The 71,129-nt window shown below is 40.6% G+C and overlaps 6 protein-coding genes and 1 non-coding gene across 7 annotated transcripts; all 7 read right to left on the reverse strand.

Moving 5' to 3' along the window:
- Positions 1-7,459: 7,459 nt before the first annotated feature.
- LOC115686746 (uncharacterized) lies at positions 7,460-8,220 on the reverse strand. Its single transcript, XM_030612138.2, has one exon. The coding sequence runs from the start codon at positions 8,107-8,109 to the stop codon at positions 7,618-7,620; it is 492 nt and encodes a 163-aa protein (XP_030467998.1). The 5' UTR covers positions 8,110-8,220; the 3' UTR covers positions 7,460-7,617.
- A 16,920-nt stretch (positions 8,221-25,140) lies between these two features.
- LOC115686132 (protein TIC110, chloroplastic-like) lies at positions 25,141-34,950 on the reverse strand. The gene is made up of 15 exons (XM_030611331.2): positions 34,419-34,950; positions 34,004-34,063; positions 33,717-33,840; positions 33,543-33,611; positions 33,331-33,429; positions 33,002-33,068; positions 32,537-32,601; positions 32,353-32,447; positions 31,282-31,409; positions 31,093-31,193; positions 30,761-30,977; positions 30,343-30,497; positions 27,771-27,896; positions 25,695-26,666; positions 25,141-25,564 (listed from the first exon to the last, which is right to left on the reverse strand). Exons 1-15 carry the CDS (start codon positions 34,904-34,906, stop codon positions 25,322-25,324), a joined length of 3,009 nt encoding a protein of 1,002 aa, XP_030467191.2. The 5' UTR covers positions 34,907-34,950; the 3' UTR covers positions 25,141-25,321.
- A 2,750-nt stretch (positions 34,951-37,700) lies between these two features.
- LOC130138802 (protein RGF1 INDUCIBLE TRANSCRIPTION FACTOR 1-like) lies at positions 37,701-38,839 on the reverse strand. The gene is made up of 3 exons (XM_056313935.1): positions 38,645-38,839; positions 38,314-38,535; positions 37,701-38,059 (listed from the first exon to the last, which is right to left on the reverse strand). Exons 1-3 carry the CDS (start codon positions 38,837-38,839, stop codon positions 37,877-37,879), a joined length of 600 nt encoding a protein of 199 aa, XP_056169910.1. The 3' UTR covers positions 37,701-37,876.
- A 726-nt stretch (positions 38,840-39,565) lies between these two features.
- On the reverse strand, positions 39,566-41,585 carry LOC115685765 (oxygen-evolving enhancer protein 1, chloroplastic). Its single transcript, XM_030610880.2, has 2 exons — positions 41,243-41,585; positions 39,566-40,483 (listed from the first exon to the last, which is right to left on the reverse strand). The coding sequence occupies exons 1-2, from the start codon at positions 41,474-41,476 to the stop codon at positions 39,725-39,727; spliced, it is 993 nt and encodes a 330-aa protein (XP_030466740.1). The 5' UTR covers positions 41,477-41,585; the 3' UTR covers positions 39,566-39,724.
- Positions 41,586-44,097: 2,512 nt separating this feature from the next.
- LOC115688372 (small nucleolar RNA SNOR75) lies at positions 44,098-44,195 on the reverse strand. The gene has a single exon (XR_004006571.1). It is a non-coding gene; the product is annotated as a small nucleolar RNA SNOR75 (small nucleolar RNA).
- A 1,037-nt stretch (positions 44,196-45,232) lies between these two features.
- LOC115686821 (cold-regulated 413 plasma membrane protein 2-like) lies at positions 45,233-46,967 on the reverse strand. Its single transcript, XM_030612235.2, has 4 exons — positions 46,525-46,967; positions 46,298-46,405; positions 45,787-45,857; positions 45,233-45,626 (listed from the first exon to the last, which is right to left on the reverse strand). Exons 1-4 carry the CDS (start codon positions 46,950-46,952, stop codon positions 45,373-45,375), a joined length of 861 nt encoding a protein of 286 aa, XP_030468095.2. The 5' UTR covers positions 46,953-46,967; the 3' UTR covers positions 45,233-45,372.
- Positions 46,968-47,734: 767 nt separating this feature from the next.
- LOC115687502 (wall-associated receptor kinase-like 14) lies at positions 47,735-53,430 on the reverse strand. Its single transcript, XM_030613103.2, has 3 exons — positions 52,357-53,430; positions 49,519-49,593; positions 47,735-49,159 (listed from the first exon to the last, which is right to left on the reverse strand). The coding sequence occupies exons 1-3, from the start codon at positions 53,135-53,137 to the stop codon at positions 47,865-47,867; spliced, it is 2,151 nt and encodes a 716-aa protein (XP_030468963.1). The 5' UTR covers positions 53,138-53,430; the 3' UTR covers positions 47,735-47,864.
- Between the last annotated feature and the right edge of the window lie 17,699 nt (positions 53,431-71,129).

Genomic DNA, 71,129 nt, shown 5'->3' on the forward strand with positions numbered 1-71,129 from the left:
AATCAAGTCCTGGGTGCAAATTGAATTACTGGAAAAATTCATAGGGTTTTAGAAAAATTTCAAAACATGAAAATTGTTCAGGACACGTTTTCCTAGCTTCCTATGAATTTTGACGTGTTCTTGACCTTATTTGATATTTTTCTCGCATTTTTTTATCACGGCTTAGAATCGGGTCAAATCTAAAGTGTCAAGTTTAATTAGCAATTTTCAGATAAACCGGATAAGAATCAGTTGAAATAGTCTTCATGAACTTTGAACTACACATCTTAAAGTTTCCAATGATGCTTGAATCGACTCAATTGAAGTTCATTCGACAAGCCAACTAAGTCTAAACAAAATCTGCTTAAAATTTGTACTTTAATTGAATAGTGATCCTCACTAGGCTAATTTTCTCGTTTTATTGATTGAGAAACAAGGTCACTTGGCCTAATTGTATGCTTAATTTGTTGCTTATCCATGTGTTTGCTAGATGAATGATTAGGTGTGATGCTTGTTTGGCAGGTAGTCTATTGAGGACACTTAGAACCGACTTTAGGGGTTAAATGATATTAACCATTCTTTTATGAATGCAAATGATAGCCGATTATCATTAACCATCAATTATTGAATCATAGTCAATAAGAATGGAGATGACCGAATTGCATGAAAGGCAAAGGCCCATCCCAAGGTCAATTCATTATTTCGATGATTGGGTGTTACTGCCTTGCCTTGCTTGTTTGTTTGCATTGGAATGTATGAGTCAATCAAAAACCAACTCCACCAAGACAGTCCATGAAGGAGGCAAACAAGGTCACCAAGTGGGAGGCCAAAGACCGGTGTCCAATCCGGTCTCATTTTGCATTCCATTCCATACCCGACCATGTCTCGGGTTTTAAATTTTTTTTGTTATAATTGCCCAACGAGTTGCGGGTTCTCTTTTCTTGCATTTAGATTAGCTTCCATTTCAACACATTGAGTGTTTACTTTACACATCGTTTTTCAATACATTATTTTGTTGATTTTTCTAGATTAAGATAGGTTTAGTTTGGAACTTAAAAATATAAAATCACAAAAAAAAGATGCATGGACAGTGGAATAAGACTTTGGCATGAAACCAATAATTCAAGATTGCATGGCCACGTTAGAAAAAAACCAACTAGTTAGCGGTACTAAAAGGGCGTGAATGGAAACATTAACGTAAGAAAGCCCCCATACCTAGACATCTCTGATTCCGTGGAAATGTAAATGAAATTTCCACATTTCAATTGGATATACTAGCTGATCCCTGATAAAAGCTAGTGGCGACTCCTAGAAATATATTTAGCTTGATAAAAAAAATAAAAATGATCCCGTGTTTGAGGAAGAATCCACATTCAAGATTGATAGACCTTATGGATGAACTTAAAGATGATGCTTTTTTAGCTGCCTTTTTAGTATGTGCCATTTGGAACGTCTCTTGAACAGTAACCTCTAAATCTACTTCCCGAGGCGGCCCTCGAGAGGTAGGTCGCGACAATGAAGACCTCGCACACCTCGCTAAATTCGTAAATGGTTTTTGCAGTATTGTGGAAAATCTAAAAGACGCATAACCAGGCAATGTTGCGACAATGAAGACCTCGAACACCTCACTGAATTCGTAAATGGTTTTTGCAATATTGTGGAAAATCTAGAAGACGGGCAACCAGGCCATCTTCAAGAACAAAAAGCCAAACCCAAGAAACCTCGTCGATTCTGTTGTAGCTGGGTTGAAGTACTTTAACATATGAAAGCTCGAATCGAGCAGATCTGGAAACTTCACAGTTTTGGAACCCACCGTAAATTGGAGCGTGTAAGATAAACATAGATGCAGCATACGAACCTGGAGCTTTGGAAGGCTCAATCGCCTGAATCTATCGTGATTTTGCCAACGAGGTTGCTAGATGAAGTAGCTCGCATGGTGTCGACGTCATCTGCGTTGATGACTGAAACCCTGGATCTTTTTGAAGCCCTAATCCATTTCTTTCCCAAAAGACATGAAGCCAACTTAGTGGCGAACTGGGTTGCCAAAGTTCATAGGAGAAACTACTTACCTCTAAATTAGGTCTGTACACACCACACCACACCCACACCCCACCCCCCCCCACCCTCCCCTTAGAAGCTCTTATGTACTGAATCCCATTCAGCCTTACTATCTTTTCAGAGTGAATGAAATACTTCATTTTCTAACCAAAAAAAAAAAAAAACCAAAGACCTAAATGGGATCTGTAGAAACCCATTGAGGTACAATTTGATTGAACTTTAATTTTTTAAACCCACTTTCACCTAGTCCTTTAAGTATTTAAACAACTCATATACAATCTAATCCTAAAAATTTGAGTGAAAATAATGGATCTACAATCCATTTTGACACCTCTTCTCAGAATACATTGACCTATTTAATCAATATTGACCATTTTTATGTAATTCATTTTTAACGATTCATGCCCGACCCAATCTGGACGCCACGCATATCCAATCCAACCCGTGCTACATTTCTTAGCAATTTTTCCCTTTAAATATAGACAATAACATACGCAAAAAAACCAATTAAAAAGAAATTAGATATGAAAAAGAATTAGAGAATAAATTCACAGTTTTCTCCCATAATTCAAACATAGGTTTGAGTATTCTCATATTTACAAATCCGACTTCTTTTTGCATAAATTCACTCATGAACTTCTTCTCCTGATCTCCATAGTTCCATCATTTCATGTTTTCATAACCCTTTCCTATTTTTGTGTTTACTTTTAGATGGAAGCCCATCGGAATCGAAGACGAAAATGGGTTCTCTAGAACTCATCAAGGTTCAATCTAATTGGACTTTAATTTTTTAGTCCCACTTTCAGCTGTTCGTTCAAATGTTTAAACAACTCATATACAATTTGCTCCTAAAAATTTGAGTCGATTAATGGGTCTACGACCTATTTTGACAATACTAAGCAGAAGAATCCAATGAATAGAAGAATAGATTTGTATTTGTTACGAATATTTAATTTTTATATCAGGAGGAGTATCTATATGTGTACTAACACAAGGTGCCTATGAAGAGGGGAGAGAAATACCCTAATTTGGTCGTTCCATTAATGGATGATTAATAGTCGGTTTAAAGTCACATGTCGATGCTTCACAATGTGAGGAGGAATCATCATTAGTGTGAAAAATGAAAAGGTCCTTCACTTTATTCCATCGTACATAGAAGATTAACTTCTCCTTCAAGTATCGTCCTAGTTATAAGAAAATTAGAAAATAGAAAAAATAGAAGATTAAAACAAGCTGCCATTCCAAGTACAGTATCCTATGCAGACTACGTTGTAGTGCTAAAAACTTCTTCTATTAGCGTTAGCTTGTTCCAAATTTTCTAGATTTTATCGCAATTTTTGCGTTGTCATTATTATGGTCATGTTAATTTATATTGAGTCCTAAAACTTTCAAAAAGTGCAATCAATGAAAAAACTTGATTTAATCAAATTAACAATTTCTAGTACTTATACGGAAAGACTTGATTTAATCAAATTAACAAGTTCTAGTACTTATTTGCACTTTTTGAAAGTTTTAGAACTCAATTGCACTTTCATGATAAGTTTTAAGATTTAATTGTAATTTTTGAAATTTTTAAGATTTGATTACATTTTAATAACAAGTTTTAAAATTTCCACTACACTTATTTCGTACCCTATGATATTTGAATTTCTCCATATTCTTTTCTCAAATGTTTATCTAACTTCGATAGTACTCTCGGGTCATTTTCACCCGCCAACCAACCAATCCCATTTCTTGATCATCTGAATTGTGGATGATGATGAAAGAAGTTTGAGACTTTGAGATGGAGCCATGCGCTCATATGGCTTTCTTTCTGTTGGGTACTACAAGTTGCTGGGAGGAGGAAAAGAACAAAAGAGAGCGAGAGAGAGAGAGAGAGAGAGAGAGAGAGAGGACACCAGCTGGATCCAAAGTTATTCTCTGCACTCGAGGTGACACAAGAACCATCAATAATGCACCTTACGGAAAGGGCGTGCAAAAAAGAATGAATAATTATATAAGATTGGGATAGTGGGACATGGAAAATGTGCCAAACATGGGATTTTTCTATTATAATTTCTCCAAGTGTCGTAATTTTACAGGATAATTACGATGAGCAACGACAAGAGATTGGTCCCCTTCGAAAACTATAGTGGAGCCCTCCCAAGAAATGTCCGCAGGATTCTTCCCGGTGAGTTGCAGATGATCCAAGCGATGCGTATGGCATTCTCAGATCCTTCATTAATCAGCATCATCCACTGTGCAGTGCATGGCGCTTGGAAGCTTCTTCTGTGTGAGGCCTACTTCCTTGGCATTCGTCTCGTCTTATCTTTAATGATAGGAACAATGACATAAACGATCCTTAGACTTTAATCGAATGTGCAATATGATCTCATAAACTTTAATTTAATGTGCAATGTCGTCCCATGAACTTTTAATTTGTTCACATGTTCAATGTAGTCTCTGGAGTATATGAAAATATTTAATATTATCCTTTCATTAATTTATATTCATGGGCAATATTAAACTTTATCATACAATCTAGGGACTAAATTGAATATATACCGAAAGTTCAGAGACTGCATTAAACAAATTAAAAGTTTAAGAACGATATTACACATCGAGCTAAAATTCAAAAATCTCAATAAATAAATTTAAAGTTTGAAAATCATATTATATATTGAGTTAATGTTTAAGAAGCGTTCATGTCATTTACCCTCGACGGTATGCGAAAATGGAGGATTTTACGTCAATTCATGCCGTAACTATAAGACATCATCAATGTCCTCGATTACTGTATTTATGGAGGATAGGCTGTCTTGTAGCTCAAGGAGGAAGGCACTGTAGAGATGCCCTGCCGAAGTTAAGTGCATGCGGACTCATCGACAGCTAAGAAGCCTGTACGAATGCTCCCCAAAAAAAAACAAATTTCACGTGAAAGGTCTGGAAATTTACTTCCTATGATGTCCTAGGTTAACAAGTGCCTCGGAACTATCCTCATGTGGCCCTCCATCTCTCGAAAAGTCTTGTGAAACTTAAACTTGTCCACGGTCGTTATGAAATCGAACGTGTTTATTTTCCTTGTTTACCGTTCGAGATATGATCGCAATATCTCCTTTACAACCATTCCATATGACCTCCCTTTAGATTTAAGAAATTTTTCGTTCGTCCTTCAATATTTTGATATTTTGGAATAAACAAACGATTGTACATTCAACTTTAACGCATCCTCATATCAAATAATCACGGCATCGATCTCTCGCGCGCATAATTTCCTTTATTTATGCATCAAAAGGTTCGAAAAAATTCATTCGCTCACATTTCACGATCTTAATCTAATAATTTTTCTGAACTTTTTTATATGCACAGTGCACAGTGCACACCCAACTTCATCTTCCAAGAGCGGAATATTATTGCTACCTAACTCCATCGCCTAATTCGACCAAAAAAAATAAAAAAACTCCATCACCTAAAAAAAAAAAAACAAATTAAGTGCTCACCGTCAAGGAAAAAGGATAAGCCATCCGAGATTCAAAGAGTATTGGCCCGAAGCTTGGAAACATCTGACGGGGTGCTCAAGTTGCATTATCTGCTCCATCGTTGTCACTTTTGACAAAATTATTGATCTTACCCGCGGCGGCAGGCAATGCTGCTAATCAAGGCCGGTTTACAAAATTGATTTACCTAATGATGTGTTAGACCGTGAGCGGCTCTTTAAATTAACATATCATGTTCGAGAGTCAATGGCAGTCCAACATATCACTTCGCAAATCAATCTTAATAGATCTAGCATTTTTATTAGGAATGTAGTAAGCCTAAGTTCTCCCTAGTCAGGACTTAAGCATGTCCTTAAAAGGTTTCATCCAGGGTCTCATTTGGATCTCGGAATCCTCAGGATGTAAAGAATGTAGAAGGTATTCCCTTTCTTCAAGAAAGATAAAGATACAAAAGAAATTAGAGGTACAGGATATGTGAGCATCAGCATTTTAAATTAAGGAACGTATTCGTGGAGTCTACTGTCACTGTATCAATTGAACAGAATATAGAGACTTATGTGGGAACTTCAACTTTTCTCCCGTTTTGAGATTACTCTTAACTGAACGCTAATAATCTACAGGAGACTTGTGGTCAGGCCTAAAGTTCTTCCCTAATTAATCCAAAAACCGAGACACCACCGTAGCCATCCATGAGCCACTTGCACGCCCTTGTCGTCTTCTTCTTCTTTCCAACCAACCCGCTTACACACACGTGCCAACCAAAAGGACATAAAACGAGGGGAAAAGAATATAATAATTCTATTGTGGACCTCTCAGGAATCATCGTGGAAACCAACATAATTAATAAATAAATGGAAAAATGACAATTTTGGATTTGAAATCAGGGCCACTTTTCGGATTTGAAAAAGGTAGCCTGAGCTCCACCCTAATCAGCCATACCATATAAAAAAGATATAAAATTGACATTAGCATAAACAAACTATAGTACTTACGTACCGCCCGCCTGGGTGGCGCTGCTGGAAAGGGCACTCTTCCTCTCGCAAAAGGTTGGGTGTTCGAATCCCGAGCGCCACGGGGTGACTTAATAGGTGCACATGTGTGTGGCTGGAAGACATATTCTGCCCCTCAGGGATTTACCTCATTTGTCGACGTATGCGGATTCACTGGATTATCAAAAAAAAAAAAAACTATAGTACTTACGTTCGATCTTATTATGAAACTAGAAAACCAAAAAGATAAAGTCGTCACTCGATCATACGAGGAAGACCTTGTTAGTGTTATGTCATGATCACAATCTTTTTTCTAAGACTTTTCGGATAGATAAATTGTCTTCTTATTCATTGCTACTCAATATCAACATTTTTTAGTCGTAGCCGCATTATGTCGTGTCGTAAAATGCATTATCGAAAAGAGATATCTCGAAATTACACCGCATTAAAAGTTGGGCGTATGAAATATTGTGACATCTTACTGCTAGGCACCATTTTTAGAATTGTAATTAGTATAAGATAGTTATATGCATTAGAATGTTACCCAAAATCTCAAACCGATAGGTGAAGAAATGACTTTTGTAGAGCAACACGTGAGATTTAATGAATTGGAGACCAAATATGCTAAATAAATTGGAGCAGAACTTCACTTCGATTTCATGTCATAAAATCTGATCCGACAGTTTAAACTAATAAATCAACCGGTAGATAAATCACGTGAAATAATCCAATGATATCAAGTGTGTTGGTGACATTTCAATTTGTGCATTACCTTGTGGTTACCTTAGCTTATCTCCAATCTCTCCAAGAATAATCTTATCTTGAATTCGAAGCCATTAACGTACGCAGCAAGTCAAGGTTCTTGTTTGGTTCATTACCTACTTACCATTTAATTTAACTTATATTTAGAAACTTAGAAACTAAATTATGCATGAAAAATAAAAAATATATATGAAATTGTCCAAAGGGTCTTCCCTTCTCTTCCTCATTAATCACATTTTCAGGAACAACTCTACAGATTAATTAAAGATTCAGCCAAAAAAAAAAGTGGAAACTCACTAATTCTATATTTACACCCTCCATAACCTAAAAATATTTCCAAAAATGCCCCCTCCCTACTCGGGGATCGCACTCAACATCGCCGTGAAACTCCTCCTCCTACCCCGCCCATCCCTCCTGCCGCCGTCGCCGCTCGCCGCTGCCGCCGCCGCCGCGACGTCCCTACAGCTATTGCTCTCCTCGTCGGAGAACCACGCCAGCGATACCGACTTCCGGCGGCACCCGCATTTGTCGCCGCCGCTCCTCATTAGGGCGGAGCTGGCCTTGACTGCGAGCGCGGCCATCTCCTCGGCCTGCAGGGGCCGCTTCAGGCGGCTGAGGGGCAGGGCAAAGTAGAGGCGGCCGGGGAGGAGCTCGTCGTCGGCGGCGACGGCGGAGACGACGTCGTCGAAGTCCATCTCATCGGAGTTGCAGATGAAGCAGTCGCGATTCTTCTGGAGGACGTAGGAGGCCTTGACCGGGTACGAGAACTCCTGGAGCCTCCCGTCCACCAGGATGAGCTTCGCCGTCGCGACGCTGGTGGATTCGCAGGAACTGCAGATACCCATTGACGGTCTACGTCTCCTCTCGAGCTCGCCAAGTCAAATGGGCAATGGCGGGAGAGAGAGAGAGAGGGAGAGAGAGAGCTCGGCGAATGAGCTGTTCTAGAGAGAGAAAGAGGGAGAAGTTTGAGGATGGAGAGGAAGGAGGCCGGGCAGGGGAATGTATAAATAGGGAGGAGATTACTGTACAGTGACGCTACGTTGGATTTTTTACCATGTTGCTTTGACAATTAATTGTTTTTGGAAGATTTTGTGACGATCTGTGGGAAGAGCAAGCCAGGCTGGGAGTGATGGATGACAGGTTGTAATGTATGTGCCCCTCCTTGCTTCGAACGCTCATGAGTAATGATGCTCTCCCTCTCTCTCTATCTCAAAGTTATATAAACCGCGTTTTTATTAATTAGTGGGAACCACTACAAAACCCTAATTATGAGACCGACTTTAGTCTTATCTTACTCAAACGAGCTATTTAACCACGAGCCTATTGAGTCGGAAGACCCTGAAATATTATGGAAAAGATAAACGAAAAGTTCACGATAATGTTGGCCATCGCGAATTAACCTATGCATGGACCCCTACCAAGTGAAACATTTGCAAAAATCTCTATAAATTGGCCCTGAATTTTTCATTAACCCCCGTGTTACCGAATCTTGTATTCTACAACAACAAGAAGTGAGGCAACTAATTGAACTCGCCAATATCTCACTAACATGTAACGGGAAATGAATATTATCCGACATATGTTCTCGTTGATGCAGGTAACTTTACACTCAATCTAGCAAATCTTTTAACCATCACAAGATTCATGCACTGACATGGTCATCAATTCTCGGTCACTTTTGCTCATAAATGCCATGGTTTTCTTTGGTTTACTTTTGCCTTTTTGGCCAATTTATTGAAGCAACTCGTGAATTGGTTATGGCAAAAATTATTTGAGAAAAAAAGATAGAGTGAGCGAGCGAGCTCGTGAGACCACATTTATGTGGAGGATACCTAATACCCAACTTTATAACTGAATAATTGCATCTTCCAATTTCGGCAAACGGTGCAAAAAGTGCTTCCTAAAAGTGAATATACTCGTAGAAGATTTCAGAAAGCCCACCTAAGCACGAAAACGACCTAACCTTACCGGTGTGCTTTAGTGGCATCGAACTAAGCTTTTCTTTATGTGCTTATTCGCACGTAAAGTGCTCGACTTCAACGAGCAGATGACGTGTCCGGAAGCCAGTCGCGAAGAGAACGATAGGACGACGTGGACAGTGGCACGAGCTTAATAGGAAACGTGGCAAGATGTGGGAGGGACTGGAGTGAGTCAGCAGCCATGCAAAGATGAACAGAAGGGACACGTGGGCATCGAGAGCCCCCTCGGGAATTGTAAGACCAGCAGCCCGACAACCGATTCTGCCGCGTCCATAACACTCCATTCCGCTCTTATATTCGTATTCATGTTCCGGAGACGATGCAACGTCGAATACATTGATTACGCATTTATAGTAAATTAGCGTTGAAGATTCTAAGAACGACATGCCAAGATGAATTCATGAGTAACATGATTTGCCTCCATGTTACGGTCTACTCCATTATCTGATGAATCGATTTTATGTACTTATGTCTCAAGTTATAATGTATTACCAATTTACTAATGATCGAGGATCGCCCTGCCCACTTGTTGTGTTATTCAAACGTTATGATTCTCGATTTGCTCGTTCTTGGATGTCTATTCATTCTGTAAAGACTTGATAAGGGATCCAAAATCTCTCGTCTAATTTGACGGCTAGCAGTTTGATTTGAGTGTCTATGTACAATATATTATGTGATTTTTCACTCATCGATTAAATTCGACAGGCCTTAAAATTCTGATATATAACGCTAAATGTAGTACATTAGTGGCATGATGTTTCGATGTTTATCCTTGTCGTTTCCTCCCATCGATCTAACTTATAGCCTAACATTGCTTGTAACCCTGGGAATCCTAGTCTGTGCTTGTTATGATCCAATGTATGGGTGTTTGGCGTAGTGGCATGGCATTACTTAAATAACATCTTGTCCTCCTGTTGGAAGACAACCACTGCATCCTCATTTTGATCTATTCAGCAAACTTATTCCATTCTTATACTGAAAGTTTTGCAGGCCTTACTATTTTCAATTGCTTGATTAATAATTAATAATGAACGGAATTGCTGTTTTTGTGCCCACGCTGCCCAACACTTGCTGCGAAGCTACACCAGTTGGGTCCTCCCCTCACCCAACAGATCACAAGTGAAAATTTCAACCAAGTTGGCGCAATATCTTAATCTTTAAGTTAAGGACAAGATAGATCTAGCTTTAGACTTTTCAAATTAATTCTATTATCCCCTTTTACCTCCCATTTTGGTATTTTTTACCATCATCTATCTTTTTCTCTAATTCTTAATGTAGTGTGAACCCTTCATTCATCTTTTCACATGATTTGAGAAAACCCATTACTGCTCAAGCCTACCCTCATCTCTGGTTACTCTAAGCCTAATTTGGTTTTGGACATAGATTAATTGAGTGATGTCATAACAACTATCTATTGATCTGTTTGACTTGTGCTAGATAAATCGTTTTGCATCAAAAACTTACATGGTTAGAAAACGTGTCACCAATGTACTTGTAGAGATTTTAACACTTCCCCTCGATTGTAGCCGGTCCTTATACATGCAAAACATGAATTTTTGGACGTAATCACCTTAACGAGATAACAAGGGAATAGGAAAAGAGGCAGGATATTGAGAGAGAGCACTGCAATAGAAACCCTTGGGATGTCATGTGACTCTCAAACGGTTAGAAAACGTGTCAATGATCTATTTACATAATATATTTTTTTAACTCTATGTATATTATGTATTTGCTTTTCATGATTTTGGTTTCAATCAGGAAGGGTCATCCATGATGTGAGTAGTAGACTTGTCAAACGGGTGAGTCGGATCGGATTTGAGTCGAGTAAAAAATTATCTGACCTAAATTCACCCATGTAACCAATTTTGATCCATTTCAATCAATACGAATATAGTGACCCATACTCGACTCAACCCATACCTTACCCATACCCGGCCCAACTCATATTGCTAAAAGACTTCCATATTTAATCGAACCTAGGAAAAATCATATCCAAACTGAGTTAAAAGAACAAAGTGAGCGAGCTTGAGATCGAGTGAGGGCAAAAGAGAGTGAAGAGAGAGTCATAGAAGTGAATTAGATTTAAGTAAATTGTGAACCCATTTAACACCCATATTATTTTCGATTTTACCATTTTAAACCTATTTATTGAATATAACTAACTCATATAACAATTCAACCCATCAAATATCAAATATGGTTTAAGAAATGAGTTTATTACCCATTTTGACAAGTCTATTGAATAAACTCACCCTCCCTCCCTCTCTTATTGATTTTGTTTGTGTTTTGTTGTTCTTTTCTTGTGTTTTCTCCTCTTAATTTAGATTTGGAAGCTCTCTTCTCCCAGACTAGTTTTATTTGAGAGTTTGAACTCCCCCTATCTAGTTCTAGATCTGGGTGCTATCCTCTCTCAGTCTAGATTTGGGAATTTAATAAATATGCTTCTAGGGATTGATAGCCCTCTGCTATGTCAATATACAGGTCATATGCCTCTATCTTCAATGGTGATTGCAGGAGCTCTCGCGTCTCACTGAACACAAAGAGTTGCTCTTCCAAATGTTAGACCTATGTTTGTTCGGGCTAATTTAAAAAAAAAAAGCATCAATTTTACCTTGAGTGACAATTCTGGTCCGAATTTTTCTTTTATGTCAATAAAAAGCACCAACTTTTACTATAGTCCCAAATCTGGCCTCTTTGGTGTGAAATTTTCAAATTTTTCGGGCCAGACCTGGGATTTAAGTAAAAATTTCTGATTTTTATGAGATAAAAAAAAGTTTTGATCATAATTGTCACTCAAAGTAAAGTTAGTGCTTTTTTTTAGAGATAGGTCATGTTTGTTCAGCGTATTTTGGTTTTCTCCTTACGATGATGGTGTAGAGGAAGCCAAAACTATGCGCGCACCACCAACTAGCAACGCCGTAGTTATTGGAGAAGAAATTTTTGACATGTGCTCATCACTAACGAAGGTTCGAGATCCTGTGATCGGCCATCGATTGTTTTGCTTAACATATCCATTTTTGTGAAACGAGTGTGTGTAACTCTGCTAGTGCTTATTTGATCATCTTTGTTTTCTGAATTTGGCTTTGTTTTACAGTAGTTTGGGTTGTGCTCTGTTTTGATTTGCTTTGCCATGAAATCTATGTGCTTCTCGTGTATCCTTATGAATAATGAATATAATTTTTTTTCGACCAAAAAAAAATCTTTGACTACAATATGCAGGTCACTACTCACGGGCTATTTGTATTCATACATTGCGGTACGTAAACTCTGACCATAAATCAATTGGTCTATGCTCTACATACATCAAATTGCTGACAATACTCTTAAACGATTAGAAAACGTGTCAATGATCTACTTACAGATATTTATTTCTTGACTCTTTGGATATTATGTATCTGATTTTAGCGTCTTTGGTTTCGGTCAGGAATGGCCATCCATAACGTGAGTAGTAAGTGTATATACAACAAAAAACTCACTTTTTTTCGATATTTTTGGGGTTAATTCCAAAAAAAAGCACCAACTTTAGGTCGAGGGATAATTCTGGCCCGAACTTTTTTTTGTCCCGTAAAAAAATACTAACTTTAAGTCGATGGACAATTCTGGCCCGAACTATTTTTTGTCCCGTAAAAAAGCACCAACTTTACGTCGAGTGACAATTCTGGCCCCAGCTTTTTTTTGTCTCGTAAAAAAGTACAAACTTTCACTTAAATCCAAAATTTGGCCCCCATTGACTTAGAATCATTGATTATCTAACTTGACTATTCCACCTTAGCAATAAATCCACGTGGCTTGCTAACTGGATTTAAAGTAATATTCATTGTCTTATTCTCTGAGCCACAGTTTGAAGAATAACGGTGAAACGGTTCGTCTCCTTCACTTCACCGGCAAGTAAAAAATATCTCAATATTAAATCTCTTTGGCCAGACATAATCTGAAGCTGACCACCGCCTATCGACAGACGTCATACCACCATAACATTTTTTTCTCAAACAAGGGTGACTTCAGACAGAAAGTCAACGGAGGGCCAAATTTGGGATCAGGGTGAAAGTTGGTGATTTTTTATGAGACAAAAAAAAAATTGGGCCCAGAATTATCCCTTGACCTAAAGTTGATACTTTTTTACAAGATAAAAAAAAGTTTATGCCAGAATTGTCCATCGATCTAAAGTTGATGCTTTTTTATGGAACAAATAAAAGTTCGGGCTAAAATTGTCCCTCAACCTAAAGTTGGTGTTTTTTTTTGGAATTAGGCCGATATTTTTGTTTGCAGAAACTTATATAATTGAACAAAAAATCATACCTCAATCTTTGACTACATTATAGATATGCAAGCCTCTTCACGGGCTATTTGTATTCATACATTGTGGTACGTAAACTCTGACCATAAATCAATTAGTCTATGCTCTACATACATCAAATTGCTTACAATACCTTCACAACACCAAGTGGCTTGAACAGTGTTTCGATACCGAGACATTGAGACCGAGAAATGTGCCTAAACAAGCACACAGCTCCAGATGAAAAAAAAAAATCAAAATCATGCAAACTATGACAATTTATTTCCATCTAATTCCAGACAAGGACTCGACATTTTGCTAGATTTTATTTGGTGCTATGATGATAAAAAAAAATTCCCAACTGTGAGGGAAATGGGAAGGCCACGTCATCCTGTATTTTGACTATTAATATATTTATTTTCACGTCTAAAGGTGCATTTTGTAGATAATATTAATTATGTATGTATCATGGATCATAATTCTCCCGTACCCTCGTGAGTGAAGCTTGGTGTCGTCGGGGTGAAGGGTGAGTGATGCAGAGGAGATTATACAACTGGTCCGTGGGAACGGCGTCAGAGTGGTTTATGCTAGGAGTTCTAAGTTAGAATGAATATATCCTTAGGATCTCTTAAGGCGGGGTTGGCCTCCTGTGTACAAATTGGTGGGGAGCTAATGCCGTTCTCTTGATGAGGCCATGGCAAGCCGAACTAGTCGTTGTACCTAAAGCGTTTTGTGTGTCTCGCTCGAGAGACTAGATGCCCGAGCTAAGTTACGCGTGGTACGATTCGATATGAAAATACGATTCGCCATGTTGCTCTTAGGAACAATTATAGAATAGGGGTGAGTGATTTCAGGTTTCACATAGAACCTAAAACCTACCATCAGGTACAGGTTCTCCATTTTTTGGAATCTAGAACTTACCTGTCGGAAACTGGAACCTGGAACCTACCCTGTCATAAGTTCCAGGGTAGGTTCCAGGGTCTAACAGGTTCTTTTTTTTTATTGCATTTTTAGTTAAACAAAACAAAAATGAACGCAACAATATTGAACAAGCTTGTCATTCATCAAAGAGAATACAAAAGACTAGTTTTTTTGGCATTACAGTCCAAATAAATATAATTGAAATGAGAAATCATTGCATGAATTGATACTAGAGGTGAGCAGTTCTATATTACGTATAGGTTCCACCTATGATAATAGGTTCCTCATTTTTTGAAACTTGGAACTTACCCTATCACAGGTTCGAGGGTCAATTCCAGAGTCTACTCAGGTTCCACCTGTGTTATTAATTGAACAATTGCAGTGAATCATCACTTTTAATAACCACCACTTACTGTTATAATCCACTAACCATAACTTATATTTAGACATACAAAGAATATGAAACATTAACAAGTCATAAAATGAAAGATCAGACTGGTGGTTCCAGATCATACACTCATCATCTAATGCCATGAAATATCGCAGGATCACGAAAAGACAGGTTCCAAGTTTCAGGTTCCACCTACCTAGAACCTGAAACCTACCCGTCGAAACAGATTCCCCAATTTTTGGAACCTAGAACCTACCCTGCATACCTTGGAACTTAGAACCTGGAACCTATGAGTTCCCATTGGGTAGAACCTGGAACCATGCTCACCCCTACTATAGAAGGCTGGTCCAGGGTCTTATCGACTCGTCAGGCGCCGCACAGGATATCCCGCGATCAAGGAACTGCCGGCCCATGACTTATGCATGTAATTTGACATTTCATGCATATAATTGCCCCAGTTGATTGGAGATCTTGAATTTGAAGCAAGAAACTGCTGGTAACTGAGTCGGTGAAACCCCACCAACCGGCAAATTTGAATTTGACTTATGTATGGACTGTACTGTTGGGACAGGCTAAGAATAAATATTGTAGATTTTTGGTTTGGCTAAGAAATAATACCTTAAAATTATTACAATCAGTCTTCAGTGTCCAATCATTATCAACAAAATGGTGTTTATTTTATTATTTCGAAAAAAGGAGAAAAAATAAGGAACGCAAAGTGCAAATAAAGTTGGTTCTAGTCACTCCCACGAAAGTTCCTAACTTGGACTTTTTGGATCATTGCAATTTACCAGCTGTGCTCATTCATGTGCAGTGCACCATAGTGAATAAATACAAATTAAGAGCAGTTCCAAGTTTGACCAACCATGACTAATTAACCTATGCAAAAAAAAATTGAATCTAAATCCTTCACGAGATTAGCTATAAGCCAAAACCACCTCATGCTAAACGAGTTTTTGACTCTCTCTCTCTCTCTCTCTCTCTCTCTCTCTCTCTCTCTCGAAGTTATACATACTGCATTTTATAAAGGAGTGGAAACCACTACAAAATCCTAATTATAAGACCGGCTTATCTTATCTTATCTTACTAGAACGAGTCATTTATATTATAATATATAAATATTAAGCTACGTCTTTATCTAACAGTTTAAGTTTTTAGAATAATTGGCAATGGTCACTAGTGATATCCCTTTTGCAATGTGTGTCCACCCCCATTAGTCAATTAATCTGGCTTACGGCTTGCACATGAGAGAGGATGTTGAAGTATTGTCTCAAATCGCTTGACAATATATCCTAAATGCTTTTTATATTCATGTGGTCTCCCTTCACATAACTGTTTCAACTTTTCGATTGAATTTTCTAATAATTTCAATGTAAGCATACCAAGTTCAAACCCTCTGAAATCTTTTCGAAAAACAAAAACTTACAACCATGTCAATCATGGGTTAATCTCTGCATGGACACTATGGTGGAGAAGAATTCTCATTAATCCTGCATAGAAGAACAATGCACAATTGTGATCAGACTACGAATTCTCCAACAACAAAAGTGAAGCGATTGATGGAATTCATCTGTCTCGCTAACACATCGCATGAAATGAACATTGTCATATGTTCTCATTGATTAATGTAAGTTTACATGCATTCTAGCAAATCTTGCTCGAGTTAGACGAGGAGATGACGTGTCTCAGACCGAGTCACGGTAGGATGACGTGTACATAAACTTTAGTATATGAACTTTCACGAATATATAATGCCCATCAACATTACGATCCAATTATTGACGTAGGAAGGAGGAAATAGGACACGTGGAAAAATGTGGAAAGGAGTAAGCAACCATGCAAAGATGAATAGAAGGGACTCGTGGACAACGAGAGCCCTCGAGAATTGCAAGACCAACAGCCCCGACAGCGGATGATGTGGCTCTGCTATGTCCATACGACTCCATCATGCTCTTATTGTGTTCGTATTCATATTCATATTCATATTCTGGAGACAATGCAACGTCGAATAAATTGATTAAAAGATAACGTTAGAGAAATTAAGAATGACATACCAAAATGAATGTACAAGTAATATATCGGCTTCATGAACTATATTAACTTACATAATGTTTGCTAATTCATTAATGATTAATGATTGCCCCTCCCGCGCACGTCATTGTTTTTATGTCTTATTCTTGATCTGCGCATCCTTGGGTGTTTATCATTCTATAGAATTGACGAGAGATTTAAATTCTCTCTTGACCATTTGTTGGCGAGCACTTCAATTCGAGTATAGCATATTGATTAAATTTGGCAGGTCTCGAATTATAATGTACGGTACTCAATGTGATACAAATTGTAGTAGGTGACATGATGTCTCAATGTAGTCTTTACCGTCTACCACATCAATCTAACTTATAATATGATATTAATTACTTGTAAACTTAGGAACAGTCATCGAAATGCGGGACAAGATATAATTAGTGACATGATGTCTCAATGTTATCCTTTATCGCCTCCCACGTCAATCTTAACTTATAGTCTAATATTACTTGTAACCCTAGGAACACTCTGTATATGTTACAATGCAAAGCATGTGCGTTGGCCTAGTGGCATGGCATTACTTAAAAAAAAAAGACATTTTGTCCTCCTCTTGGAGGACAACCCCTGCATGCAACCTCACTATTCGGCAAACTTATTCCATTCTTAAGCTGAAAGTTTTGCAGGCCTTTTCCTTTTGTCAATACCCTCTAATCTTGTTATCCTGTGTGCTTGATTAGCAATTAATTAATCAAGGTATTTGCTGTCCTTGTACGCACAGTGCCCAACACTTGCTGCGAAACTTCACCAGTTGGGTCCTCCCCCCCAACAGATCACAAGTGAAAATTTCAACCAAGTTGGTGCAATATCTTAATCTTGAAGTTAAGGACAAGATAGATCTACCTTTAGACTTTTCAAATTTCTTTTATTATCCCTTTTAACCTCCCATTTTGGTATTTATTTTTCCTATCTTTTATCTTTTTCTTTATTTTTTTGTAGTGTGGATCCTTTAATCTTTTCATACGTTTTGAGAAAAACCATCACTACTCAAGCTTTCCTTTATCTGTGGTTACTTTAAGCCTAATATGGCCTTGAACTTAGATTGAATGAGTGAGATTATAACGACTTTCTATTAATCTATTTGCTTTGTGCTAGATAAACAGGATTTTGGACATAATCACCTTAACGAGATGACAAGAGAATAGGAAAAGAGGCAGAATTTTAAGAGGAGAATAGTTGCACTTAAGCCATTCAATATTAAACCTTTCAATTGTGCCATTTAGGAGAAAATTACCAAAAAAGTCCTCACGCTATTGCAATTGCGCTAATTCAGTCCCAAACCTTTTGCATTTGTGTCAATTCAATCCATTCGGCCAATTTTGGCCCACTGGCGCTGACGTGTATAATTTTTAATGTTTTTTTTCGATTTATTTATTTATTATTGGTCGCCAAGGGCCGCGGGTGAGGCCAGCCTCGCTATGGCCGCCTTCGCCCATGGCCAGTGAGGCCTTGGCGATGCAGGTGAAGGCGGCCATGGCCTCGCTAACCACTATGGAAAAAAAAAAAAAAGAAGGAAGAAAAGGAAAAGGAAAAAATAAAAACTTAATAAAAAATTTGAAAAATTAAATAAAATACTATTAAAATTTATCCACGTCAGCGTCGGTTGTACGGCCAATGCCGGCCGGCATACACGTCGGCACCGGATGGACTAAATTGGCACAAATACAAAATATTTAGGACTGAATTGGCAATATGTTTATGATTTTTTTGGTAATTTTCCCACCAATTTAATTCTAAACATTTTCACATTTTGCCAATTTAGTCCATCCAACCAATTTAGGCGGAAATCGCTAACGTGGACGTCGATGGTCCTACATGGTACGGTCGGTGCTGACGTGAACATTTTTTATCATTTTTAAATAATTTTTTTGATTTTTTCTCTTCGTACCTTTTCTTTTCTTTTCTTTTCTTTACTTTTTTTTTTTTTTGGACTAAGGGTCGACCACCCTTGCCGACTCTGGGCGAGGGCAATGTTGGTGAGGGCTTGGACGAGGGCCACGACGCCTTCACCAGCCAAAGTGAGGATGCATCGTCCATCACTCAAATTTGGCAAGGCTGTATCTAGCGAGGGTCACGACGCCCTTGCTAGATAAGGGCCAGGCTAGGGCGCTGCGGCCCTCGTCCAGCCCAGAGCTAGCAAGGGTCAACCAACGAACTTTGCTAGCCCTCAATCTAAAAAAACAGCATAAAGAAAAGAAAAGCAAGACAAAAAAAAAAAAGTATAAAAAAATTTCATATCAGCATTAGTTGTGCCACATAGTACAACCGACATCCACGTCAGCAATTTCCAGTTTAAATTGGCTGGATAAACTCAGTTGGTAAAACATAAAAATGTTTAGGATTAAATCGATACAATTGAAATGTTTATGACTGAATTGGTACAAAAACAATATATTTAGAACTTTTCTATTACTTTCCCATATGAATAGATAGCACCACAATACAAATTCTTAACTTATGTTGCTGTTACCATGTGACTCGTAAACTATTAAAAAACTTGTTAATAATCTATCTCTTAATGCTTTGGATATTAGTATTTGCTGTGTCTTGGGTTTCAGTCTGGAAGGGCCATCCATAACGTGAGTAGTAGGTATATATACAACAAAAAAACTCACTTTGTTGGATATTTTTGTTTGCATAATCTTCATATAATTGAACAAAAAGTCACACTTCAATCTTTGACCACATTATAAATATGCAAGTCTCTATTCACGGGTCATTTGTATTCATACATTGTGGTATGTAAACTCTTGACCATAAATCAATTATTCTATGCTTTATATACATCAAATTGCTGACAAATACCATCACAGCACCGAGTGGCTTGAACATTGTTTCGATTCCAAGACATCGAGACCGAGACGTATGTCTAAACAAGCACACAACTCGACATGAAAAAAAAATCATCCAAATTTTGATCATTAATTTCCATCCAATTCAAGACAAGGACTCAACATTTTTCTAGGTTGTATTTGGTACTATTGTGCGACAATGCCAGATATTCATGTCACGTGATAAAGATAAAAAAAGAAAATTCCAAACTGACAGGGAAATGGGAAGGCCGCGTCATCTTGTATTTTGACGATTAATATATTTATTTTCACGTCTGAAAGTGCATTTTGTAGATAATATAATTATATATGCATGTTTTTTTTTAACATTTTCTTGCATATAATTGCCCCCATTTGATTGGAGATCTTTGAAATGGAAGCAAAAGACTGGTGGCAACTGAGACGGTGAACCCCACCAGCCGGCAAAGTCGTAGACAATCCAGTCTTTGGGACAGGCTAACAATTAATATCCTTAATTTTTTTCGATAATTTTTTTCGATTGGCTAAGAAATAATACCCTAAATTATTACGATCAATCTTTAGTGTCCAATCCATATCAACAAAATGGTATTTATATAAATATTTTTCGGAAAAAGAAAAAGGGACCGAAAAGTGCAAATCAAGTTGGCTCTTGTCACTCCCAATGAAAGTTCCTAACTTGGACTTTCGATCATTCCATTTAGGAACTTATGCCAAAATAAGTTCACGTGGACTACACCGTGGAACCTATGCCAAAATAATCCACTATTTGGCTAATAATTAGTTTCTATATATGTTTATTCTAATTTAGGTCCTTGCAGGATGAACATTATTTAATAGTGTATAAATACAAATTAAGAGTACTTCCAAGTTTGACTAACCATAACTAATTAAGCTAAACAAAAGATTTCGATCTACATCCTTCACGTGCACTAGATTCGTTGCGCTAAAACCCAAAACCAACTCATGCTAAACCATTTTTGAGTTCCTATCTCTCGCGCTCTCTCAAAGTTATAAAGACCGAGTTTTACAAGAGAGTGGGAATCGCTACAAAACCCTAATTGTAAGACCGACTTACGTTATCTTATCTTATTTGAACGAGTTATTTCAATGTAATCTACCGATTCAAAACCATCTGAAATCTTTTCGGAAGTCAACTTACGACCATGTCGATTATGTGTTAATCTTTGCGCGGACCCTTGTCGAGTGAAAACATTTGCAAAAATCTCTGTAGATCAGCCCTTTCTTAGTAAATATAGATATACACTATGGTGGATGAAAATTCTTATAAATCTCACGTAATAAAACAACGCACAATCGTGATCAGACTACGCCAGTCTCCAGCAACAAAAGGGGCGATTGATTGAATTCGTCAATGTCTCGCTAACACGTCGCCCGAAATGAATACTGTTATGTCTTCTCATTGATTAATGTAACTTTACATGGTCCCCAATTCTCGGTGACTTTTGCTTATAAATGAAATGGTCGTAAGTTTGATCGTTTGGGTGTGCTTAGCGGATTGAACTAAGTTATTTGATGTGTTTATTTGCACGTAACGTGCTCGAGTCAGACGAAAAAGATGACGTGTCCGAGACCTAGTCGCGATAAGATGACGTGTATATGAACATGAACTTTAGTATATGGACTTTGACGAATATTTAATGCTAATCAACATTGCTATCCAATTATTGACGTAGGAGTAGAAAATAGGACACGTGGCAAAGCGTGGAAAGGAGTAAGCGACCATGCAAAAATGGATGGGAGGGACACGTGGACAATGAGAGTCCACGGGAATTTGTGAGACCAACAAGCCAGCAACCGTCGAATAAATTTATTAAAAGATAGAGTTAGAGATATTAAGAATGACGTACCAAAATGAATTTATAAGTAACGAATTGATTTCATGAGCTATATTGACTTATACAGTGCTACCGATTCATTAATGATCGAGGATTGGCCCTCCCGCCGACTTCATTACTTGTACTTTTTATTCTCGATTTGCGCAAACTCGGGTGTTTATTCATTTTTCATATAGATTAACGAGGGTTCTTGACTAATTTGTTGGCGAGCGCTTCGATTCAGGTGTATGTATCCAGCATATTACATGATTTTTCACTCGTCGATTATATTTGGTGGGTCTCGAATTCTGATACACGACACTGAATGTGAAATAAGATGTAGTTAGTGACATGATGTCTCGACACTATCCATATCGTCTCCCGCACCAATCTAATTTATAGTCTAATATTAATTCCTGGTAACCGTAGGAGCAATCCTTAGACTGCGAGACAGTAATCAGTGACAGGATGTCTCAATGCTTCTCAATGCTATTCTTATCGTCTCCCACATCAATCTAACTTGTAGTCTAATTTTGCTTGTAACCCTAGGAACAGTCTGTACTTGTTATGGTGCAATGTATGTGTTTGGCCTAGTAGAATGGCATTAGATAAAATTAAACATATTGTCCTTCTCTTGGAGGGACAACCACTGCATCCTCATTTTAATCAATCCGGGAGAAATTATTCCATTCTTATGCTGAAAGTTTTGCGGGCCTTTTCTATTTTCAATCCCCTCTGATCTTGTTATTACTTGCGGTTGATTAGCAATTAAATTAATCGAGGGATTTGCTGTTCTAGTAGCCAACACTTGCTGCGAAACTTCACCAGTTGGGTCCTCCCCCCACCCAACAGATCACGAGTGAAATTTTCAACCAAGTTGGAGCAATATTTTAATCTTTAATTTAAGGACAAGACAAGATAGATCTAGGTTTAAACCTTTTTAAATTTCCTTTCATTATCCTCTTTTACCTCCCATTTTGGTATTTTTTTTTTTACCGTCTTCTGTCTTTTTCTCTAATTTTTATGTGGTGTGGACCCTTTATTCATCTTTTCATACGTTTTGAGAACACCCATTACTACTCAAGCACACCTTTATCTGTGGTTACTCTAAACCTGATTCGGGTGTGGACTTGATCGACTGAGTGATACTATAACAATTATATATTTTCTATCGGTTGTGTGACATATAAATCGTTTTTCATGAAAACTTAAACCGCTAGAAAATGTGTCGCTAGTGTACTTGTCGAAATTCCTTAACACTCCCGCTCGAGAGTAGCTGGTCCTGGGCATTGCTAGTATAACAGTCTTTGAGCTACTGTTAGAATAATATGTTGTGAGCTACAAATTTTTAAAGAAGTAGATCCCATAATAATTTCTAATTATTTGTTATTTATTTTTTTGTGGCCCAAAACACGTTGTTATTCTCATAGTAGATTCAGGACAGTCACATAAACATTTCTCTAGGCAAAATATTGAGAGAGAGAGAGAGAAAGCATCAGAATACAAACCCTATACCTATTGCCGGTACCATGCCACTCTTAAAACTATTAGAAGATGTGTCAATTAACACTTTCGATATTATGTATTTACTTTTTAATGCAATTAGTTTCGGTCAAAATAGGTCATCCAATAACGTGACAGGTAAGGAGACATGCAACGCGAGACTCTCACTTTTTTCCCTATATTTTTCTTTACATAAAGTTATGCAATTGAAAAAAGAACCAAACATCAAGCTTTGACTGAATTGTGAGTATGCAAGTCTCTATGCAGGGGCTATTTGCATACCTAAATTGCGGTATGTGAATACTTATAAGAATCTAATGAGCCCGTGCCCTAACATGCATCGAATTGCTAACAATTCCAAGACAATGGAGACCAAGACATAAAGCACACAACTCGAGATGAAAAATCAATTTGATAATTCATTTCCATCTTATCCCAGACAAGGACTCGACAATTTTTTTTTCTAGATTTTTATTTGGTGCTATGGTGCGACAACATTAGATATCCACGTCACGTTATAAATTCAAAAATTCCCTACTGTGAGGGAAATGGGAAGGCCACATCATCCTTGCGTTTCGACGATTATTATATTTATTTTCGCTATAATTATTTTGTACATTATTTCAATATTTTATGCATATAAAATGGTATTTATTTTATTTTTTCGAAAAAGAGAAAAAGGGAACCGAAAAGTGCAAATAAAGTTGGTTCTTGTCACTTCCATGAAAGTTCCTAACTTGGGACTTTTGATCATTGTACTTGACCAGTTGTGCTGATTCACGTGGACTACACTGTGGAACCTATGCCAAAATAATCCACTTTTGGCTAACTATTATTACTTTCTATATATTTATTTTTAATAGTGAATAAATACAAATTAAGAGCACCTCCAAGTTTAACTAACCATAACTAATTAAGCTAATTAATTCGACTAATTCTTCACGTGCAATGGATTAGAGTAGCTGAAACCCGAAACGGGGCTCATGCTCAACAAATTGTCTTCCTCTAATCGTGTTTTTCTCTTGGGATCCATCGTATTGAAATATGTCTCGAGTTTCTGGTCAAAATTAAAGGGCGTGACGCCTCGCCGACCATAGAACAATTTGGGACCAAAAGGGCGAGAAGATCAGTGTTCGGTGCTCAAAGGAGCTAATTGAAAGTATAACCAAGAACGGGCCACCGTTATCTTTTTTGTCCAAATGATACGAAGTGACAGATGACGCAGCTAACAACCCCGACGTATTGACGTGATACATCGACGCGACGCTTTTTCTTATGAAAAATTAATATAGAGTTGTCGGTCTTTAAATAAAAATCAGTTTTTTCGTATGAAAGAAAGGGTCCCACGCTATTTTTGACTAAACCTCCATTTTTGTAGAAAATTTTAATTTTTAATTCTCTGTCCTCCGTTTTTTTTGTTTCCCTCAATTGATTCCAAAACCACGCCCCAGAAAAGGCCATGATCAAATCTGAAAAAGTTCAAACATCCCACCACAAGAATGCAAAGAGCCATCGATTTGTAAACGCCCAAAAGAAAATATAGAGACTGGTCTCCTCCAGCTTTCTTCTACTCCTTTTGCGTTAGAAATGTGGAAAGTGAACCAGAAAGTTGCAGAGACAATGACCTTCTGGACCCAGAGAATCCGACCGTCGCAACTGCAGCGCTCAGACTCGAGCAATACCCAAGCTGATGCATTGGACAAAGCCTGTCACCATGCAAGCTTTGCTCTGACAACTAGGGATCTCCCACGGCCTCGGCCACGCGACCCAATCTAGTCCGGATCCGAGGTCGTCGGACCTCATCTGGACCAGATCTGAAGCCACAACCGTTGCCGACCTTTGATCCAATAGTCATGACGACGGGGATGCAATCGGAGAGGGGCAACAATCACTATCCTTTTAAAATCCAAGATTCTATGTTCGAAGATTTTAACAATTCAAAATGTTGGATCGGCGTCATTAACCACACCTCAGCTGCCACCTAGGATTGTTTGGACCGAAAAGATAACGGCCACCATTTTAATCCCTCGATTAAAGAATACGTGATCTCTCTATTATTTTATTTTTTTTCAGATATTTGAAAAGCGAGACCATTTTTTCCTGTATAGCAAGACTTGGGGAGTGTTGTGAGGTGTGACCATATTTTACAAGGGTCTGCTACTTCTGCTACGTAAACATTCCAAAACTACTATCTACCTTGTGAGAGCAGATAAAAACTGAGCCAATCATCGGATGCGAGAAGACATTACCGCACTACTCAGAAAGCAAAGTCTTCCTCGTCTGCACCGATTTGGATTACTCTGTCTCCCATCTCTCGAATAGCCACCGCGGTCGAGTCGCTGATGCCGAGCAGATACTGCAATCTGGATAGTTTCTCTGGAGCAGGCTCGCTCTTCATGTATATAGCAAATAAGTCGGCCAGCTCTTCCGGGACTTCCCACGACAGCGGATTTGCGGGTACAGCTTTGTCGCAAGCGAGCAGATCGTTAAGCGAGGAAACCTGCAGGAATGATTGATTGTGGCTTACTGATAATGTAAAGCTTAGCATCCGGACTCTTTCTAAAGTAACTCGGTCCACAAGACAAATTGGTAAAAAGTAGAGAGTGAAAAAGGACTTCTTATCTCCATACCGCTCCTTTTTGGTTCCTTTGTCGTAACAAGGCTACAGCCTGAATAAGCGAATTTGACAATCTACTTCGAGCAAGCTCGTGAACCACCTCCCTCGCTTTCTCAGCATTAATATTCAGGTCTGCTGGGATTTTCTCATAGACTTCCTCCTCATCAAATTCACCGGTCCCGGCAGAGAAAATTTCATCCACGGTTTTCTTGAAGAGGTTCTCCCGCAAGCTCTCAGATATCATGCTGTCCAAATCTACGCTCGCCTCCTTGAGTTCTCTTATCTGCTTTATGTTGAGCCTCCCCTGACTGACGGCAGTTTCTATTGCAGCTGCCATTTTTGTAGTTGTAATGCTCTTGATTACTTTCTGAGCATATTGTGGAGGCAAGCCAACTTGCTTCTGCACCTCATTAAGCTGCTCAATCCTAGCTTTTGTCAGCTGACCATCAGCCAGTATCACCTCTGCTTGTTGCCTGAATGCCTGCTCAGCAAGACTTCGGTGAACTTCCACAATCTCCTTAGGGGTCAAACCAAGGATACCACGGAGCTGGTTTAGCAGTACATATTCAGAGTCATCCTTTTTTGTTGTGATTTGCGCCCCGAATGGGATATTGGTGACTTCTCCTGTTAGGCAGAACAGCAGATAGGTTTTATAGAGGTCAGTCCTATCCCTCTCTGGAAGATCGTCTTTCAGATTGATCTCTGTTTGGCCTTGCTTTCCTAACTTGGCTGTAAGTTCTCTGCTGGGTCTTATCTTTCTAAGGGTCTGGAGGGACTCCCATTCCTCATCCTCTTCAATTTGTCTTTCTACCTCCTTAGCAGCCTCTTCGGATACAGTTTCAGGTGATTCCCCTTTTATGTCTGCCACCAGTTCTGTAACGACCAACGTATTGAAAGCAATCATCTTCTTAAGCTCCCTCGCAGATTCAGTACGATTCTGAGCTGCCCGTGCTCGTTTAATGTAATTTATGAAAATCTTTCTGACCTGCATAGTTATGAGACAGCAGAAGGTTATGATTGCCTGAAATAAATCAACCAATGTACTTCTTTTCGTCCTAGACAATACATAACCAAAAGATAGATTTTCAATCCTTGAAACAGTGCAAAAAAAAAATCCTTGAAACAGTGCAAGTTCATATGCTTGCTACATCAACTTGCATGCACAAGACTAATACAAATCTCAATAGCAGATTTTACGGCAAAATAGCAAGAAGTGCTAACCGATATGAAGGTCATTCAGATTTAGTCAGCTTTGTATGAATTCTTAGTCGGAACATTTATATCTCATCTGACCAGCGTGAACCTTGTGGAAAAAAGTAAGGTTGCTCCTCTGTGGCCTCCCAAGATGTATATCAAAGAAAAAAATACTTTCGATCTGGTTTTGCCACAAAATCTTTTCCTCAAAAGGATTGACATTCATTATATATGTAGCTACATACTCGAGCATGGGATCTGTCAGATCCCGCCCAAGGAGGAGAAGGTGGGCGTAGATGGCGACTTATATCTTGAGCATAGATTGCATTCATCCTCAAAAATTAAATGTATGACTCCCAAACAGTTTTATAGAGCACCTATCCATCTATGTCGGCATTGGTTATAAGTTTAACTTGTCCCAAGTATACTAATCTCTTTACAAGTTAAAAGCTCCTCTTGTAAAAGACAGCCATTTTTAAACTATATGGAGAAGCAAAGGCCAGCACATCCAATTAAATCACCGTAAAAATATCTTATCATCACTCACTTGCACATGCACCTCTCAAAACTTATTACCCCCATTTGGAATATCATCCTATAAGCATGACTTGAAAAGTCATTGCAAGTTATAAGACTTGAGTTTTAGATGAGGTGGATAATCGTACCATCATACTATACATAGAAAGTAATGCCATTTAAGATTGATCCCAAATTCTCTGCAACCATGATTTTATGCACTTAAGATACTAAAAGGAAACTCAGTACCATTCCTAGGTTGGTTAGTCGCACAAACACATTTGAAACATTCATATTGATGTCCAGTCACTCTCATCAATTTCCTGATGGAGAGAAAGTTACAATTCAACCAAAAACAATAGTAAAGGAAGATACTCACAGCTGTGCTGGCAATAGACATGGCAGCCTCCCTTGTCAAGCGCAAGCCAAGAGCTGCTTTTCTCACTGATTTTTTCACTTCAGCATCATATCCATCAACACCTGAGGCAATCGCATCCTTCACAACCTGGATCCAATAGTTCAATTAGTCAGCGAAGAAAAAAGATACAAGACGATGATTGTCTCCATTAACCTAAGACATGGGAAAAATATGTTCCTGACCATTGTGGATAAATTGAGGGCTTTCCTTGTCATTGCAATAGAAAAAAAATTTACATTTAGAGGTACTCGGCATTTCACATGCTCGGAAGCCGCCATACCTTCTCTGTGTAAATAGACAAGAACTAATCCACTTTTGTTTATGTAAAACATGGTTTTTGAGCCAAACTTTAGACTAAAACATGTCCAAGATCCACACATCCAACTTTTATAATCCTTTGCAATTAAGTTAACTAAATCATATATACAAGGAATCTGAAATTATTCACATTGAACAGGCCACATTGCTCATTGATTTGTTGAAATACCCTGCAGAAGGTGGTGCAAAAGCCCGATTGAATTCATACAAAAATGGCTAAAGAGCCCAATTCAAAGGAACAAAACAAAACTAAATAAAGTAATGAAAAAACTTCAATATTCAGATTCAGTTTAGGCAGGGAAGCAACTATAATAAAGCATGATCTAATGTTTTAGCCGGAAAATTACCATCTTCAAGCAAGCTACAGATAAACCTAAGTTCCAGTCTTCAGAAACTTAGGGCGCGTTTGGTAACGCTTCTGTTTCTCTATTTTTCTGTTCTTCTGTTCTCTGGAACAAAAAAAGAACATAAATCCGTTTGGTAACGCATTTTATTTTTCTATTTCCTAGAATAGAAAAGTGGCCAAGAAATAGATTTGGAGCAGAAATAAGAAGTAGAAAAATCTACTTCTTTGTTCCTAGAAATAGAAATAGAAATAGAAAGGTCCGGTCCTCAAGCCGCAACCTCAGCTCCTCCTCCATCCTCCGTCGTCTGCCAACCGTCTCAAAGCACCGGTCCGGTCCATTCTCGGCGGAAATAATAAAAAAATTATAAAAAATTAATTAAATTTAAAAAATTTAAAAAAATTCCAAAAATTCATAAAAATCAGAAAAATTCTCAGAAAATCCATAAAAATCAGAAAAACTCAGAAAACCCATAAAAATTTGCAAATTTCCGAAATTGAAAAAATTAAAAAAAATTCATAAAAAGCTTTCTGGAAAATAAAAAGAGACAAATTTCGGGAAAGTAAAAAGTTTTAATAAACTTTTCCACAAAAAAAAACAAAAATAAAAAAATTCACATAATAGCTTAGAATAAATTAAAAAATTCCGAAAATTCATAAAAATTAGAAAAATTTCAGAAAAATCCCATAAAAAATTAGAAAATTAAAAAATTCCCAAAATTCATAGAAATCAGAAAAATTCTCAGAAAATCCATAAAAATCAGAAAAACTCAGAAAACCCTTAACTATTTGCAAAATTCCGAAATTGAAAAAATTAAAAAAATTTCATAAAAAATTTTCGGAAAAATAAAAAGAAATAGATTTAGGGAAAGTAAAAAATTTTAATAAATTTTACCCCAAAAAAATATTAAAAAATTCACATAATGGCTTAGAATACCTATGGCCACCCACTTTGAGTGAAATTTAAATTTTTGAGGTGCCCAAGTGGTATTTTTGAAGAATCCTTAGTTTAGGGATTAAAAGGGGTTTTAAACCCCTAAAAAGGATTAGACAAACCAATAAATCATGCGTATTGGTTTTTTTCATTTATAACTTGTACTTATAGTTAAATAAAAGATATAGATTTGAATGCAAAAAGTTGGGAATAGAAATTTTGTGCAGTTACCAAACGCATTTCTGTTCTTTTTCTATTCCAGGAATAGAAATTTTGTGCAGTTACCAAACACATTTCTGTTCTAGAAATAGAAATTTTGTGCAGTTACCAAACGCATTATTTTGCTCAGAAACTCTTCCAGGAAATAGAAATAGAAAAAACTATTTCTGAAAAGAAATTGTTCCCAGAAATAGAAACGTTACCATATGCACCCTTATTCGCCGGTTTTAATGTGTTTCAATTTCTGGTCAACTAGATTGTTTGGAAGTTTGCTTAAGCTAGACTCTCCTTTTACAATTAATCACCTCAAAGCCATTGAAAATCTGAAGAGCTAAATACACTTGGGACAAGGTCACAACATTCGCTCACTCTGCGGCTGAAGGAAAACAACCTCTCAGAGCGCCACTCTCCTTGCATCTATATATCTTAAGATGATAATTTCGGATATTAAACTTCTTAATGACTACCTAAAACCTACAGGCCATACTTTGGTCATATAAATGACAAAATTTTCAATGCAATATGGTAGTCTTCATATTAAATGAAGTTCCAAAGCATACAAAGACTTCCGTCAAACTGCGAGTGTTGCCCATCGAATTGGAATGTAAAAACACAAATTGTGTGTGTAGAAATTACAGTATGCAAATTACAAGCAAAAATGTACCAAGTAGAAATAACACTAGAGAAACAGGAATTCATCAGAGGAGACAGAAATTTACCTTCTCAAATAAACTGCCACATATACTGGAGTGAGCTGCTTCAACAGTCTGCTGAGGGATACAGAGCATAACTCGTATTCTTAGCAACGCTTTAACATCCTCTTCACTCAGTTCTCCATCAGCAACACACAGCTGAAGCTTCTGCCGGTAAATTTCTTAATGTGAAAATGAAAGAGGATGCTATCAATACTTTGGTGAGACAATGGTATACGTGACACAAGACACTAATATCATAAGAATTTTAGTCCTAACTAGTTAAGAAAATTGTCCCATATATGCCAAAAGGACGTTTTGTTTATTTTCTATTCAATAAAATTCTTCTTTTCGAACTTCTTATGGGATTAGAAGATAAGATGAACACACACACACATCATACAGGGCATGGGAATACTCCAAAAATAGGAATCAATGAATATACCTTCATGAATTTCACTGGCCTTCTGAGGATCAAAGTGTAACTCTTGACATAGATTCTGGAGGAATGCCGCTTTGCTATCTGCAGCTTCCAATTCACCACCAGTAAAGGCAAGTTGAAGTCGTTTACGATACACCTTTGCAGATACATCAAGCATGATGGCTTCAGTCTCGCGTTTTCCCAAACCAAAGATATTCCTCAGTTGACTCAAGGCATCAAGCTATGAAGAAACAACAGAAGAAAGGTTATTAGGAAGCAAAGACAACTTCAGCCGGGTAATATACAACAAAGGCAGGTAAGAGGCAGACAATATTTTAATAGTAAAAAACCCATACCTTGCTCTCCTCCAGTCGACCACTTGAGAAAGACTCTGCAACATATGCTCGATAAAGTATCTTCAAGTCATCCATTTTTCGGTCAGTGTCGTATTCACCACCTGAGGTACAAGAAGAGAAGTAGTAATACATGACTTCCATGAAAATACACTTCTTCGCCAATAAAACCAAGATTTAAAGGTTCCTCACCAAGTAAGGAAATTGGACCAATCCCACGAACAAAGTGATCAGCATTCGGATGGTTCTTTAATGAGACAAGCAAATTGTTAAATGCTAGTATCTCATCTAGCTGTTCTACAACTTGACTGACTGCCGTCCTGGATAATCGAAATATATAAGATGATGACAAGTAGCCTTTAGGCAAAGCTAATCAAATAAGCAAGCACCATTCAATTCCTAAACAACAAAACATTTGACATTGATTCCATCATAACTATGATGGCAACTTTTCTTGAAATTCTCAGTTAATTGACTTATTCTGTCAGGATGGATCTAGAAGAAGCATTTCTTTATTTTTTGTTGAGAAGCAATAGATTAGTAGCTGATTTTTTTTTTCTAGCAAACGTATGATGGAGAATTTTTTATGAAATGAAAAAATCATTCTTTTCAATCATTATATGGATGCGACTCATTCAATAATCTTTTAAGTAGGAGAATGGCTCTTGACTTTATAGGACTATAAACACCTTATAATTCTTTCCTCAAAACTCTCTCAAAAGCTAATCGAGTGTAAACGTTTATGGATACTTAATGTTACTAAAATAGCTCTAAATCCAATAGTAAATACAATTTTTCCATTTACACAAAAGTAAATTATTTCCAAGTTTTTTTTTTTTACTCACAAGAGATGGAGAAGCAAAGCACCAAATGCATGTGTTTTTTAAATCTCCAACTCCTGCTTCGTTATTTCCCCAAATTGGACATAACATCACTCACTTCACCTCTTATTCATAATTAGAAGCACCATCACTGAAAGATTTAACTCTTAAATTGGATGCTTTTACTACAGATTCCACACTACTTCCTTCAACTTTGGAATTTCAAAAGACTTGAAAATTTTAGGGAGGGACAAGACTTACGGATATATTTGTAAAGTTCTTTCCCGTATTTGGGGCCCACAAAGAAATTTAGAAAGTTGGCGTGGGGGTACCCCCCCACCCCCTGTTGTTTAAATTTGTCCCATGCTGAAAATATTTAAAGAACTCAAGAAACATCATTTACAGACAAAGGATACAAAGGGAACTTGGGCATGGGACATACGCTGGTCTTGTTCTTGATTTCACCACATTCACAGCTGCCGAGACATTTTCCTCCACAAGTTTCCTCATATGTTCCTTAAGCAAATCTTCGGCAAGCTGCACTAACCAATAAAGTGCATGGAAGAGATGCCACCAAAATACTACAGCAAATCAAATCTATCTATGCAGAAGACAAATGAAGTTACCTCATCAGAAAGTCGATAAGATAGTTGCACTTCTCGAAGATTTTCAAGCTGCTCCGCTTTGAGATCTAACACAGATATGAAACTTCTACTTATAACTACAAAGAACTATGTTCAACTCTAGCAAAGCCCAACATCAACTACAATAGGCTGCAATCACAAAAAGCAGTTCAAAGTCCAAGTTTTATTGAATATGCCTTGATATAAACTGCTATAACCAGGTTGATAAGCAGATGAAACTCCAGGGTTGATTGAATTAAGCCTTAATATCAACTACTACAACTTAGTTAAATTGCAAAGTCCATGATACAAAAACAAACATTTTTTTCTAGTGAACAGCAACCTCTCTCATCGCCATAATCAAAAAAAGGTACGCTTATCTTATGTCCAAACCAACAATGTTAGCCTAGTTTCGTTGCTAAAGGACGAAATTTTCATTTTTGCAATGAATCATATAATTATACACACCTCTTCCGATTGCTTTTAGCTTGGACACATACAACCTCTGTGCATTATCACGAACAGCAACCTCAATCTGCATGCACACAGATACATAACAGATTCACTGAATAAGCTAAATATGACAGATATATTAATAGATCCTCATGTCATAAGTATGATAATAAAAGCACAGTTTGGATAGGCTAGAATAACAGGAGGAGATGAGTCTTGTTATTCAAAACTCTAAGATCAGACTTCTAACCAACCTTGCAACACGAAAATAATCGCGTAAGTTGACATTGCCTAAAGAAATGACTTATACCCAAGCAGACATTGCCTAAAAAAATGACTTATACCTGCGCATCAGTAACTTTGAATATGCGCTTCCAAGGTAAAAGGAAACTTGACGCTTCTCCAAACACAAGCGTGGAAACATATATCAGCTTTTGAAATGCCTGTACTGAAGAGGAACCAAAAGTGATGAAGTTCTATACAACACTCTTGAAAAAGTATCCAAGTTGCCGGCTAATGTGTTTGTAGAGGAACTACAAGAATTCGGATTCCATACCCGACGCTGCTCCGCATCAGCTTCGCGATCCCCAGTTTCAAGCCTTTGCCTGAAAATACGCCTACCAATCTGGAGGACACAAGTGGACCCGATTGCAACCAGACATTACTCCATCATGCTTCCCATGCTAATTTGATATTCTTAAGCAGTCACAAGTAGCTAGAGCAATGGTACCTCCATATGCATGGCTGCCGCCTCCGGATCATCAATTCCCAGAGCACTCTTAAACTTAACAATTTTATCGACTTCATCTCCTTTAAGTTCTTCGTTTCCAGGAGGAAGGACGGATGAGACAAACCTGCACAAGACATATCATATGCAATTCAACCAACTGAAAGTCAACTACAACCCAAGCCAGCTTCATCTGATATTTTAAACCTGCGTACGATACAGAGAAATCAAAAGGAACAGATGCCCTTGAAGCACAATAGATGCATGATTAGTTCATTGATTTAGCTCACCTGAGGTACAAATCACATAGCTCAGCATTGAAGGCCTCATCTTGTTTGCTCACGCCGTACCTGACAGATTAGACGTTAAAAATATAACTAGCTTATGAAATTCAAACACAATTAAAGCACAACAATCACATTAAGAAATACATTGATCATGCTGCTTTTAGGCACCGGTACAGACATTTTCCGATCAGTATCTTGTAACTAAATTAGTGAATTAGAAAGTTGAACTCTAATCCCACTGATACCCAAATGAACTACAGGGAGAAATGTGATCTCTAGTACAAGTTCGACTAGTTGACTAAAATCAGGGCCTCCCACAAGCTAACGTGAATCCATGTTGAGAACAGAAGTCACCGGAGAAGGCAAAAACCGAAACAGAGCAGCGATCAAGAAAGTATATATTGAGAACGGAACTGACCTGTTAGCAATCTGTTCTATGTCCTCTTTCCGAACCGCCTGAGGATCGTCGCAGCCGGCGACGTAGTTATGCAAATCGGCAGCGGCAACCTCAGGCTCGCAAGCCCTCACCGCGTACGCCGCGGCGCCACCGGCCGCCCCGAGCACGGCGGCCCCGCCGAGGGCGGCATTGCGAGAGCCGCCGAAGCGGAGGCCCAGCCGATACCCAGCGGCGAGCGCGCCGGCCACCACGATCGCCGAGGCCGCCAACCGCGCGGGCGGGGGGAAGTTCTTGACGAGGGGTTGGAGGCCGGCGAGCTCCCTCGGGCCGCCGAAGACGTCGGGGCCGCGCGACGGAGAGGAGGAGGAGTCGGCGTCGGCGTCGGCGTCGGCCCGCGGCCGGTCGAGGTCGGCGGAGACCGCGAGGCGGCGGCGGCGGCGGAGGCGGGCGGAGGAGAAGAGGTTCGAGGGGAGGGAGAAGGGAGAGGGATTGAGGAACGCGGAGCTCATCGTCGTTCGGCGGAAGAAGAAGAAGAAGAAGCTACTCTATCGAAGCTGCTTCCGATATCAATGGAGGAGGATTGGAGAGGAGGCCCGCAGATAAGAGAACCGGGTTCGCAGTCCGTACGCGGTCGAACCGGCGGTGAGGGCGGAGGGATGGGTAAGCGAATCCGACCGGTTTAACTGTTCGCGGTACGAACCGGTTCGGTATGCGGACTGCGTTTTGCATTATGATTAATGTAGAATTTGATCCTTGAACTTTTAATTTGTTTAATGTAATCCCTAAACTTTGGCCAAATATTCAATGTGATCCCTAAACTTTTAATTTTTTTAATGTGATTTCTGAACTTTTGGTACATGTTCAGTTTAGTCCTTGAACTATATGAAAATGTACCATATAGTCCCTGAACTTGAATTAATAGAAGTACTACATTGAACATTTTTATAAAGTATAAAAACTATATTGAACATGTACCAAAAGTTCAGGGACCACATTAAATAAATTGAAAATTCATGGACCCTATTGAATATTGGGTTAAACTTCAATGACTACATTGAACAAATTAAAAGTTCATGGATCAAATTGCACATTAAACCAAAATTCAAGAACTGTTTGTATCATTTTCCCTTTTGCATTTTGTCTGGGAGCAGTGATTGCCTTCCGGACGGATTTGAAGGTACTGCCTCCGATCTCCGGCTAGGACTGGCCAACGGGCCGGGCCGTGCCGAGCCTAGGATCGCTCCTGAGCCCGTGCCCGGCCGGCTCAATCTGAAAACGATGGGGTCTCAATGTTCAATGTCGGACTCATATAAGTGACCCTTGTTTCCAAGAAGATCTCGCAAAGTTTTGTATTAATCCGGCCCCCTCTCCTCTTCCACGTTTCCTCACCGATAAATTGTCACTTTCCTCCCCGCTCTTGTTGTTTGAACCGAACATCAATCTCGTTGCCCCCCCGTCGTTGCATTTGAATGATCCGATCGTGATCTCCATCCCACAATGGACGATAACCATCTCCGAACGGACGAAAGTGCCACTGCACCCCTGGCTAAAACACGTACGAGTCTTTCACCGAGTTCCGGGAGCCCTCCGTGCCCGATCCGACCGAGCAACGACAACAATTCGACGGCGTGGAGACACGACAAGCGAACTGCAAGGGCGAACGCCGCAAGGCCCCCCCGGCTCCACAGAGTAGATTCGAGGTCTTACCCATTAAGTGCAAACCGCGCTACAACCACATCTCAAGCCCGTTGTACGATCAACAAACACAAGAAACTACCAGCACTGTGCCAACCAAAACAAAGCCTCGCGAGGCCCCGTCCCGTTCGGGGCAAGTAAAATGATTGTTATGAATCTTTAGTAGCATAATTATAACGAATATAATAAAAAAAAATTCCCGCCGTGCCGACGCATCTCGCCTCGTTCGCACGAGGCACGGGGCGGTGGCGGGGGCAAAGCTCCGCCTCCCCAAGCGAGGACGGGGTATGAAATGTCCCGAGCTATGCTCATCCCTAGCTTCCATAACCACGTACCGGTGAAAACACCACCGCAGATATCGTAGTTGTTGTTAATATGTGCATCTTAGATAGACTACGTTTTTCTTTTTTCTTTACAGTCACGCTGGTGGTCTACCCGGATGTATTCAATACATTAGATCGACCCCTCAAAGGAACAAGGGACTAACATAAGAGGGACTTGTCTCCGGTGTCAAACCTTAGTTTTTTTTAAATCAAACGTTGATGTACAAAGCTAGTTGGGATAACAACACAAACAATTCTTGAACTTTAGTCCAATGTGTAATTTGGTCCTTGAACTTTTAATTTGTTCAATATAATCCCTGAACTTTAGCCTAATGTTCAATTTGATCCCTGAACTTTTAATATATTCAATGTGGTCCCTTGACTTTTAGTACATGTTCAATTTAGTCCCTAAACTATATAAAATGTTCAATGTAGTCCCTGAACTTGAATTAATGAAAGGACTACATTAAACATTTTCAAATAGTTCGGGGACTAAATTGAACATATACTGAAAGTTCATGGACCACATTGAACACATTAAAAGTTTAGGGATTAAATTGAATATTAGGCTAAAGTTCAGGGACTACATTGAACAAATTAAAAGTTCAGGAACCAAATTGCACATTGAATCAAAGTTCAGGGACTTTTTATGTCATTTTCCCAAGCTAGTTTTGTTACCAATTTCGATTGCAATTTGTCAAGCTTTCATCTACATAAAATCAGTTAATTCATTTGGTTCTATGAACTCCGTTTGTTTCGCAGAAATTGATTAATTAAAAAAACATTCTAGATTAAATCGGTGTATGAGTTTCTCAAGAAATTTTGCGATAGCTTCAATTGTATCATCAAATCGGTGTTCTCTATATTAGAGATAATATAAAAGAGTATCATGTAACAGATTTGATCCGATGATTAGTAAAGCGATTGAATGTTAAAGTCACGAGATACTCACGTTATTGCATTACATATGAACAAAACTAACACGGTATGAGGACTATGCCATTACAATTACCGCCGGTGCGATTGGCGTCCGTGTCTGCAAAGGAATTAGTTTCGCTCGACAACCCCTGAATGCTCCCTTCATTGCTCAACACATGATTGAAAATAACATGATACAAGGACTATGATCATGCAATCACGGTTTATGCGCAAATTAATTTGCTATTTACATGGTGATAAGTGATTGTGGCATGCACGCAGTAAAGAGATGGAGGAACTTCAATGCATGAAAACTGGAAACCCTTCACCAAACACAGTCAAAAACCTAATGTTATTGCTCGCTTGCTGGTAAGAAAAACACTACTTATCAGATACCCTTCTTTCGTAGGAAAAGAGGAGAGCTCAAATTCCCTAATGAAGAAGGGTTCGAGCAGTTCCGACGACCTACATCGGCACAATAATTACGTGCCAAATTTAAAGGAAATTAACCGTTCTTCGAGTTCCGGTAATGTTTTTACTGATCTAAAAGAGGGGAGACCTCCGGGGTGTGGATTGCTTTCTTGGACGTTTCCTGAAAGATTGACCTGGAACGATCTGCTTCGGAGCGTCGCTAGGCCTCTCGCCGTCTGTCATCTCCAGCTTCCTCTTCGCTTGATTCAAAGCTTCTGCTTTCTTCTCTTCAATCTTCTCCAAAACAGCCTTCACCTGCAGAAATCGATTTATGTACACCAGCCAAAAACTGTTTTATGTGGAGGGTATGATGTCAACGGATGGCTCGTGACGGAGTTGCCAAATATTACCTTATAAGGAAAACTTCAACTATGCAAAACCCTAGTTTCCCGCCTCATAAGAAGAGTAAATGCATTGAAAACTACAGTCTTGTTCATAACCATACTTAAGAATAAGGAAAGCTGAGTACCCGTGCTATGAAACGTGATGGACGGCAAAATTTCACTTACTTTGCATTCCACTGAGCAGAAGTTGCTGGGGGCTAAGATCTTGTACTGGCAAGTCTCGCACTTAACGTCGCCGATGGGAGAGCCCGAGCGATGGACCCCTCCTTTCTGATTGACATAGACGATTGGCCGCCGGTTGATCGTGTACTGCTGGATGCCGGACGCATCCCACACTTGCTCCAGGTCCTCTTTTCTGAATGCCGCCACTCCCGAAGACTTGTATGCCTAAGTTTTCCGATGTTTTTTTACCGAGATAAAGAGTCAAGGATCAAGATGCACTTTTCTTAATGAACTTGTGGTCATAATGCTGCGAAATCTAAGAGAGTTTAATTACCGTCAAAATTGAGTGCCCTTGACTTTTGTGATGCTGCTCCATGCGATCTTCGCAAACGATGACCATGCAGGCTCTGCAGTAGTATTTGGCAGGCTTCGAGCAGTTGTCCTCGCAGGAATCGTAGAATTTGCTGGCGGCGAACATCCGCTCCAGCCACATCGGAACGCTGGTCTTTTCATCTTCCGAACACTCCATTGTTTCAAGCACCGTAAGGTTTTCTTTCCTTCCTTCTCTTTTCTTTGGCTTTATTGAAAGTAACAAACGGAGCAAACGTATTTTCTTTGGTGATTCGAAAAAGGAAACTAATTAGAAGATTCAAATGGGAAACTATCTCAAGATTTATGGTATATGTGAAGTCGAGAGATTACTATCAGTTTCAGAAGCGGGTCTATTTGAGGATTCTCACTTTAAGTCAAATTTGTTACCTTCTCTAGTCTGCGACGGGGGGAGTTGGAAGAAGAATCTGAATGATGATGATCATCATCATCTTTAGGAAAGTGAATACTACAGTATCCGGCGATAAGCTTCTTGCAACTGAAAAACGGTACGGCTCCATTTTAATTGTAATTTTTATTTGCTAATGTCGATTGTTTTATCAGTCAACCCAGTGACATTCGAGAAGAAGATTTGTTTCGCGTACCCACGTTCAGTTACCTCGGCCTTGAAGGATCTTATCTGGTTTATGATAGTGATTATCTCCTGCGATTGGCATGTTGAACAGCACAGAATCTATGATACAGCTCCAATTCTCTTTTACTGCTAGCACATAATTTTGTTTGACACTATAGTATGGAGTTATTGATTAATTGAATCGAATTGATAGTTCCTTTGGAGCCACGAGAAAATCGCAGCCGATTTGATCTGATGACGGTCTAAATATTTTTAAAGCAATTCATAAGTTCATAACAAAATTAATTTGCCTTTGACCTTGAAACTTAGAATGATATTCTTGAAGGAAAAAGGTTAATATACAAACAAGATAATAGTCTTAGCAGCTCACGACTTCTTAGCAAAATCTGAACCCAGAAGTAGATACATTCATTCAACGAACTCATTCAAAGGATAACGATTAAAGCCCTTCTATGACTCGAGCTGAGCATACCAGATGCCCCGGATCTTCACTTCCTTAGGCACCTTAGCTCCCAAATCGGTATCCGATGGCTGAACACTCTCGAACACGCCGATCACCTCTCCTGTCTCGGGCTTGCTCTTGGTCACGCTCAGCGTGATCTTCCCGGTCGAAGACGAGGTGTTCTTGATGTTCTCCTTAGTCAAGTCCTCCTCATCTCCTCTCCCACCGGCGGGCAGAGCCACAGCATTCTCGTACCCGGTGGAACCACCACGGCCCTTGGGGTCAAGGAACGACGAGCCACGGTACGAGGGCACGAGGAACTGCCCGCTGAAGCTTTCAGGCTTCCCGGAGGCCACGAGCTGCTTGATGGTGAAGAGGAAGGGCACACGCTCGCCCCCGGGGAGCTGCACAGTGACGGCGGCATAGTCAATCCCGTCTTTCTCCTCAAACTTGATGGTGCCATCGGAGGAGACCTCAAAGGGGCCCTCAATCTCATCGAGGGTATAGGTGAGGCGGGTCATGAGCTTGGTGTCCTGGAACTCTGGGGGAGCGTTCTTGTTCACGCTCTCGGCTTTCACGGTGAAGGAGGTCGGCTCGAGGCAGAGCTTCTTGGCATTGTACTTGCCAGGCTTGAAGGCGAACGAGTCGCGCCCACCGTCGATGATGGGGCACTGGTTGGCCGTACCGGTCCCCTTGACTTCCATGTAGGTCTTGCTCTGGATCTCATCGTAGGTCAGTCTCTTGGGGATTCCCTCTGCACTGGCACCCTGAGAAAGACCAGAAGCTTTCATCACAACATAACCATCATCTATCTATAAAAGCAGACCGAATTGTGCAAATGAGAAACTGATCGTATTCATGAAATGTTTTATCAGGATCAAAGTTGGAACTTGCATAAAATGTGTTGATTTGCAGGGCAGAGGACTTTGTTTCAATTATACTCTCTTTAAGCAAAGCATTGATCTCGGTTGTTCTGTCTTGTGTCACCTGATGTTCCTTAAACTCCCTACTCAAGAAATGTCCTTGATCAAATCAGTATATGCATCTTGATGGCAGGAATGCTTCAAACATCAAATTAGACGATTCAATTAATCACCGCAGACCTGACGCCTGTACAGCTTCACCATTAAAGCCTATCAACCACATCAAGAACTAATTTCAGCCCACGAACTCTCAGCAGCTAAGGACAACTGCATAGTTTTGCGAGGTGTGCCGGAAAGAGTGCGCGATAACTTAGGCATTTGGAGAAGGTAAACAATCTATCTAGCACAACCCGGCATCGCTATTCGAATGCTTAATGACCTTCTCTAGATGGGGCCCCTGTTTGTACACACAAGGCCTACTCAATCTATTCAATGAAAATCTCCCAATTTCGAGCACCGTCTATGGCCCACACAGCATCAATAGAACACAAAAGGAGCAGAGAGAATAGCAGTAACTACTTCAAGGATATTAACAATTCAACCATATTAGCATTTAAAGATTAGGGGCAACAAAAATTGACAAGTGAGGCTTGATCTCCATACCGAGATGACGAGGGCCGAGGTGGCGAGGGCGAAGCCGGCGATCTTGGTGGCGTCGACGCACTTCTGGGCCAAGTCCTTGAGATCAGCCTGGAGGGAGCAGGTGACCCTGGAGCCAGCACCGCATTCCAGCCCAAAGGCCTTGGATACGTTCTGTGATGACCTCAGTTGCAAGCTGCTCCTCCCCACCTTGGTGGGCTGCATGAGAGTGGCTGCTGCCTGCAGTGAAGCCGCCATTCTCTTCTGTCCTTTTTTTTTATCTTCTTCCCTACTCTCACTCTCACCCTCACACTATCTGAGGAGTTTGTGGGAGGAAGAAGGGCAAAAGGATTGCAGATAAACGAGCTTGAAGATGAGGGTGGGGAGGCAAATTAATCTGGTGGACATGGTTCGGGGAAGATAAAGAGATAGGATAAGGTGGTCTTTGATTGGCTGGTTCATTCAAGGCAATGTATCTGGCTCCAGAGCTTGCCACGCGGCGCTGTCCAAGTGTATGATAAAGATACCTGGGTCAGGAGAGTGTGGATGATGGCGTCCGGATGGAGAATCTCTCTTTGCTATGTTGCTTGAAATTCTCTCTCTCTCTCTCTTTCTCTGAAGGGGCAGCATCAGAATGCATACAATCTGGACTTCAAAATCCGACAGCAACCCTAGTTTAATCTTCATCTTCCCTTGTGTTTAGTGTTTACCTTCTCTTATTCATTTTCATGGAATATACATTTTGAAGAGGAGATCAACTAAAAGCAAATGGAACACATGGGCAAAACAGAATCCAAAGCTCCATATACATTATGTTAGAATATTTAAATAATAAATTACGCGTTCATCAAACAATTTAAGTTTTTAGAACAATTAACAGTGGCCCCACAGGATCTCACTTGGTAGCAGAACGTCCTTAACTTGGGGCTAAAGGCCAGCTTACGTGTAAGGGAGAGTGTCAGAATATTTAAATAATAAATTGAGTATTCCTTTAATAATTTAAGCTTTTAGAATAATTGGTAGTGGTCTCATAAAATCTCACACATTCAATCGAGGGATTTTATATTAGATCTTCCCTGTCATTTCTTTTGTTACTCTTCACTTTAGGTTGTTTATTAAGATCTTAACATATGGAGCAACAAATTGGTATAAACAAACATGGCTTCTTTCTATTTCACTTCTTAGCATACCCCATTTATGTCATTCTAATTGCATTAGCGATAAAAGACATTCTTTTGTTCGAGTAATCCGAATTTGAAATACTGATTCAAAACCCTCTAGATGTAGATTACCAAATCAAACTACATTCTCGAAATTTGTCCTTGGCCAAAAGGCACATATTCTATCCCAATACTCATCCTACTCGATCTAATATGAGCCCACATAATCAAGTTATGAGGGGAGACATAGCTTTGATCGGAGAAAATTGTCCAAAAAGTACTAATCATATTGTACAATGGCCAATTCGATCCTAAATATTTTTATTGTGCCAATTTAGTCATAGATACTTTAACAATTTGCTAATTTAATTATAAATCTTTCGAAGATTTGTCAATTTAGTCATTATGGCTAATTTTAGCTAGAAATCGCTGACATGGCAATCCAGTCATTACCAGTCGTCTTATATGGTACATCCGGCATTTACATGGATGATATTTGCAGTTTTTAAAAAAATTCTGATTTTTTTCCCTTTTTCTTTTTTTCTTTTCTTTCTCTTGTTTATTTTTTCCTTATTTCCCTTCGCCAGTTGCTAACAAAGGTTGCTGGCCACCTGCGAGGGTTTTGTCTTTCCAAGGGTTTCATAATTGGACATCGAACCCATTTCAAGACGCCCTCCTCGGACTTGGCGAGGGTTCCCTTCGCCCCCCCGTGACTAGAGTTCTTTTAACCCATAAACCCCGACTTCAAAAAAAAAAAAAAAAGGCACTCCGACTTCACTTTGCTCCTTATTCTCTCATTTTACTAAGTTCAATGCATTGATCAATTAAAATCATCCAATTTGGTCTAAATTGTTACCGTTAACCGCAAATTTGTATAGAGCCCCATGCCCCCTAGAGTGTTTGGTTACCATCAAAATGTCCCTCAAAGTTTACTCAAAGTTCCCTAGAATTCAGTCATAGAGGCGTTTGTGGCCTTCGGGCCTCCTTCCTCTCAAACGTACAACTTCCAAGCGGGACATCGAGCTGGATTTGGCACCGTGGGACTTAAGTTGCTTCCCAATGTGACGTATAAATTACAATTTAACCAATTTCATTTCGAGAAAAAATGCCCTTTTTAACCTATCTCGAAGACTTTTCCAGCCATGTCCTAAAACTCGAAATCAAAAGCATAAACAAAAAAGCACCAAGAAGAGGTCTTTCAATGAGCTTTCGCTTAACTTTTTCAATGGCAAAGTAGCTTTTGGATTTTGCGTTTACAAAACCAAACCAGACGCATCCGAAGTCTAGGCCGCAGATGAGCATGGGCGAGGGCACGAGATTTAGTCACTTCAGTGCAAATCAAATCTGATTTAACCCAAAAAAAAAAAAAAGAAAGAGCAGCGAATCGCAAACTTCGGTCGTGTGCCTTCAAGTGCTAGATTTGCCAACCAAAGAATAAACAAACGAATGAATAAAAGGAAACAGATGATGAGAGTTCAATGGATTTTTCCGAAGGGGGCAATCAGTATGAGTAGGAGGTTCATTTGTAACATCAACTTGTGTTTATAATCAGATGACAATAAAACTCATCATCACTTTGCAACCCCGAAATCTCTTTTCGCAACCAAAGCAACCCCCACAAAAAAAAAAAAAAAAAAAAAAACGAATACCAGGCAAATTCGGCGAGCAACTCTCTTTCAGGAAAAATCAAAGCAAAAGAAGGAAAGGAAGATCCCGTGTTTCTCTCGGACAAATGCCTCGATTTTGTCGTCACGATGTTTGAAAAGAATGGAATGATCTTATCGGACTCGTCATCGATTCCTTGTTCGTCACTGAGAAAGCGAAACGAAACGACAAAAAGCAGGGAGCGTGTTTCGAAGGAAGGGGGGGGGGGGGGATAAAGAGATGGACCGATGGGAAACGGCGAGAACGGAGCGGAAGTGTTCGCAGATCTTGACCGCGAGCCAGGGCGTTCGCGCTGGCCGGAGTGGCTCAGATCGCGGCGGCGGAGGAGGAGGAGGCGGCGGCGAGCGCCTGGAAAGGGTTGAGGATCGTCGGTGCAGAGGATGTTGGGGGAGACGAGCTCGGTTTATATAGGCCAGGAGCGATCGGCGCGCGCGCTGCTAGGGTTTTTGATCGCTCGTAGAGAAACGAGAGTTGGTGGGCCGGGGCACCGCGAGAAATCGGGTTGGGACTTCTTGTTGGGCCGGACTCGGCCCGATGGGCTTCAATGGGGTTTGGGGGGGTTCCCCTCCCGAGACCCGGATTCCACGGGACCGGGTTGATCTCCACCGTTGATTCGACAGGCCCCCCGCGTGATCAAACTAATTGTGGGACCCACCGGATCGACGGCCGGCCATGGACCCGTGACAATGAGCCGGGCTCGAGCCGAATTCTTGTTTTTTGGTTCCCTCCGTATGGATACGATGAACCCAATATGTTAAAAAAGGCTTAAATTAAAGTCGCAAGGGATGCCAGCGTAACCGTCTTTAAGCTACTATTAGAATAAGAGCATGTCATGAACCACAAATTTTTGAAGGAGTAGACCCCTCACGGCAATTTTCAATTTCTTTTTATGGCTGAAAACAGACGGTTATTCTCACAGTAGATTAAGGACAGTCACATAAACTTTTTCTCGAGTCCCTAATTGATTCCTTTTTTGATTTTTAATCAAACTACCCATCGGAAGGAAAGAAAACTAGCAGGGGGGGCGACATTTCATCGCGGGTTACTAGTCGACGCGTAGGCCCGAGTTTTGGCTATGACACGGGCTTAGTTTCGCACTGCCTTTTTAAGCGTGCACGAGTGTTGTTGCATATAATCCGAGTTCCGTGGAAAGTGAGGCCATCTAAACCACCTCTTGTACACAAGTAAGTAAACCGAGAACCTTGTTTAAAACGAGTCTTTCAACTTTTGGGATCAAGATCACACAGTTCACGTAGTTACAGACATTATAATCAAAGCCAAAAGTGCAAATCGGGGACATAGAGAGGGATTACTAAGGATGGATGATCATTAGAAGAAGTGAATCATGATCGCCCAGACCGGGAACACGATCAGGAGCACGATCCCGAGCGTGTTGGATATCCCGTGCGACTGCGTGAGGGAGTTCCTGAACCCGCCCGACGCGCGGATGTGCTCTTGCAGCAGGTAGCACCCGATGAGAAGGCATATCAGGACTCCGGTCCAGCGGTCTCTCAGCGTGTGCGCGAAAAAGTGGGGCGCCACCACTATGAGCAGGATCAATGAGCCTGGCATCTCCAACCATTCTGCATCCATCAACCAGGAAAAGGAATTATAAGTATGCGAGGCAGTGATCGAATTCCATTACAGATGCCGGTTTAGTAACTCCGTGGTCGATTTTCGTTCTGTCGTATTGTTTGATACGTATAATTTGAACAGCGAACCGACCGAGCCTGATGGATCTACCTGGGAAATGGCGGGGGAAGAAGAGCTTCAGCACCACTGCAGTGAAAGCAACCCATTTGCCGAAATCTTCCCTGTGAAAATCATGGCTTGATAAGGACATACCATCAACAAATATATGCGAGGAAAAACTAACTGGTCTCAAGCTATATATGACGCTTAAAATCAACCTCTTATCGGTAATATCGCGAGACAATGTGACTCGAAAATCATATGATCAGCTGTTTGGCCGTTAGGTTTATGGTTGGCAATGGCATGTCGTTAACATTATTAATCGTGTCGCATCTGTCAAATTTGTTCGAGCGACGTGCTGTAACAAACGCCGATACGGGTCCTTTTCTCGGCATCGCATAATAACAGGTCGATCCATTCAACATACAAGCACAAATAATCTCGGACCGAACCTGCTATATACTCTATGTAATGCATAACGTTCTTGTCACGAATTGCCAGGTCTATGTCAACTTCCAAATGAATTCTCGTGCTATAACAATTAATGCAGTGTGATCATCACCTCAGCATGTGAAACAAGGACGAAGGCAGGCTGAAGAACACGTAAGGGACCAAGAGCGAGGTCAGCATGTTGGTCCTCCAGTTCGTGCGATCCAATATCAACAGGTATCTGCCAAGTTAGTCACAAAACAGACTCGTATGATCGCTAAATCGAACCCGTCGCATGTAAAGAAACAGCGACCACGCATCGCTCAGCAAGGAGAAAGAGAAAGAAACGAAAGAACCGACATGGCGGCGATGGAGGCAGTCCACTTGAGAAAAGCGGTGCCGGAGCGGAGACCACCGAGCCGGGTGGCATGATCGAAGAGCCTCTTAGCAGCAACCTTGAGCTCGTTGATGTCGGAGCTGAGCAGGTCGTCCATGGCCGGATCGGTCCTCATCGCCAGATAATCCATCCTCCCCATTTCGGCACACCGCCGACGAAAGCGAAAAACAAGAAATGCAGATCTTAGAGAACCAAGTTCAGAGAAGAGAGCGACGATGCCGATCACTCTGTAACTGTAGTTGATGGTGGCGAGCGAGAAAAGCAACGTGAAGGGTACAGTAGTTTTGTACGCTTCTTGGAGGGATTGTCGTGGTGTGGGAACCCTGCGAAGGTTCGGATCTTGAACCGTTTCCTGCTTTTGACTGTCGAGTTCAGTGTCCTTCGCCTCCATGCAAATTCGCCGATGAAGGAGGCCTTGTGCACGTGGCGCCTTTGGCTTGGACGACGCCCTCTTATTCAGCAAGGAGCACTGTTTACATGACACGTGGATAATACCAGAAAGTGCGGCACAGATAAGGCGATGTTATGGGACGGACAGAATCAATCACAACGTAAAAACTGCGGGAGAAGTTGTATTTTTTTGTTTAGGGTATGGTGCGAGTACCACTTTTCTAAACTTAGATTAATCGAAAGGTCAAGAATTCGATTATTATAGTTGAAATCCGAGACTGTAGAAGCCTTGTAGGATTGCCAATCGCTGCACTAAGAGTTGGAGAGTCAGCGCATCTCGGAAACTTTGACAGAAGTGCAATGGATCTTCGGTTTAAGGCGCTCTCAATCGCTACACTGAGAGTTGGAGAGTTGATACATCTCGGAAACTTTGATAGAAGTGCAATGGATCTTGGGTTTAAGGCACTCTCATTGCCAAGATTGGATCCGTGCAAGCTGAATTAACCGCTAAGCACTAGCATATACATATGGATATCACGAGTGTTTATTCGCATAATCTAACGATTGTAACTGAATCGAATCTACCGACCCATATGCCTCCGAAGACGGGACACCACGTCAATCATGTAACCGGTGTAGAAAATACGATTCTCCAATGCGAGCCATCCTACTGTTGAATTGCGAACTGGGTTTGGAATTTGGTGTCCTGTATAGAGGACATGTAGATTTTACATTTTCCACTTGGAACATGTTCCAGTGTATCTCTAGGAAGGAAAAGTAACATAGTTTGAAAGAGCCTGGTGAATCAGTCACAATTTTATTTTTTTACCTGTGTAAAATTTATGATCATTTATATGGGATTTAGCCCAATTTGCAAAAATAACTTAAAGATTATCCACAATTTCGGTCATCATCACCGAATCGCGTTATTCAGTAAGCTGTTTGATGAAGGCGAGCTCTGATCACTCAACCAAGGGTCCTGAACAGAGACTGGGGAGCTTTCCTTCACCTCTTCCAAGCTGGAGCGGTCGGCCGGCTTCGGCGGAACGAACAGCTTCTGGCTCACCGAGCCGATCTTCTTCTTCAATGAGCCGCCCGTTGACCTCTCGCTCATGGCGTAAGGTGACGAGCAGATGGATGCCACGGACGATGCGGCGCATGCCACATCCTCATCCAACGGGGCCCACCCGCTCTGCCTAACGTGCTCGAGCTCTTCCGCCACCTCCGTCATGGACGGCCTCATGTCGCTGTGGAAGGCGAGGCACCGGAAGGCCAGCTCGGCCACCTTGTGGATTGATGAGAGCGTCCAGGCGTCCTTGTGCGGATCCAGGAATGGGTCTATGATCTCTTCCACACAGCCCCTGCCGATCCTGTCGATTGCGAGTGCAGCGAGGTTAATCTCGGTGTGCGGCCGGGAGAAGTCTACTACCTTCTGCCCGGTTATGATCTCCACGAGGACCACCCCGAAGCTGTACACGTCGCTCTTGTCCGAGAGGTGGAAATTCTGATGGTACTGAGGGTCTAGGTACCCCGGAGTCCCCTGGGGAGCTGTCGAGATGTGGGACAGCTCCGACTCCACCATCCCGAGCCTGGAGAGGCCGAAATCTGCCACCTTCGAGTTGTAGTTGTGGTCCAAGAGGATGTTGCTGGACTTGATGTCTCTGTGGTAGATGGGCGGGTTGACGGCCGAGTGGAGGTACTCGATGGCATGGGCCGTCTCGGCCGCGATGGTGAGCCTTACGGTCCAAGGAAGCCCTTTCCCTCTCTCTTTCTGCAAGTGCTGGGACAAAGTTCCATTCGGCATGTACTCGTAGACGAGTATTTGCTGATCTCTCTCGATGCAGCATCCCAAGAGGCGGACGAGGTTCGGGTGGCTGACAGACGAAAGGAGCTTGATCTCGTTCATGACTTGCTCGATACTGTCCGTGTCCCGATTCCTGATTCTCTTCACGGCAACCCACTCGTCGCTGTGGAGCTTCCCTGCGTATACCGTCCCGTAGGCACCGTTCCCCAATCTCTGCTTCTCGGAAAATCCGTTAGTAGCTTTCTCGATGTACTTGAATGGATACAGGGGGACACTGGAGCTCCCGGCGGCTTCATCCAGAAGCCGCTTCGCGCTCATCCGGTTTCTGCGCGAACTTGACCGGCGTCGGATGAAAAAACATATACCGGCTAGGCCGGCCATTATCGAAGCTCCGGCAATCAGCCCTAACAGCAAAACAATGTAAAATAATGCTTTTCTTGTATCTAAGAGAATGCAGGTCATAAGAAACAAAACCCTTCTCAATCTAGTACCTCATTCAATGTAAAATGCAAATCGAATTGGACATCAACGTGAGAGAAATTAGCTTGACCTTAGCCAAGTCGACTATTAGCTTCGAATCTCAGAAGGCGACATGTCGAAGTGCAAGCATTAATTTGAAATCTTAATCCAGTCTAACTTGTGCATCGCAGGAGGAAAAAGATCCTCCGGACGACATTAAGTAATGGTGTCAACGGCAGCATGACGGACAGAGTTAAGAAATCTGCAGCTAGTAATATGTTCCCAGATAGTCGAGATTACGTACCTCCAATAAGAAGACCAATCTTCGAACTTCCTTTACAATCGCCAGAGAAGTACTTCGAAGCACTGCAACTTGAAACTGCGGAGAAGTAACAAGTGCAGAAAGGATCAGAAGAGACGCTTTTCGGCACCAGATCAGAGTTTAACGAATGGCATCAAAGCCTTCAAAAGTGCACGCGCTATCAGGGATTCTTGCGCATGCTCTTCCTGTCCTTGCTGCTATATGTATAATTATCCTGGACAGAAATCTTTTGCAAGGCATTCAAACAAGAAACTCAACTAGGGTCTGAATATTTTTCACCCAAGGATGAAGAAATGCGAATTCGTAAAACTAGTTCCTCAGAGCACTCTGTGGCGACGTGTGCCTTGGCCCTGCAACTATGTTAGTCCACATATCGGGCAAGCATTCAAATGTTTCTAGAGTTATCAGACAGTTTCGCTCCGCTCGGAAAACTAGCCTCATTCAACAATGTACGATGTAATACGGGATTTACTGTTTTGGTACCGACTGATAAGCTGAGTTCATTAGCACAAAATCAAGCCAAAAAGTTGTTTCTGTTGCTCTTATTCGTCGGCAGAGGAGCAAATGCACCATCTGCTGGTATTAACCTGAACAAGCTAAGTTCAACTCCAAAATTTCCTCATTTCCAACAGAAACAGAATCGGTCATTTCCGTGTCCCTTCTATTAGTTAAGGGGTCGTCATTCTGTCGTGTCAAAACGCGATCCTATTAGAACCGCGCCCTTGAAAATACATTTCAGTTCTCGCAATAGAGTTAACTGGGACCCCTGAATTCTCACGCGAATCTTGGCATAACGACGCGACCGGGGATGGCATTAACCAAGGAAAACTACTAAAGCACATCCTCAAAAAGAAGTAACGACCCAGACCGCCAGAAACCAATCTACATTTTGCTAAAACTAGAGAGCAGCTTCTTCATGCAATCCGAAATGGCAAGTCGAGAGGCGCGAAAGTCTCAGACTTTGACAAAAGGAGTCTTCAACACATTTTCTATTCTCAGCATACGAATGTTTCCAGCCCATCATCATTCACAGGGAGAAAGAAGGGCAAGCTGTAACTACTATTCGATGCCTACCCACATGTGCATAATGGCCAAAGATTTCGCACGACACCTCTATCCTAACCTAAAAACTGCTTTACCCCCCACACCAAACAGAAATCCGAACCAGAAATGTGTTGACCCTGAGGCTGTTGGTCAAAAGTTCTGCAGTCTCCTTCCTTCCTTGGAGGTTAATGTAACTCCACAGTCCACATGCCTCACATTTCAAACCCTCCCTTGAAACCCGGGATTTTGAGTGCTAAGATTCTACGCTGGAATCAGTAGATAAGTGGGGCCTCTTCCTAACCTTGATCAAAGTCAACCAAATGACGGATCTAATCGAACAAAACACGAGACACACACACACACAGAAAAACATCCACCAACTTTGACCGGTCGCATTTCATTTCCCTGTTATTATGGCCGTTTGGAAGAGGAAGAAGAGGAAGAAGAAGGAGAAGACTACTGATGATAGAGTTGCTGAGAAGCAAGACAGGTGAACAGCAGGGCAGGAGTAGCCATTAAACGACCCTTTGAGAAGAAGGCGGGTGAACAGTAGGGCAAGAAGTAGCCATTAACGACCCTCTGAGAAGGTCCAATCTCTTTCGTTTTGCTCGATTCATTAAATTACTGTCCATCGTGAATTCTGCCACCGCTCTTTGACCAGGTCAAAGGGCGTGCGCCCCCGCCGCATGTTACAGCAACGTGGGGTACCAAATCGCACCCCGGATGTTTACTTTCTCGAACAGTCAAAACAGGCGAAAATTAGGCCGACCACCAAAAACGCCTTCCGAAAAAGCAAATCTGGGGAACGAGAATTTTCGGCGATGCATAATGTATTCGATTCGATAATTTGGACGCTGTTCAAATGTAGGAATGGTCAGTATGATGATGGCGGCAAGTTGGATGCGTCCTGTCCAACTTTTTCTCCTATGATTTCGTGTAGCGATACTAATGACGTGGTGCTAATCTGACCACCCGCCGATGAAAGTTTGACATGTTAGAGAGGCAAACGGCAGCAGTTTTCACGTGGATGGAGGTGCTTATCTCTTGTAAATCTCCATGGCACGAAAACGTCACCAGAACCTTATCTTATAAATTAATTTAGGGTTAATACCATGAAAAATCTCAAATCGATATTATGTGATAAATTTACCCCGAATTAATTTTTTGATCACAAAAAATTACAAACCTATACTTCTTTGACGGATTTACCCAAAACTAATTTTTTGAGCATCAAAAATCCCAAATTGGTACATTTGTGATAAATTTACCCTCTATTAAATTGGATTAATACAAAAAAAAAAATCACAAACTAGTACACCTGAGACAAACGGAAGATAAAACCCCAAAACTGGTACATTCGTTGGTTGCTATGTGCCATTTAACTAAGTAATTTGATAGTAAAATTTTACGAAAACAAACGGAGGGTAAATTTACCACAAGTGTAGCAGTTTGAAGATTTTGATGGTTAAAAAATTAATTTTGAGTAAATTTGTCATAGGTATATTGGTTCAAGGTTTTTCGTGATATTAACCCATGAATTTATAGGTGAAATTTTGTATAAATTTCATCAATCGTATTGATGGGAAAAGAGTTCACGAGTAAAATCAAAGTTCATAATTTGTTGTTTCCATGCATTTTAGGAATTCTCATCTGAATAATAGTAATCTTATCCCCCTAAAGTTACTTATCAATTTAGGAAAACGAAATAAATCGAATGTGCAAAAGTGTGAATGGATGGATGCATCGATGCATGTTCATCGGTCGAGTTCGACTCACCTCTCTGGCAACCGCGGCCGGCGGCGAACCCGTCGCCCTTGTACCCCTCCCGGCACTCGCACCGGAACCCGTCTCCGCCGTCGGCGAGCAGCACGCTGGTGCAGTTCGCCTCCGCCGCGCACCTCCCGCCGGCTCCGCACGACCCTTCCAGCCACCAGCCGAGCTCGATCACCTGGAACTCGAACCAGTTCCCGTCCGATTCCACCGCCGAGAACAGGAACTTGCACCCGGTGTCGCCCACCGCCTCGTACCCCATCACGTCGGACCCCCTGTTCTCCGGCGAGAAGCAGCTTATGTTGTCGCTCCGGGCCTCGCAGTGCTTGGCCCCGAACCGGGCCTCCACGAAGCTGGTCGGGATGAGGCAGCCGCCTCCGGCCGGGGGGCTCGAGCAGTTCTGGAGGAGGAAGCTGTTGGCCCAGGTGGGCGCGTAGCTGTCGCCGAAGAGCGGCGAGACCGACCCGACGTGGCGGCCGCATTCGGCGGGGAGGCTGACCAGGATGCTCGACCGGGTGACGTTGAGGACCCGGAATCCGCCGATCGCGATCTCGCTCCCCGTGGCGTTGGCGGCCGCCGTGCAGCTCAACTCGATCTCGCATCCGCTCGAGAACCCAAATGGGTAGTCAACGCGCTGCGCCCACTTTCCGGTCCCGCAAGTCCGGCTGCAGGGGGAAGCCGAGCTCCGAGCCCTGGCTCGAGCTGTCGGGACGGCGACGCCGGCGATGACGACGGTGACGAAGAAGACGGCGACCGTGATGCCGGGTTCTGCTCCGCGGAGGGTCATGTTCGAACCGGGTGCGTGCCGGAGCCGAGCTAATCACTCGCTACCCTCTTTGATCAAAGAGGTCGAAGCCGAGAAAACAGAGCAAATCGAGCAAATTCTTGAACCCCTGACCGCCAAGTGCTCGATGCAAAGACAGAGAGAGACTATCAACAACAGTCAATGGAGGAATTCAAACACAGGGGAGGGGGGGTACGCTGGCGAGCCATCCATCTCCATAAATGCTCGTCTTGCAGAACGACGAAACACCGAAGGGGGTGGGTGTTCGACTGATCGTCTAGTCTTTCATCGAGCTTCCCACTCCGAGCTCTGCTCCACTGGGCGGTCGGCCGCCCGCCCCCTCGTTTTTGCGCTCTGCTTCAAGTTTCCCGAGCGAAAATCGCCGATTGGCCCACGATTCTGAGTACGGAGGGGGGGGGGGGCTCGAGTTACGTACTGCTCTTGATCACAGGGGGAGGGAGGAAAAGGGGAAGAAGGAAGAAGAGCCGTGAGATTGTGGGAAAGCTGTCTCCTTCTTTGACTCTGTCTCGTCTCTCTCTCTCTGTGGAATCTGAGTGGGGAGGAGGAATTGCGGGTACGAATGGACTGGGACAGCCCCTTGGGAACTTGAACTTTCGTAAGATAAATGTTAAGGAACAGACGAGTTTCCATAATCGTCCCACCTTATAATTATATAAGATAAGGGAGGCAATTTGCATCGGTGGCAGTGGATCAAGAGAGCTTTGAACCACCACCGCCATCCATGGCTTTTGATGATGGTCTCTATCTCTCTCTGTCTCTGGATTTTTCCTTATCTTTGGAGGAACCCCAAAAACATGAGATGCAACAATGTTGTCAAAGTGCACGCGTGTTAGGAGTTAGGACACCTAATGGAAGAGTGTGAAACTAGCGACGAAAGTAATCGTGAATGATTCGGAGAATATTTTCCTGAAGAATGATCGCCCGTATCACTTGAGATAATCGGCCGGTGAAGAACGTTTTCATTGCCGATGGGATTATCTTTCCGTTCGTTCGTTTTACTAAGGCGATACGATCGATCGCTTTTAGGAAAGTGTCTTCCGGATCGCTCATTTTCCGTGAAACAAATGATACGACTGTCTTGGAAATTTAGTCGGCACATGCTTTTTTCTCTATGTGAGTTACATTTGGGACTGACAATTTGCATTTGCGGATATGATCATAAATCGTAATCACTCTATTGCATGTTGGTAGGTAACCGAGTTTTTCATCTTCAAAATTTGGAAGAAAGTTATATGTATATGACGTTAGGTTACGATGTTGATACATGCGTTAAAGGACTTGGTTGAAAAACGTGGTACCGAAAGGGCGTCACGGGGATGCTAATCCCCCACGCGTGACTCATCCTATGTTTTTACGCAAATTGACCTTTTTTTTTCTCACGTGCAATTAGGATTTTCGATGATTCTCATATATGTACAAGAATGCATTGATTATTCTTATGATGTGTACGATAAGTGCTTTGAAAATCAACCGCCTTTTCGATGAGAACACTCGTTAATAAAATTCGCGCAAATTTCATTCCGTTTGGGGGGTCGGGCAATCGCGGTTTTGTGCAAGGGCATTATGGTCAAAGAGCCGCTGTTTTCGACTTTCATTTATTTACTTATGTATTTATTTTCGGCCTGTTGACTCCCATCGCTTTCCCGAATTATTTTGATGGCGGCCTTGCAGTCCATTGCCGTGTATGGAATGTGGGAAAAAACCTGAAAACTTAGTGGTGAAAAGACCATAACGACCCCCGCCCCCCATCAATGCCCTGCCCTCCATGTTGACTTCCATGGCGGTTCCTATAGATTCCTAAAGCTCACCTGTTGTCATCTTCGTTGACTTTTCTCTCCCTATGAGCAACAAAAGTCTCACATCACCTGCCCCTCTTATTGAATGGATTCACTAGGCAAAGGAGAAAAAAAATAATCCCATCTAATTTATGTGTATGTTGGTATTGAATGCGACCCCTCCATTTTTATATACATGTCAAAAAATATTATTAGCGAAAAGGATAAATCGAAAAGCAAAGGTACTGAAAATTCAAACGGTGTCGATATTTGAATGTTGAGAATGAAAACAGGAGGTTTCTTCAAGTAATAAACCTGGAAGTTCGATGCTGAAAAGTACTTGATTTCTGACTCGGTACTGAATGTAAAAAGATGTATCCCTGAAACGGCGATCAACTCCGCCAATCCTGGGAGTTTAAGGGATTTATTCATCAACCTCTCTTACATTGCTAATGGCGCTCCCAACCTCGAATGAGAGCTTGCTTGCTTAGGACATTGCTGTTTTGAATGACCTGCTAAAGGGGCAACAAAGTCCTCGTTTCATCCTAGTAGCATCATGTATAGATATTGCCATGATCTTATATCAAGCCTCATGCATATTGTAGATAATTTATATGTTCAATTCTTAGAAAATATGCCAGATGGGCCAGCAGGTATACAGCCCCACTAGTTAAGGATTTGGGAGGGTGGGGTTGCGGGTAGGGATCGAATCACCACTCTGCATGAGATATACCAGTGAGAGAGATGAGGGTCGGTTAGGAAGACCAAAAAAAATTCTTAGAAAATTTAGAAGTATTATAGATTTCAGTGATGAATAATAATCGGATCTTACAACTTCAAAAATTAAAGTATCGACCCCACTCGTAGTTACTAGGCCTCGAAAAGAGGTCTTCTTTTGTGGCACAGCACAGTCTGCAACTGATTTTTGTGAAAAATGTATAATTTGGTAAGCATTTTCCAAAATATGATCGTTTGTATCTCTTGAAATAATTAATCAATGAAAAAACGTTTTCATTATCGACAATAATTTATGTCCAAACATTTTCGTGAACGATAAAAATGATACAAATAATTTTCTGGAAGTCTTTTCTAAAATCATTAATTTTCTGCGAAATAAACGGGACTTTAAATTTTGACAATATTGAGAGAAATTAATGGTCGACGATTGGCCCATTCTCGAGAATTGAGCCACATGAGTTTGCATAAGCAAAACGAGCAGTTCTTTAGTGCATCGTGTGCATGTTAGCACAATATGTCACAACCTATGATTTTGATGAATTCCACGTGATTTAAGAATTTGGGATGCGCTGCATAAGTGCTGAAAAATCAATGTTAAGAGAGTCCCTAGACATTTGCATCCTTATTCGGACGAGCCTTTCTTTGGTGGAGATTAATTGCCCATGGAATTGGAAAACGAGCTTTCTAGACAAACTAACAGCAAAACACAACAAACTCATCTCAATCACACATAATTCATACCCAAAAATGCGATCAACCAAAAAATTCTCCACTCATAGTGCTCTCACTCTACTTGCCACCGACCGAAGAACCTAAAAAACATTTAAGACGAGTGGTACCATATCTCTTTTGAGCAGATCGCATCTACTATGCACATATATAAAGCAATATAGAAACTCAAATATAATATACGTATTGAATCAAATATGAGTTGTTTCGTTCAACAGAGCTTTATACAAATTAGAAATACTCATTCGATTTGTTATCACAAATCAAACATTAATGATCAAATCCATTGATCAATTTCTATCAAATCACACATCAATGGTCCATTCCATTAACCAATCATTGCTTAGTCTCTACCATGATCGGAACATAACGCCTAGTGACAGGTGACCAAGATCCCCCTTAGCAAAGCTCCTACCTATTGTTAACCGATGGCTCAGTCCAGAAGGATATCCTTAAACCAGTATGCATACATGAAAACCCTTAATTGTATTCACAACGATAATGAGCATCAAACTATCATGTTTGAGTAACCTATAAAACTAATATGAAATCCATATCATATATCGTAATACATTTTACAAACCAAAGCAGATAAATTTTCGTAATTCAATTCATCAGTCGGAATACCTTTCATAAAGCATTTCTCAAATCATTTCAAAATTCCTTTCATAAACTAGATTCGCAAAACAGTACATCTAACCTTTCACAATACCTTTCATAACACATTTCTCAAACCATTTACAAAAGAGTATTAAATTCCCGATCTAGATTTTCTGCAATAATAATTCCATTTCATAACTCATAACATATCCAATTAATACCATTTTTGAAATATTAGTTTACAAACTCGAAGATGAAATAAGTAATACTTACATGAGAAAGCCTAAAACCAAACACCGAAGATTATTCAAGCTAATGAATTTGCAATCCCACCAAATAATCAAGAAACAATATCAAAATCAAGTAAAACACTACATCAACTAAGAATCGACTAACTAAGATTTATTGCCAACCAAGCGACCTTTATGCACCGACAAACGCTTGCTCAAAGCAGATATTCAAAGCTATCCGCTACGCGGAACTTGAGTGTGGAACTTTAAAAATTTGCTCCAACTATACTGTAACTCCAAATCAATTTCCGTCAAACCTCATAGCTCCACAATGCCCTAAATTATCATTTCCATATAATCACACAGCTTAACAATTCATTAATTGGACCCCGAGGTTCAAAATTTACATAGCTCTAAATTTATGTCTTAATTTTGAAAATTACTCTAGTTAGATGAATAAGGGACTTGAATCCTTACTGGGTGTTGCAAAATAAAGTTAATCTTGCTTAGCGGAGTTTCCAAGGCATGTAAGCATGAACTTTTTTTTTCTTCTTTCTTTCCATTACTCTGTTTCTATCTTACGAAGTCCGTCTCTATCTCCTCTTTCGCCTCATTTATCATTCCATTTTGTTGTTTTATTTTATTTCATTACTCTGGACTTTCTTTTATTTATTTATTTTTTTAAACGCCCATTTGTTACATTCCTCTCTCTTTAAAAAAATTTCATCTTCGAAATATGTTGTTACCTCAACTTTCAAATAAATATAAAACATTATGCCCTGCCTCCTCCTCAACCTACCTCGTGGCCTTTCTCTTAGTGTTTTTGACATGTCCTCCAGTGAAAGACCAAATCGATATAATAAGAAGTGCACAAACTTATTTTATCATCGATGATCAAAATCACCCATATAGTATTTTTACCACTGGATGTTCTCGATAGACCAATAATAAAAATCTATAGTTATATGCTCCACTTTTATTTAGGCATCTCAAGAGACTGCATTGTCCACTTTTTTTTTTGTGCTCAATTTTCACTTTCTAACAAATGAGACACGGATCGAGAAATTTTATGATTACTCTTTATATTGGTCCACCATAAGTTTTCTTTCGTATCATATGAACTTTGAATTATCGGGAACATATCACTAACTACGAAACCTCAAGGACCCATCCACATAAATACTATTTGTCCCTTAGCTTGCACGCCTAATATGATTTTCCTCAACTGAAAATCATCATTCTATTTAGACTTGATTTAGTCAATCAACGTTTGTTGTACTTGGATATTAGCTAACCGAGCACTGAGTTGATGAACCAACACCTTTAGGTTCAACTCTCTAAGATCCTCGAAAATGGCCTCTTGAGTAGTGAATAAAATTGTCCTGTTTCCTAAAGACTTACGACTTAAGGCATCTGCTATCACGTTTGCTTTGCTTGGATCGTAATTGATAGAAAGATCCTAACTTTCCAGAGCTCCCTCCTCTACCTCATGATCAAATCTTCTGAGTAAAAATGTACTTTGGCCTCTTGTGATCCGTAAAGACTTCGTTTTCACCATACAAGTAGTATCTCATGTGTTTTCAACTGTCTATCTTTATCATTTTGCATCACCAATATTCTTAAATTCCTTTTTCCTTCCTTTTCTACTAGACATTTCTAGTTTCGAATCTATCGCTTAGTCTTCCAATTCTGCGTTTCTATCCTCAAACTAATCCACCAAGATTTATTACTTAGAATCTATCAAGCCTAAAAGATTACATTACTGTAGCAATCGAGCATCCAAGTGATATGTTTTTGTTTCTCTTCAAATTCTAAAAAGAAAATATGCATTCTCAAATAGTCTATAACATCTTCGAAGTATCATCAATTAACATAATACCTCTATGATAATTTTCTCCAACACCACAAAATTCAACTAACATGTAGGACATCTAACCGAATTAAGATATATATATATATATATATATATACATACATATATATATATACATACATATATATATATATATATTATATGCCTTTTATAGTCATCGCAACCTGAATTTTTAGTAGTCATTGGTTCATCTTTCAACATTCTCTTTATTTCAATTACGCACATAACCTACGGATATCACCTCATCCACTTGAAGATTTGTGTAAATCAACTCTTATTTATTTTACAAAAATCTTCAAATACTTGTCATGTTCTTACTAAATCCTCGAGTGGAAATCTTGGATAACATATATTTCAAAATTAATCATTTCTAGCATCATGAAATGATAAACTTGTAATACACCTACGACAATATTCATAATATAATTATATCAAAATAATGATTAAGTACTTCTAATAATAATACTAAGAAAGATCCACTTCTTCACATTCCTATCTAAACTGTATCCCAAGGCAATTTACCACCGTTTTCTCCTAGATTAGAGATTTCCAAAACAAGAACTTATCTTTAAACCATAAATCTTAACAAATAATGACACCACTTAAAACATCATCACTTAAGAACTTATCTAGTTTCAATTAAATTCAATGGGTCTCAAGTTCTCAATTTAAAAGATCATCACTCAAACTTATCACTTCTCAGCTAAATGATGTAAGCACTTGCATTGCATGATCATTTTAATGAAAACTACCACTGAAATTGACCATGCCTACTCAAAAGTTCACAAGCTATGATTATGAAGTTCACACTGAAAGCATCGAAAGGATCATCACTGATGTATTCAATGGGTCTCAAGTTCTCAATTTAAAAGATCATCACTCAAACTTATCACTTCTCAGCTAAATGATGTAAGCACTTGCATTGCATGATCATTTTAATGAAAACTACCACTGAAATTGACCATGCCTACTCAAAAGTTCACAAGCTATGATTATGAAGTTCACACTGATTTTACCTACTTATAAACCACAAGTAAATATACGTCTTACAATACAATTCAAGCTTACAAAGTCTAATATCAATTTTATCATTCCAAATATTGTCACATAATGCAGTAAAATTTACGATATAAATTTATTGTGAAAAGAACACCACAAGTGCCACAACTTTCGTACGGTACTCGCTTGAGTGCCATAACTTTTTTTTCGATTACTTGAGTGTCATAACTTTTATACGACGAGTGCTGTAACTTTTTTTCCGATCACTTTAGTGTAAAATAACTTTTAAATTGATCACTTAAGTGCCACAACTTTAAAAAAAATGTTCACCACAAGTGTTATGACACTTGAGTGAACGTTTTTAAAAAGTTATGGCACTCAAGTGATCAATTCAAAGTTTTGACACTTAAATGAATGTTTTTTAGAAGTTATGACACTCAATTGGTCAAAAAAAAAAAGATTATATCACTCAAGTGAGCACCGTAGAAAGTTATGGCACTTGTAATTTACTTAGGGTCTGTTTAGTAACGTTTCTATTTCTTTGTTTTTCTGTTCTTTTGTTCCCCGGAACAGAAAAAGAACAGAAATCCGTTTCGTAAAAAAAATCTACTTTTTTGTTTCAGGAACAAAAAAGTGATCCTGGAATAGATTTGGAACAGAAACAAGAAGCAAAAAAAATCTACTTCTTTATTTATGGAACAAAAACAAGAAACGATTTTTTCTGGAATCCTCCAAAAACAAGAAACAATCCATCGGCCGCAACCCGCCCATCGCCGCCTCTCGCCGTCCTTTGCCGCCACCTACCGCCCGCCTTCTGCCGCCGGCCGCCTCCCGCCCGCTGGCCGCCTCCCGCCCGCCAGCCGCCTCTTGTCGTCGACCACTGTCCTCCGCCGCTCGACGCTTGTCGCCACCAGCCACCGGCCGCCGTCCTCCACTGCTGGCCGCCGTGCTCCATCGCCCGACGCTAGCCGCCACCCGGCGTTGGCCGCCTCCCCCCGCCAACCACCCGACGCCGGCGATGACCCACCACCGATCGTCGTCCTCCGCCACTGGCCATTGTGCTCCGCCGCCCAACGCCGGCTACCACTCGGCGCTGGCTGCCCTCGGCCGCCGGCCACCTCCCACCCCTAGCCACCCGACGCCGGTGATGACCCACCACCGGTCGCCATCCTCCGCCGTCAGCGACCACCCACCACCGGCCACCATCCTCCGCCGCCAGCCATTGTGCTCCACCGCCCAATGCCGGCCACCACCCGGCGCTAGCTGCCCTCGGCCGCCAGCCACCTCTCGCCCCTGGCCACCCGACGCCGGCGGTCACCCACCATCGGCCGCCATCCTTCGCCACCGGCCGCCGTGCTCCATCGACCGACGCTGGCCACCCTCCGCCGCCAGCCACCTCCCGCCGCCGCCCCCCTCTTCCTTCACCGCCGCCCGACGCCACCGTGCTCCGCCGCTGACCGCCGTGCTCCACTGCCTCCTGCCGCCATCCTCTGCCGCCGCCGACCACTGTCTTCCAGCCCCTACCGCCACTTGCCGTCCTCCGCCGGTAGCCCAGAAGGGAGAAACTCGTCCATGGAATTGAAATGGATCATTCGCGCCTTAAACGCGTTTCTATTCTTTTTCTATTCCAGGAATAAAAATTTTGTGCAGTTACTAAACGCTATTTTTTGCTCAAAAACGGTTCCAAGAAATAGAAATAGATAAAACTATTTCTGATCAGAAATTATTTCTAGGAACAGAAACGTTGCTATGCAGACCCTTATCCCAAAAATTCTTTTCTTCAAACCAAAAAAATAATATTAATCTATCTCAACTGGTCCTGATGTAATTCTCAAAATCACGACTTACTATCTAGAGATCATAAGGTTTTATTGCTTAGTATCTAACCATGGTCACAATATAATGCTTAGTGAAAAGGTGACCAAGACTTCTCCTTAGCAATATCCCCACCTATTATCAATCGGTAGCTTAACCTAAAAGGATATCCTAAAACTAATATGCAAACCCAGAAACCCCTAACCTGGTTCATAGCGATAATGAGCATCAAATCATAATTTCTAATAATCCACAAGACTAATCCAAAATCCTTATTATGAATTAGAATACATTTCACAAACCAAAACAAATAACCTTTCGCAACTGAGTTCATCAGTTAGAGTACCTTTTGAAAGCATTTCTCTAATCATTTCAGAATTTCTTTCATAAACCAGATTTGCAAAGCAATACATATAAAATTTCACAATACCTTTCATAACACGTTCCTCAAACCATTTACAAAAAAGTAGTAAATACACGATCCATATTTTATGCATTACAAATGTCATTTCATAACTCATAATATATTTAATCCATGTCACTTTCGAAATATGAGTTTATAAATTCAAAGAAGAAATAAGCACCACTCACCTAGGAAATCCTAAAACCAAATAACAAAGATTACTCGGGCCGACGAACTTACAATCCTATCGAATAAGCGATAAACAAAATAAAAGTTAAGTAAAACGCTACCTCAACTACAAATTGACTAAACTAAACTTAATCGCCGACAAAACTGACTCCTACGTACCGACAAAACACTCGCTCAAAGCATATATCCAAAGTTGTCAGTTATGCGTAGCTTGAGCATAAAACTTTGAAAATTCACTCCGACTAAACCGTAATTCCAAATTGATTTCCGTCAAGCCCCTTCAGCTCCACAATGCCCTAAACTATCATTTCCATATAATTCCACAGCTTAACAACTCCTAAATTGCTCGCCGCAGCTCAAAATTTACATAACTCTGAATTTATATCTTAACTTCGAAATTACTCAACAGAGGGCTTGAATCCGCTCAGTTTCTATCTTAGGAAGTCTCTCTCTCTCTCTCGTCTCTGTTATCGTTCCTTTTCTTTTTATTTTATTTTATTTCATTTGGTCTTAGGCGGTTGAGCAGAAGGTGGGTTGAGCTTTCTTTTATTTATTTATTCATTTTAGGCCCATTTGTTACAACAAGGGCGACAGTGGGCGGCAGGGGAGGGTGCTGGTCGAGAGGGTTTGGCTGTGTGGTTGGTCTGGACTAGTTTTTTTTTTGTGGGGGGGGGCTTTCCATAAGATGGACATTTTAGTCGTTTTAGTGGATCTGAGATTAGTAACATGTACTTTACAAGACAGAGGTGCATAAGTAGAGTATCTAGGTGAGAACTCAGCATATATTATCAGTATTTTTTTTCTCTTTTTATAGAAAAGATGGTCTCATGGGTGATTTTTACAGAAGACAATGACCTCGTAGATCGATTTTGTAGAGCCAAGCAAGCTCCGACCTTCACAAATTAATAAATGTTGGAGAATGTCGGTGAAACACATGAAAAAGAATTGCTCCACGTTGCTTGCATAAAGAACTTTTGTAAGCCCGTATCTCCTACAAAAGTAAGGCTTGTAAGGAGAGGGATGATACTTAGGGTTTTCTTTTATAATTTATTATTATCATTAGCATTAATTCTTGTCTTTTAACACATATTACAAATAAATTAAAATAGCTTTGTTAAAGATTCTCAGGGCAGAGCGAGGCAAGGGTTGAGATCCAGCCCGCCAAATGTCCGACGGGGCGTTCTTGATTTCACATGCATGGCTCTCGTCCCTTGCCTATAACCTAGCAGCTGCAATAGTAGTACCACGCGATTACAGTTCAATTATACTTCGACTGCAGCTATACCAAATGCTTACAACAAGTGTTAATGAACTTCATCGTTGCAAACAAGTAGCACAGCTTGGATCAAAGTTTCCAGTTCGAGTAATTCCAGGAAGCTAACAAGATTACATCTATCTATATATACACTCTAAAACATCATATCATCGATACGGGACTCGGACCAACTGGGAATTCTAAGGAGAAGAGAAAGCGTCGTCCTGGGGTTCTTCTTGCACGGACGAGCCGCCAAGGATGGACTCGAAGGCGGTGCGGACTCTGTTGATGCGCCGGTGGCGACGAATACGCCTGAGCACCGCGTCCTTCTCCAGGGACGAGGCTGCGTCCGACGGAGCTTTGCTCAAGTACAGCCGGCTGGTCACGTGGCTGATGTCCACGATGCCATCGCCGCCGCCAGTTCCTCTCTCTTCTGCTGGCGAGTGGCCGGCCTTCAGCTTCATCTCCTCGGCCTCCGAGAGAGGTCGCCGACGGTGCTGGCCCTGCGAAATCAAGAACGCCATCCTTCTTTATCCGAAGAGACGATGACAGCAAGAAGTTGAAAGAAAATGGTGTTGGAGGAGAAGATGAAGCTCTCGTTGCGGTTTTATATACTCAGTTTGTTTGCTCCTTTTGTTTCTTGGCTTTTTGTCGTCGTGCTTTCGCGATCGGTGGTTTGAGGTGTACTTTTTCTGGGGGTCCAGCAGAAAAAAACTGTGGGTGCGTTTCTTGATTCTCTGCTTTGCCTCCCGTCGAGGCGGCATGAATCTAGGGCCATCTGTTACGCAAAAGTCCTTGTATTATTATAAAAATGGAAGGTGCTCATGATTTATGGATTTTTGATCGGGTTGCAGCTGCTTGTTCCAAACTTCCAAATACCTATTTTGGCAATTCGTGTCAACCAATTATAATTGGGATTATTTTAGTTGTGTCGACTCGCATTAGTGTTAAGAATTGTACTTTTCATTTATTAAGAAAAAGATTAAGTTAAGTCAGTCGTGTCGTGTCGTGTCGTAACTCGAATTTCCTTTATAATCGCGTTTCGGGTTTAACGTGTAATTGAATCTCGCCGAATATGGCCGTGTTGTAATTTTCGTTTATTTACTTGATTGGTAATTTGCGTCCCGTGTTATAATTCATGTTAATAAGTTGTGTCGGTTTGTACTAATATTGAAAATCATAATATTCATATATCGAGAAAGAGATTAAATTACAACAAAAACCTGTCAATTCGTATTAACAAAATTGCAACTAAATATCATAAATATGTTTCATGACTTGAATAAAGAGATCACAATTACCAAAGAGAAAAAAAAATATTGTACGTATATTATTTTACTTTTAAGGGTCATGTTAATGAGTATCTTGAATTATTCTTAATGGGAAATGTTGCGGTTTCCAAAATATTGGCTACACAAAATACGAGAAAAATTGCTAACAAATTTTCTTAATTAACTTCTCAACGAGTCGACGGCATCTTTAATAAAAATCCTATTTTAATTTTGTTTAGTATCTGTACGTATTCCGTCTACTCGCGCAGTGACATATTTACAGAGACCCTAATATGAGACTCGAGTCTCCAACCTCAAACTTTGCAGTTTGATTTTATTCGACCATCAACGATTAATCCAGGCAGTATAGGATCTTTTTGGAAAATTTTATCTAAACATTGCAGGTTTTGACAAAGTATACTTTAAAAACAATGATAATGGATATAAAATTATACCACAGCTCATGCCATATTTTTACATTTGTGGCTTTTAAATTATGAAATGACATGTAAGTCGTCTCTGTAAAATTGAAAGAGCGGTATTCCTGTAGTTAGATCGTAATTTATATCAACGTTTTTTTAATTAGTAAGCTAGTTCTTTTAGTAAATGTTAGACATTTTGCTGACTAGAAATTCCCTACAAATATTATTACTTCAAAAGACCGTTTTTCCTCTTTGAACTTCCTATAGACCTATATAGTCGACGAGATGCTTTTGAATGGATCATCTTCATTCAGTAATTCTCTACTTTAGCATAAAAGTTGTTCAACTTGACTATCATCATTTATCGACTAATTTTGGTTACGTGAGATTTGCATAACGAAGTCAACCTGCAAAGGGAAAAAATTACTATTTTTTCCTATATAATACATGATATATGAACCTTGAAGCTCCTCGTGAATACATGTAAACTGTCATGTCCATATGCATCGGATAACACTTCACCCATAGAGTGTTGGTTGATGCTATGATTTGAATAGGGATCTGCTGGATTCAAACCAAGTGCTTAACCATTCAGCCAACCCCTTAGAGGTTAAAACAATATTCACTTTGAGAATCCATGGATGAAAATTTAAGGGCTCGACAAAAAGAAAAGAAAAGAAAATTATTGTTTATTTAATTCTTCATCCTTTGTAGAATTAAACATGAAGAAGAAGTTAAAGCTACCCTTTTTAAATTTTTTTCTCTGTTGGACTATGGCCTATGTGGGTAGTTGGAATTTGGAAATAATGGGTGGTCAAACGTTAAGCAGAACCACGTGATTGATTAGGAATCACATAATTTATTAGGGTTTAGGATTCTGCACACGCCAAACTTTCAAGGATAATCGCACTGCCCCTAAATCGCATAAGAAGGAAATCCTTGACTAAGTGAGGCAAGCAATGCCCATAGAATTGAAAAGTATTTTAATTCGAAGTTTTACCTTTTATTTGAAAGACGGAAGAACCATATCGATCGGACTGCTTTCTATATCGCCTAAATTTCGAGCTAATCGTGCATCACGATTCACGATCGATCAAGGAACGTGCTTTAGGACAATACCTTCTCCATTTTGCATTTATCAGATGCTTTTCTCAGGAGTTTTCAAATTTTTTTTATTGGGAAATAGCCATGACTATATTGGACCGAACTCAGTCCATTGTGGTCGGAACTTGTAGGTTTCGAATTATCGAAATTACACCGATTTCGTTGTGAGGGAGTCGGAAGGTTTTTGCACTCTTCTTTTGATCTATATAAGTCAAACTCACGGTGTATTAGTCCAACTATACTACCATCGTCAAAGCAATTTCATTCGGGGATCATGTCACAACGAAATCATTCTTTTTCCGTGCAACAACCTCCTCTAAACCCAGCAGGTTAAGCTTATGTTTACATTTTGGGCATCCCAAAATCAGCTCAAAAGTATCATCCAAGTCCCATTATGTTTCACAAGAAGTTGCATCTAAAATAAATGATAATTTTGCACGGCACAGATATTATTTCTCACATCACCTGAGTAAAGTACTTGTATCTTGGGGCATCCGCCGACTTTCTTTCGCATTCAATTATTTGGTCCATGAAACTAGTGGTGCATTCATAGATCCTCGAATCTACTCATCTAAATTGGCTCCCCACTAATAAGAAAAAAGAAAAGATAAGATAAGATAAGAATCTCTTAGAATTCTTTCTTGTTTCTTGAATGGTTTACTAAGAGAGTAATCATGGGGTTATGCTCACTTGGGATTGATCAAGTAACTCGAGCGTTTTCATGATTTCAGCTTGGAAATCCATTGTTGTAGGTTCGGATCATTGCTTTGGGAAGCTTATGTTTAATCGAGGGTCGTGACGATGGGGTATTATGTTGGTTCTCCTTCATAGATCTAATTACAATCAAGCTCTCGGGTTATTAAAAAAAAAAAGAGAGAGAGAGAGAGGAGAAAAACCACTAAAAATCCTAAATTATATCTACCGTGAAATATTTACCCTAAATTTTTTTGTCTCAAAAAATTTCAAACTTATACCCATGTGACACATTTATCCTTTGTAAATCATTAAAAATCTGCCTAAATGGATAACGGAAGACAATCAGTGTTTAAAAACGACAACAGTTTTTACCGCAAAATCATTTAACGGAACCTTGATGGAGGTTAAATGCATCACACTGGTATAAGTTTGGAGCCTCTGATGTCGCAATAAAAAGTTCAAGGCAAATGTGTCGCGGTGAGTATAATTTGAAGTTTTTGCGACGTCATAGTAAGTAATTTAAGGTAAATCTGTCACGCTAGACATAATTTGGAGGGTTCTTCGCGGCCTTTTCCCAAAAAAAATATCATGGCTGTCGTCTTTGAAAGTGAAAGCCAAAGGTCGGCCACTTCGTACAACGGTCCTTAAAACAGCGGGCTCTTGCCCATTGTTAAACCGAGGGCGACGCGTTGCTTTCCACTTTCCCACCAAGAACGTCTACGAATCGAACACTCTCATATCGGCAAAAGAGCCTCCTTGTTTCCCAATCCTCTACTGACCCACATGACCCATCATCGTCAGCCGACATGTTCGCTGGTTTTTAGCCCGAGAACTGCAGTTTCTGGCCTCCGCCAACCGTTTGATGATATGCGCAAGAGAGCTCCAAGAGTGCACTTCTTCATGACTCGGCCAGAAACGAGGAAATGGTGCATACCTTCCTATCTGTTTACTCCACAGGACCATTAGAAACTTAATCGTTTCCATGTAATGTCACTTTCCTCTCGCCAGAATTGCGACATTATTGTCATGGATCTTGTTGAACGATTGTCTTAGGAGCACTTTCGGAGCATGCTTAATTGTGAATATTTCAACTTTCAAGGCGGTGATTACACATAACAGGAGAGCAACAGTGCATTGAGAACTATGAACTTTTCTTATATTGTTTGTTTAAGGCAAAAGTACACTATAAATGTCATAACTTGTGTACGGCGATCACTTTGGTGTCATAACTTTTTTTCGGATCACTTTGGTGACAAGTCGGAGGAAAATAGATCACTTTAGTGACTCCGGCCAAAATTCCGACTAAAAAGCTGACCTGGCATTTATATTAAAAAAAAATGATCTGACTTGTACACGTGAAAATTATGTGGCTTTTTTTCGAATTTTTTAATTTTTAGAAAAATAATAATAATTAAAAAAAAAAAAAGTTGCAATAGCGCAGAGGGAGCCCTCGGCGCTGCTGCCGCCAACCCACCACCGCCGGGAAGGGCCAGCGGTGGTGGGTCCAGTGGTCGGCGAGGGCCGGATCCCGGCGAGGCGAGACCTCGCCGTCGCTGGGTTGCGACGGCGAGGCCGACCTCGCCGTCGCGACCCAGGTGACGGCGAGGTCGGCCTCGCCTTCGCTGGGCGAGGCCAGACCTCGCCGTCGCGACCCAGGCGACGGCGAGGTCTCGCCTCGCCGGATCCGGCCCTTGCCAACCACTGCGCCCACCACCACCGCCGGGGCCGGCTCTTCCCGGCGGTGGTGGGTTGGCGGCAGCAGCGGTGAGGGCTCCCTCGCCGCTGCTGCAACCTCTTTTTTTTTTTTAATATAATTTCATTTTTTTTTAAAAGTACACGACAGAGGGCTAAACGGCGTCGTTTTTTGGTTTTAATGTTGACTGGACCTCTCCGGCGAGCCGTGTCAGCGCCACATTGGATTTCCGGCGAGCCACGTCAGCATTGGCACTAAAATGATCGTTTTTCAAAAAAATTGACACCAAAGTGATCCGAAAAAAAGTTATGCCACCAAAGTGATCACCGTACACAAGTTATGACACTTATAATGTACTTTTGCCGTTTGTTTAATGACGAGCTCGTTAACAAAATTGGTCTCGCGTTGCTTAAAATGTCTTCTTTTCTTCTCTTTATTAATGAGTTCACTATATAGACTTGATATCTATGAAAATAAGGAGATGGGTTCAAGTGCATGAGATCGAGTCGAGTCTAGTGTAGTGACGAATTTCCACCCCCGCACGCGTCATATCCAATTATGGGTTACCAAATTAAATTAGATATTTAGGTGTACCATATAATTAGCTTGGTGTTGCTTGATTTTTTTCCACCTGATTTTCTTAGCCGTTATATAAAACTGTCATATCAGCTCGAGAAAACTACAAACTAAAGTAAAGCTCGAAAAACTTCAAATCAAAATGAGTTCCAGAGATCGAGGTGGATCATTGTAGCACAGTCACTAGATGTAAGCACGCGTTCATACTTGCAAGGATAGATTTGTGACTGCATCAAACTCGGTGGTCAATCACCGAATCTCGTGTCATCAGTGATAAGCACGTGATGAGATATCTTAAGTAGTTACAACTTTGCCGTTCTTTAGGATTGGACGAAGGGATTTGATCTAGTGCGGGTGAGCCCGAATAGAGCGTCCACGTGTCGTAATCTCATGCTAGGGAACATCCTAGGATGCACCGACACGCTATTTGAGCGTCGGAAGCGGTGTCCGACATATGTCGCGTGTCCGACACGCGGCCGACACGCTCAGACATGCGGTCAACGTGTGTCGGAGATCCGACATGTGGTCAACGAGCTTGACACGCCGGTGACACGCGAGTCGGGAATCCGACACACGATTTTCGACACGCACGGGGTTAATTTTACAAATTTCCAAAAATTTAGGGGTCAAAATGTAAATTTATAAAAAAAAGTAAAAAGAAAAGCAGAGAAAGCTCAATTACTTTTGTCTGCCCTAAGCTTCTTTCCTCCGCATAGCTCCTCAAGAACCTTTCCTCCGTCGGATCTCCTCAAGACCCTTTCCTCCGCCGTGATTACTTTTCTTGAACGTTTTCTTGCATCCCGCTTTTCGCTGGGTAGCGTCTGCTCCCCACCCGCCACCAAATTACCCTTCGGCGCCGCCGCTCGAGGCCTACCCAGGGCCTGTGCCGCCGCCGATGTCGCCTCCTCGTTACCCCACCACCACTGTCGCAGCCAACGTCGTTCCCCTTTTGCAATGCTGGTAATGACCGCTCTCTTTGTGTAATTTCGGTCATTTTGCTCCTTTTCTTTTTGTACCTTCATATGTATGTTTCTTTTCGAAGAGGCCTCTGCCTCCTCTGGTTGTGATCCCCCAGAGGGAGGATTGCAAGTCTGAGAAGTCTAGAATACAAGACATGCTGCCTCTATTATCCGGTTTTGAATAGATATTAACAAATGGTGGCTTAATGTTTTTATTGTAAATTCATTTTAGGCTCCTTTTTTCTTATTATTTATTTATTTGAGGATTTGAATTAAATTAATTTATCATGTATATATAAAAATTTACTTTTTATATACAACGTGTCGCAACGTGTCGGAATTCTGTATTTTTGAGAAATAACGTGTCGCGTGTCGTGTCGTGTCGTGTCGCGTGTCACGTGTCGCGTGTCGCGTGTCGGTGCTACTTAGGGAACAGTAGATGAGACTAGCGTGAGAAACGGCACATCCGTGTCCGTATGCTTCACACTCATCATACTCTATACGATTTGCTCATATTGTTAACAGCAATTGGAACCCCTCTACCTCTTTCGGCCTTTTGGGCTAAGATCAATGCGTCAAGAGTGGGCTTGGGCTCTCTCTTTTTTTTGGGGCTTGGGCTCTCTTGAGCAGCCCAAGAATCATGAGTC

Source organism: Syzygium oleosum, unplaced genomic scaffold (assembly GCF_021117445.2).
Source record: "Syzygium oleosum isolate NSW1041296 unplaced genomic scaffold, Sole_v2.1 Sole_v2.08, whole genome shotgun sequence".
Classification (NCBI taxonomy): Eukaryota; Viridiplantae; Streptophyta; class Magnoliopsida; order Myrtales; family Myrtaceae; genus Syzygium; species Syzygium oleosum.

Coding starts and splice junctions, on each gene's coding strand:
- LOC115686821 (XM_030612235.2), bottom strand. CDS start 46,952: ATGGAGGCGAAGGACACTGAACTCGACAGTCAAAAGCAGGAAACGGTT. Junction 46,406..46,524: donor ACTGCCTCCATCGCCGCCAT/GTCGGTTCTTTC, acceptor CTAACTTGGCAG/ATACCTGTTGATATTGGATC. Junction 45,627..45,786: donor CTTCCCCCGCCATTTCCCAG/GTAGATCCATCA, acceptor TGATGGATGCAG/AATGGTTGGAGATGCCAGGC.
- LOC115686132 (XM_030611331.2), bottom strand. CDS start 34,906: ATGAGCTCCGCGTTCCTCAATCCCTCTCCCTTCTCCCTCCCCTCGAAC. Junction 33,612..33,716: donor CGGCAGCCATGCATATGGAG/GTACCATTGCTC, acceptor TGTGTCCTCCAG/ATTGGTAGGCGTATTTTCAG. Junction 25,565..25,694: donor AAAGGAACCAAAAAGGAGCG/GTATGGAGATAA, acceptor TCATTCCTGCAG/GTTTCCTCGCTTAACGATCT.
- LOC115686746 (XM_030612138.2), bottom strand. CDS start 8,109: ATGGGTATCTGCAGTTCCTGCGAATCCACCAGCGTCGCGACGGCGAAG.
- LOC115687502 (XM_030613103.2), bottom strand. CDS start 53,137: ATGACCCTCCGCGGAGCAGAACCCGGCATCACGGTCGCCGTCTTCTTC. Junction 49,594..52,356: donor CGGCCGCGGTTGCCAGAGAG/GTGAGTCGAACT, acceptor ACTTCTCCGCAG/TTTCAAGTTGCAGTGCTTCG. Junction 49,160..49,518: donor GATTGGTCTTCTTATTGGAG/GTACGTAATCTC, acceptor TTTTGCTGTTAG/GGCTGATTGCCGGAGCTTCG.
- LOC115685765 (XM_030610880.2), bottom strand. CDS start 41,476: ATGGCGGCTTCACTGCAGGCAGCAGCCACTCTCATGCAGCCCACCAAG. Junction 40,484..41,242: donor CCTCGGCCCTCGTCATCTCG/GTATGGAGATCA, acceptor GGTCTTTCTCAG/GGTGCCAGTGCAGAGGGAAT.
- LOC130138802 (XM_056313935.1), bottom strand. CDS start 38,839: ATGGAGTGTTCGGAAGATGAAAAGACCAGCGTTCCGATGTGGCTGGAG. Junction 38,536..38,644: donor AAGGGCACTCAATTTTGACG/GTAATTAAACTC, acceptor CGGAAAACTTAG/GCATACAAGTCTTCGGGAGT. Junction 38,060..38,313: donor TCTGCTCAGTGGAATGCAAA/GTAAGTGAAATT, acceptor CGATTTCTGCAG/GTGAAGGCTGTTTTGGAGAA.